The sequence below is a fragment of the Oncorhynchus mykiss genome, chromosome 7, assembly GCF_013265735.2.
Source record: "Oncorhynchus mykiss isolate Arlee chromosome 7, USDA_OmykA_1.1, whole genome shotgun sequence".
Taxonomy (NCBI): Eukaryota; Metazoa; Chordata; class Actinopteri; order Salmoniformes; family Salmonidae; genus Oncorhynchus; species Oncorhynchus mykiss.
This window is the reverse complement of record NC_048571.1, coordinates 53,362,296-53,426,368: the sequence shown is the minus strand read 5'-3', so window position 1 is coordinate 53,426,368 and position 64,073 is coordinate 53,362,296. Positions and strand designations below refer to the sequence as shown.

The 64,073-nt window shown below is 42.9% G+C and overlaps 1 protein-coding gene and 1 long non-coding RNA gene across 4 annotated transcripts; both read left to right on the top strand.

The window, feature by feature from the left end:
• The first annotated feature begins 25,575 nt into the window (after nt 1-25,575).
• On the top strand, nt 25,576-45,868 carry LOC101268938 (hematopoietic progenitor cell antigen CD34). Of its 2 annotated transcripts, none has more exons than XM_021609702.2 (8): nt 25,576-25,743; nt 37,950-38,057; nt 38,216-38,451; nt 38,976-39,056; nt 40,831-40,951; nt 41,047-41,099; nt 42,585-42,734; nt 44,555-45,868. In XM_021609702.2, the coding sequence occupies exons 1-8, from the start codon at nt 25,656-25,658 to the stop codon at nt 44,699-44,701; spliced, it is 984 nt and encodes a 327-aa protein (XP_021465377.2). In that variant the 5' UTR covers nt 25,576-25,655; the 3' UTR covers nt 44,702-45,868. The 2 variants fall into 2 exon arrangements, with proteins under 2 accessions (XP_021465377.2, XP_021465376.2); XM_021609701.2 differs by having other exon boundaries at nt 38,213-38,451.
• Nucleotides 45,869-52,939: 7,071 nt separating this feature from the next.
• On the top strand, nt 52,940-56,735 carry LOC118965299. Of its 2 annotated transcripts, none has more exons than XR_005052607.1 (2): nt 52,940-53,090; nt 56,045-56,735. It is a non-coding gene; the product is annotated as an uncharacterized LOC118965299 (long non-coding RNA). The 2 variants fall into 2 exon arrangements; XR_005052608.1 differs by having other exon boundaries at nt 52,940-55,899.
• The last annotated feature ends 7,338 nt before the right edge of the window (nt 56,736-64,073 follow it).

Genomic DNA, 64,073 nt, shown 5'->3' with positions numbered 1-64,073 from the left:
AGAAAAAAAATCCAGAAAATTTCATTGTAGGATTTTCTATTTATTTATTTGCAAATTATGGTGGAAAATAAGTATTTGGTCAATAACAAAAGTTTATCTCAATACTTTGTTATATACCCTTTGTTGGCAATGACAGAGGTCAAGAGTTTTCTGTAAGTCTTCACAAGGTTTTCACACACTGTTGCTGGAATTTTGGCCCATTCCTCCATGCAGATCTCCTCTAGAGCAGTGATGTTTTGGGGCTGTTGCTGGGCAACACGGACTTTCAACTCCCTGCAAAGATTTTCTATAGGGTTGAGATCTGGAGACCTTGAAATCCAGGACCTTGAAATGCTTCTTACGAAGCCACTCCTTCGTTGCCTGGACGGTGTGTTTGGGATCATTGTCATGCTGAAAGACCCAGCCACATTTCATCTTCAATGCCCTTGCTGATGGAAGGAGGTTTTCACTCAAAATCTCACGATACATGGCCCCATTCATTCTGTCCTTTACACTGATCAGTCGTCCTGGTCCCTTTGCAGAAAAACAGCCCCAAAGCATGATGTTTCCACCCCCATGCTTCACAGTAGGTATGGTGTTCTTTGGGTGCAACTCAGCATTCTTTGTCCTCCAAACACGACAAGTTGAGTTTTTACCAAAAAGTTATATTTTGGTTATATCAGACCATATGACATTCTCCCAATCTTCTTCTGGATCATCCAAATGCTCTCTAGCAAACTTCAGACGGGCCTGGACATGTACTGGCTTAAGCAGGGAGACACGTCTGGCACTGCAGGATTTGAGTCCCTGGCGGCGTAGTGTGTTACTGATGGTAGGCTTTGTTACTTTGGTCCCAGCTCTCTGCAGGTCATTCACTAGGTCCCCCCGTGTGGTTCTGGGATTTTTGCTCACAGTTCTTGTGATCATTTTGACCCCACGGGGTGAGATCTTGAGTGGAGCCCCAGATCGAGGGAGATTATCAGTGGTCTTGTATGTCTTCCATTTCCTAATAATTGCTCCCACAGTTGATTTCTTCAAACCAAGCTGCTTACCTATTGCAGATTCAGTCTTCCCAGCCTGGTGGAGCTCTACAATTTTGTTTCTGGTGTCCTTTGACAGCTCTTTGGTCTTGGCCATAGTGGAGTTTGGAGTGTGACTGTTTGAGGTTGTGGACAGGTGTCTTTTATACTGATAACAAGTTCAAACAGGTGCCATTAATACAGGTAACGAGTGGAGGACAGAGGAGTCTCTTAAAGAAGAAGTTACAGGTCTGTGAGAGCCAGAAATCTTGCTTGTTTGTAGGTGACCAAATACTTATTTTCCACCATAATTTGCAAATAAATTCATTAAAAATCCTACAATGTGATTTCAGGATTTTTTTTCTCATTTTGTCTGTCATAGTTGAAGTGTACCTATGATGAAAATTACAGGCCTCATCTTTTTAAGTGGGAGAACTTGCACAATTGCTTGCTGACTAAATACTTTTTTGCCCCACTGTAGGTGGAGGTACACAGTGCCATTTTGCTGTATCCAGTGGCGATTTTAGCATGTAAAACCTGGTGGGGCAAACTCAAACTGTATTTCTTAGATGCATGCCAGCAAAGACCTACACAACACAACACTAAAAACAATAAATTAATTGCACTATAATGGCATTAAGAGGTGCCCACAAACTGTTAGGGCCAACATAAAGCACAATGGAGTGAATCCTTACTACCAATACACCTGGCTATCAGCGGAGTCTTGTTTGGAAGCGAAACAATTAATTCAGCCTCGTTTACTGCCTTTTTAAAAGACATAGCTGATATAGCTGACTTGCTTAAACAAATGTGGTTTCTACTAACAATTGAGATATACAAACAATGGCATAAGGGAACGATGAGCGGACAAGAGTCATTCCGTAATTTCGATGAAGACATTAATGAGCGAGCTACGACGGACGTAGTCAATATAACTATGTGTTCAGCACTTTTGAAATGTACAGTGACAGAATACAGAACATGGGCTGCTATTACAGAATTTTCCCTGTACACCAAGTTAGAACCGTAGGATAAATAAAGTGGGTGTATAAAGCATACAATGAAACCTCTTACAATATTAGATGACGTTTCTCAAAAACAGGTTACAGGCTACATGTGCAGCACCACCGAGTCAGAACAGTAACGTTAGGCGAAATTAAGAGGTGAAAATAGACCTAATTATTAGGGTGAAGCACACTGGCTATTAACAGCTTACTACACAACATAAACTTAGTACTACTTTCTTAGCTACAGTATACATATCTCCCTTGCATATTACATAATGTATGCAGCAGCATACAATACATTTTTGGACTCACATTGGCTTGTGATGTGCTCACTTAAACATGAAGGCGGTGCGGCGGTTTTGTCATCAAACTTTGTCATCAAAGTCTGGCATTCTCTGAATTCATGGTGGGAACTCAGAAAAAAACACACACAGCCACTCCATTGAATAGCAGGCTACTGGTTGCATTGCACTGCTTGCAGTTGGCCACTGATTCCTTCCACACGACGCATTGTTGAATTTGCGATTTCCAACTTGTGTAATTTTCATGTCCAATGACCGATGAGCACCGATATGTTTTATCTATAATTTCTCTTCATTATTTCTCTTCATATGACAAGGATTAAAAAGGATTTGCCAGTAGATTGTCGACTTGATTCATGATGATGACTGCTAGCTAAGACTTTGAAAGTAAGATATTGACATGATCTGTCCAATCAAAGCTACTGTACATATGACGTGATTTGACGTCATTTTATGTGGCCAATGACCTTGAGCCTTCTTGGAAGAGCACTTGTAATATAACTCTAATGCAGGACCCAAAGGGCTGAAATTTTGGATATCTACCCTTACTAAGGACATAAACTTTGTGATGAAGTAGTGTCCCCATCAGTGACAGAACACTGAGCCAATCATGGCGCAATGCTCCTATTTTTTGCTGGCTCGCCCCACTACCACAGAAAGCACTGAGCTAGGCTGAACATCTGCATTTTGGAGCTGCCTTACTCAAGAAAACAAAAAAGAGACCATGTGTGAATGAGGCTTTATTAACTCAATGATATATATTGCTTATTTTTTTTACATTGTTTGCAAACTGATATGTATTAATGCCAAAATAACATGCAAAACAGGCAAGCCCAAAAAAATCTCTATATTTATATATATAAAAGAAAATGCAAAAGATGTGGGGCTCAAAACAGCCCCACCTGCCCTGAATGACATGTCATCACTGGCTGTATCAGGTATAATAGATAGCGTCGAAGGTTAGGGCTGCTGTCTTATTGGCTCTTAACCAACAATGCTATATTGTTTATTTTTTCACGTTGTTCGTAACCTGTTTTGTACATAATGTTGCTGCTACCTTCTCTTATGACCGAAAATAGCTTCTGGACATCAGAACTGGGATTACTCACTTTAAATTGGACGAGGAATTCTTCTTCAATGAGTCCGACGCAAGGGATATACTACGGACACCCGACCAGGCCCAGATCCCCGTGATTCGCTGGAAAATGAAATGTACGTTTTGTGGAAAGAGATCAGATGCCATGTGAGGATCAGGGGACGAGTGGCTAATCTGCCCTTGCCCTCCGTTCTGCTAGCTAACGTTCAATTGTTGGAAAATAAATGGGACAAACAGAAAGCACGCATACCCTACCAACGGGATATTAAAAACGGTCATATCTTATGTTTCACAGAGTCAAGGCTGAATGACGACATTAAGAACATACAGCTGGCAGGTTATACACTTTATTGGCAGGACAGAACAGCATCCTCTGGTAAGACACTGGGCGGGGACCTATGCATATTTGTAAGCAACAGCTGGTGCATGATATCTAAGGAAGTCTCAAGGTTTTGCTCGCCCAAGGTAGAGTATCTCATGATACGCTGTAGACCACACTATCTACCTAGAGAGTTTTCATCTGTATTTTTCATATCTGTCTCTACATACCACCACAGACCAAGGCTGGCACTAAAACCGCACTCAATGAGCTGTATTCTGAGATGCATACCAAGAGATGCATACCAAGCTCTCCCTTGCCCTCCATTTGGCAAATCTGACCATAACTATCCTCCTGATTCCTGTTTACAAGCAACAATTCAAGCAGGAAGCACCAGTGACTCGGTCTATAAAAAGTGGTCAGATGAAGCAGATGCTAAACTACAAAACTATTTTTGCAAGCACAGCCTGGAATATGTTTTTGGATTCTTCCGATGGCATTGAGGAGTACACAGCATCAGTCACTGGCTTTATCAATAAGTGCATTGAGGACGTCGTCCTCACAGTGACTGTACGTACATACCCCAACCAGAAGCCATGAATTACAGGCAACATTCGCATTGAGCTAAAGGGTAGAGCTGCCGCTTTCAAGGAGTGGGACTCGAATCCGGAAACTTCCCACTATGCCCTCCGACGAACCATCAAAAAGGCAAAGCATCAATACAGGACTAAGATTGAACTGTACTACACCGGCTCCGACACTCGTCTGATGTGGCAGGGCTTGCAAACTATTACAGACTACAAAGGGAAGCACATCTGAGAACTGCCCAGTGACATGAGCCTACCAGACAAGCTAAATAACTTTTATGCTCGCTTTGAGGCAAGTAACACTGAAACATGCATGAGAGCATCAGTTGTTCCGGTTGACTGTGTGATCATGCTCTCCGCAGCCGATGTGAGTAAGACCTTTAAACAGGTCAACATTCACAAGGCCGCTGGGCCAGACGGATTTCCAGGATGTGTACTCCAATCATGTGCTGACCTACTGGCATGTGTCTTCACTGACATTTTCAACCTCTCCCTGTCTGAGTCTGTAATACCATGTTTCAAGCAGACCACCATAGTCCCTGTGCCCAAGAACACTAATGTAACCTGCCTAAATGACTACCAACTTATAACACTCACGTCTGTAGTCATGAAATGCTTTGAAAGGCTGGTCATGGCTCACATTAACACCATTATCACAGAAACCCTAAACCCACTCCAATTTGCATACCGCACCAACAAATCCACAAATGATGCAATATCTATTGCACTCCATACTGCCCTTTCCCACCTGGACAAAAGGAACACCCATCTGAGAATTATATTCATTGACTACAGCTCAGCATTCAACACCATAGTGCCCTCAAAGCTCATCACTAAGCTAAGGACCCTGGGACTAAACACCTCCCTCTGCAACTGGATCCTGGACTTCCTGATAGGCCGCCCCCAGGTGGTAAGGGTAGGTAACAACACATCCGCCACGCTGATCCTCAACACGGGGGCCCCTCAGGTGTGCGTGATCAGTCCCCTTCTGTGCTCCCTGTTCACTCATGAATGCATGGCCAGGCACGACTCAAACACCATCATTAAGTTTGCTGGTGACACAACAGTGGCAGGCCTGATCACCAACAACGATGAGAGCCCATAGGGAAGAGGTCAGAGACCTGACTGTGTGGTGCAAGGACAACAATCTCTCCCTCAACGTGATCAAGACAAAGGAGATGATTGTGGACTACAGAAAAAGGAGTACCGAGCACACCCCCATTCTCATCGATGGGGCTGTAGTGAAGCAGGTTGAGAGCTTCAAGTTCCTTGGCGTCCACATCAACAACAAACTAACATGGTCCAAGCACACAAAGACAGTCATGAAGAGGGCACAACATAACCTTTTACCCCTCAGGACACTGAAAAGATTTGGCAAGGGTTCTCAGCTCCTCAAAAGGTTTTACAGCTGCACCATCGAGAGCATACTGACTGGTTGCATCACTGCCTGGTATGGCAATTGCTTGGCTTCCGACCGCAAAGCACTGCAGAGGGTAGTGCGTACGGCCCAGTACATCACCGTGGCCAAGCTTCCTGCCACCCAGGACCTCTATACCAGGTGGTTTCAGAGGCCCTAAATATTGTCAACGACTCCAGCCACCCTAGTTATAGACTGTTTTCTCTGCTACTGCACGGCAAGCGGTTCCGGAGCACCAAGTCTAGGTCCAAGCGGCTTCTTAACAGCTTCTACCCCCAAGCCATAAGACTCCTGAACAGCTGATCAAATAGCTACTCAGACTAGCATGCTGCTGCTATCTCGGTTATCTATGCATAGCCACTTTAATAACTCTACCTACATGTACATAATTACCTCAATTACCTCGACACCGGTGCCCCCCGCACATTGACTCTGTACAGGTACCCCTGTACATAGGCCCGCTATTGTTATTTACTGCTGCTCTTTAATTATTTGTTGTTCTTATCTCTTACTTTTTCAGGGATTTTCTTAAAACTGCATTGTTGGTTAAGGGCTTGTAAATAAGCATTTCAATGTCAGGTTTACAGCCGTTGTATTCGGTGCATGTGACAAATACAATTTGATTTGAGTTAAATTGAATATTGACAAAGTTTTTCACACATTTCACAATTGATTATGGAAAAGTCTGATGGCGCCATCACCTGGCCAAATGCATTATCACAGCCTCAGGGAATAAACATCTCGGAAAGGAATAGAAATACCCCCACAATGTGACATGCTCCCTTTATTGTAACATTTCGATTAGGTGGTCTTCTTCAGGCTAGCAATCAAACATATGGGAGAATGCTGTGTGTGGGTAGTTCTAGTCCTTTTGTGTGAATTTCTTCCACTCTACACCTAGAAATTTTTGGGATGTGCAAACACTGTGCTATAAAATCACTAGGCTATAAAATCAAGATTGGGAATGTGAACTTGTCTGTTTGCGTGTTGACATGAGTTGCTCTGGATACATGTCTGTAAATTTGTGAGTATGTGTGTGTAAATGCATGCCAGTGTCTGTGTGACAAAAAAAGTGTCTGTCTCAGAGGGTTGCCTGAGTGTAACTGCTGAGCTGCACAGGGTGCTGAGCTGCACAGGGTCATAGAGCCATATGATTAAAGGTCACAAGCCCATGGTAGCACAGCCTCAGTCAGTTCTCTGACAATGCACAGTCCTCACCTCAACTCCCATTTGGTTTTCCTCTGTCTTCTCTCCCTCTCTCCTCTTTCTTTGTTCTTTCCTACCCTCTCCTTCTGCTTCCTCCTCACCACACAACACGCAGATAGATTGGGGTTGAAAGCTAAATTGGGGTTGGCTTCTTGTTTACCTAATATTCAACAGCTCAGTCTGAACTGAAAGTCCTCCCACTCTAACAACCCCTCCCTCCCAACAGTTGGGAGGGAGGGGTTGTTAGAGTGCAGCAGCAGAAATCACTTCAAGACATGTTCCCTCCATTCCAGCCAATCACAGATGATTGTGGGATTTATGGTTCCTGCTCTCAAAGGTTAAAAAAAATGTGTGTGTGTGTGTTTTGCCTCATACATTCAAATAAATCAACAAACACCCACTCAGTTTGTGTCATTTACAGAAGAGTGATGGAAAGTGTCTCTTTGGTCTCAACTAATTCATGAATCACTCAAGCCACTTGTCAGTAACAAACTGTGTGCCAATTTATTTTCTTCACACAAAATGACGTCACATTAGTAAAGAGTCTCCATTTACAACTTCCTGTGGAATCTGGATTCTGCCTCAGGCTCTTCTAATTACAAATAATTATCTGCTGAAAGTTCTCTCTCCCAGTCCAAAAAGAACAGCGCCGTGGACACGGACATTCAAACAGTTTCAACAACAATTCTGTCAGATTTTTGTTAACTTTTTCCCAGTCTGCCACAAAACAGCTTTAAATTAATTGTCTACAAGGAGCAGTGTATGTGAAAAATAATTCAAAACATACTTGTGGTCTGAAATCCCTCATAATGTCTCTACTTAAATTGGCACCTTACAGTGAGGAGGATTTCTCATTAATTAAAAAGGGAGCTTGTATTTCTAACATTGCAACAACAACAACAATTGTCACACATTGCTATTCCAGTGCTAGCCTTATTAGTAACTGTAACAACCCACTTCAAGAAAATAATATGCTTTTGGAGCCAATCCCTGATGACCTTTTCTGTCTGACCGGAGTCGTGACATTACAGTCAGAACAAAGGAGCTTCGTCTTTACTCAGCTTTTATATATGAAGATAAAGCACATATATAAGAAAAAAGGTCTATATTCATCATCACATTCTGATGTCCAATGCAGGACAAGGTTAGCATTCAACTCCACTTTATCTACCTTCAAAACTTGGGCGTGTGGGGAGAGAATCAGCGTTATTATCCTGCCTTGTTGGCAGAGGAGTTTGGTGGCACCTTAATTGGGGAGGACAGACTTGTGGTAATGGCTGGAGTGGAATCAGTAAAATTGTATCAAATAGATCAAACACATGGTTTCCATCAAACACATGGCTTCCATGTGTTTGATACCATTCTACTGGGTACGTTCCAGACATTATTATAAGCTGTCCTCCCCTTAGCAGCTTTCAAATCAAATGTTATTGGTCATATACACATGGTTAGCAGATGTTAATATGAGTGTAGCGAAATGCTTGTGCTTCTAGTTTCAACGGGGCAGTAATATCTAACAAGTAATCTAACAAATTCACAACGACTACCTTATACACACAATGTAAGGGGATGGGATAAGAATATGTACATATAAATATATGAATGCGCTATGGCCGTGCGGCACAGGCAAGATGCAAAAGATGGTATAAAATACAGTATATACATATGAGATGAGTAATGTAGGATATGTAAACATTATTAAAACTGAATTATTTAAAGTGACTAGTAATACCTTTATTAAACCCATTTATTAAAGTGGCCAGTGATTTGAGTCTGTATGTTGACAGCAGCCTCTCTAAGTTAGTGATGGTTGTTTAACAGTCTGATGGCCTTGAGATAGAAGCTGTTTTTCAGATTCTCGGTCCCAGCTTCGATGCACCTGTACTGACCTCACCTTCTGGATGATAACGGGGTGAACATGCAATGGCTCGGGTGGTTGTTGTCCTTGATGGTCTTTTTGGCCTTCCTGTGACATCGGGCGCTGTAGGTGTCCTGGAGGGCAGGTAGTTTGCCCCCGGTGATGCGTTGTGCAGACCACACTACCCTCTGGAGAGCCTTGTGGTTGAGGGCAGTGCAGTGTCCGTACCAGGCGGTGATACAGCCCAACAGGATGCTCTCGATTGTGCATCTGTAAAAGTTTGTGAGGGTTTTAGGTGACAAGCCAAATTTATTCAGCCTCCTGAGGTTGAAGAAGCGCTGTTGCACCTTCTTCATCACTCTGTCTGTGTGCGTGGACCATTTCAGTTTGTCCGTGATGTGTACGCTGAGGAACTTAAAACTTTCCTCCTTCTCCACTACTGTCCCATCGATGTGAATAGGGGGGTTCACGATCATCTCCTTTGTTTTGTTGATGTTGAGTGAGAGGTAATTTTCCTGACACCACACTCTGAGGACCCTCACCTCCTCCCTGTTGGCTGTTTCGTCATTGTTGGTAATCAAGCTTAATGATGAGTTTGGAGGGTATGGGGTTGAATGCTGAGCTGTAGTCAATGAACAGCATTCTTACATAGGTATTCCTCTTGTCCAGATGGTATATGGCAGTATGCATTTGATGGCGATTGCATCGTCTGTGGACCTGTGGACCTATTGGGAGTGGGTCTAGGGTATCAGGTAAGATGGAGGTGATATAATCCTTAACTAGTCTCTCAAAGCACTTCATGATGATAGAAGTGAGTGCTACGGGGCTATAGACATTTAGTTTAGGCACCTTATATTTCTTGGGAACATTAATAATGGTGGCCATCTTGAAGCATGTGGGGACAGCAGACTGGGATAGGGATTGATTGAACATGTCCTTAAACACACCAGCCAGCTGGTCTGCGCATGCTCTAAGGACACAGCTAGGGATGCCGTCTGGGCCGGCAGCCTTGCGAGGGTTAACACATTTGAACCTTTTAATCACGTCGGCCACGGAGAAGGAGAGCCCACAGTCTTTGGTAGCGGGAAGTGTCGGTGGCACTGTATTGTCCTCAAAGCAAGCAAAGAAATTGTTTAATTAGTCTGGGAGCAGGACGTCAATGCCCGCAACGGGGCCTGTTTTCTTTTTGTAATCAATGATTGTCTGTAGACCCTGCCACATACGTCTCATGTTTGAGCCATTGAATTGCGACTCTACTTTGTCTCTATACCGACGCTTAGCTTGTTTGATTGCCTTGCACGGCTATCACTATAATCGAAGAGAATTCTCTTGGGAGATTATGCGGTTGGCCTTTGATTGTAAGGAATTCTAGGTCAGGTGAACAAAGGGACTTGAGTTCCTGTATGTTGTTATGATTACACCATGAGTCGTTAATAATGAGGCAAACACACCCACCCTTCTTCTTACAAGAGAGATGTTTGTTTCTGTCGGCGCTACGCATGAAGAAACCCGGTGGCTGTACCGATTCTGATAACGTATCCCGAGTGAGCCATGTTTCCGTGAAACAGAGAATGTTAAAATCTCTGTCTCTCTGGAAGGCAACTTGTGCCCTAATTTCGTCCACCTTCTTGTCTAGAGACTGGACATTGATGAGTAATATGCTTCGGAGTGGTGGATGGTGTGCCCGCCTTCTAAGTCTGACCAGGAGGCCGCTCTGTCTGCCTCTCCTTCGGTGACGACGTTGTTTTGGTTCAGCCTCTGGGATTAGATCCAATGTCCAGGGTGGAGGTCCGAACAAAGGATCCGCTTCGGGAAAGTCGTATTCCTGGTCGTAATGTTGGTAAGCTGACGTCGCTCTTATATACAATAGTTATTCCCGGCTGTATGTAATAACACTTAAGATTTTCTGGGTTAACAATGTAAGATATAATACATAAAAAAAACGAATTACTGCATAGTTTCTTAAGGACTTGAAGCGGGGTGACCATCTCTGTCAGTGCCATCTTGCATCTGTAAAATGCAGCCACTGCTTGTTAGAGATGTGTATAAGTGTGTGTGTAGGAGGTATATGTGTTTGTGGGTGTGTGCATGCATGAGTGGTGGGCATGTGCCTGTATACATTGTGCCAAAGTATGTGCTTGTAAGAGGCATGCATGCGTGTGAGTGTGTTTTAGATTTGGGTGTGTGCATGCATGTGTCTGTGAGATAGTTGGCACACGCTTACACTAGTAAAACTGACTATCCTACCGATCCTCGACTTCGGCGATGTCATCTACAAAATGGCCTCCAACACTCTACTCAGCAAACTGGATGCAGTCTATCACAGTGCCATCCGTTTTGTCACTAAAGCACCTTATACCACCCACCACTGCGACTTGTATGCTCTAGTCGGCTGGCCCTCGCTACATATTCGTCGCCAGACCCACTGGCTCCAGGTCATCTACAAGTCCATGCTAGGTAAAGCTCCGCCTTATCTCAGCTCACTGGTCACGATGGCAGCACCCATCCGTAGCACGCGCTCCAGCAGGTGTATCTCACTGATCATCCCTAAAGCCAACACCTCATTTGGCCGCCTTTCGTTCCAGTACTCTGCTGCCTGTGACTGGAACGAATTGCAAAAATCGCTGAAGTTGGAGACTTTTATCTCCCTCACCAACTTCAAACATCAGCTATCTGAGCAGCTAACCGATCGCTGCAGCTGTACATAGTCTATTGGTAAATAGCCCACCCATTTTCACCTACCTCATCCCCATACTGTTTTTATTTATTTATTTACTTTTCTGCTCTTTTGCACACCAATATCTCTACCTGTACATGGCCATCTGATCATTTATCACTCCAGTGTTAATCTGCAAAATTGTAATTATTCGCCTACCTCATGCCTTTTGCACACATTGTATATAGACTCCCCCTTTGTTTTCTACTGTGTTATTGACTTGTTAATTGTTTACTCCATGTGTAACTCTGTGTTGTCTGCTCATACTGCTATGCTTTATCTTGGCCAGGTCGCAGTTGCAAATGAGAACTTGTTCTCAACTAGCCTACCTGGTTAAATAAAGGTGAAATAAATAAAAATAAAAAAAATTTTTTAAACACAACTTGAGAGTTTGTGGTCTTTCAAGTAGAGGTTGAATTTTGAGGGCTCCTCATGTAAAAGCAGAATGAAAAGATATGCTGTTGAAATAATTAAATCCTGCTGTGAACTGTTATTCATCCCTTTACTTTTCTCTTATCCATTTCACCCAGCATTTAACACACACACACACACACACACACACACGATCAAAAGAGCAACAAACAAAGCTAACAACATAACCTCAAAAGGTGATTGACACACCCTGGACGTGAACTGGGGACCCCGATCAGAAACAATATCCTCAGGCACCCCGTAGTGCCGGAAGAAGTGAGTAAACAGGGCCTCCGCCGTCTGTAGGGCTGTAGGGAGACCGGGCAAAGGGAGGAGACGACAGGACTTAGAAAACCGATCCACAACGACCAGGATCGTGGTGTTGCCCTGTGATGGTGGCAGATCGGTCAAGAAGTCAACCGACAGGTGTGACCAAGGCCGCTCTGGAACGGGAAGGGGTTGTAACTTCCCTCTGGGCAGGTGCCTAGGAGCCTTGCAATGGCCCGCTCCTCCGTATCAATGGCCCGCTCCTCCGTATCATATAGTCGGGACAGTGCGTCTGCCTTAGTGTTCTGGGAGCCTGGTCTATAGGAGATGGTAAACCTAAATCGGGTGAAAAACATGGCCCACCTTGCCTGACGAGGGTTCAGTCTCCTCGCTGCCCGAATGTACTCTAGATTACGGTGGTCAGTCCAGATGAGAAAAGGGTGTTGGGCCCCCTCAAGCCAATGTCTCCACACCTTCAGGACTCTGACAACAGCCAGCAGCTCCCGATCCCCCACGTCATAGTTTCACTCCGCCGGGCTGAGCTTCCGAGAAAAGAAAGCACGGGGGCGGAGCTTCGGTGGTGTACCCGAGCGCTGGGAGAGCACGGCTCCAACCCCAGCCTCGGATGCGTCCACCTCCACTATGAATGCCAAAGAGGGGTCCGGATGCGCCAGCACGGGAGCCGAGGTAAAAAGAGCCTTCAGGCGACCAAAAGCCCTGTCCGCCTCAGCCAACCATCCCAGACGCGTCGGCCCCCCCTTCAGCAGTGACGTAATGGGAGCAGCCACCTGCCCAAAACACCGGATAAACCTCCGGTAGTAGTTGGCAAACCCTAAGAACCGCTGCACCTCCTTTACCGTGGTTGGAGTTGGCCAATTATGCACGGCTGCAATGCGGTCATCCTCCATCACCAACCCCGATGTGGAAATGCGATACCCAAGGAAGGCGACGGCCTGTTGGAAGAACAAGCATTTCTCAGCCTTGACGTACAGGTCATGCTCCAACAGTCGCCCAAGTTTATTGCGCACCAGAGACACATGCGCGGCGCGTGTAGCGGAATAGACCAGAACATCATCGATGTAAACCACCACCCCCTGACCGTGCAGGTCCCTGAGAATCTCGTCCACAAAAGATTGGAAGACTGCTGGAGCATTCTTCAACCCGTACGGCATGACGAGGTACTCATAATGGCCGGATGTGGTACTAAACGCTGTCTTCCACTCATCTCCCTTCCGGATACGCAAGTTATTTGCACTCCTGATATCCAGTTTTGTGAAAAACCGTGCTCCGTGAAATGACTCAATCGCCGTGGCAATGAGAGGTAGCGGGTAACTATACCCCACCGTGATGGAATTTAGACTTCTATAGTCAATGCACGGACGAAGACCTCCCTCCTTCTTCTTCACAAAAAAGAAACTGGCAGGTGAGATGGAGGGCCGAATGAACCCCTGCCCCAGAGATTCAGATATGTATGTCTCCATAGCCACCGTCTCCTCCTGTGACAGGGGATACACGTGACTCCTGGGAAGTGCAGCGCCTACCAGGAGATTTATCGCACAATCGCCTCGTCGATGAGGTGGTAATTGGGTCGATAGCCAAATCGGCATATTCTGAGGGAATGTGCACGGTGGAGACTTGGTCTGGACTCTCCACCGTTGTAGCACCGATGGAAACTCCTATACACCTGCCTGAGCACTCCTCCGAACACCCCTGTAGAGCCCTCTGTTGCCACGAAATCCTGGGGTTGTGACGGGCCAACCAAGGGATCCCCAACACCACCGGAAACGCAGGAGAATCAATGAGGAATAGACTAATTCTCTCCTCATGGCCCTCTTGCGTGACCATACCCAGTGGAGCCGTGGCCTCCCTGACTAGCCCTGACCCTAATGGTCGGCTATCTAAGGCGTGCACTGGGAAGCGTTTGTCAAGCTGAACAAGGGGAATCCCTAACCTGTTCGCTAAACCGCGGTCAATACAATTCCCCCCCACGCCTGAATCTACAGGATCCTGGACTTCCTGACACATCTGCCACGCTGATCCTCAACACTGGAGCTCCCCAAGGGTGTGTGTTCAGTCCCCTCCTGCACTCCCTGTTCACCCACGACTGCATGGCCAGGCATGACTCCAACACCATCCTTAAGTTTGCAGATGACATGACAGTGGTAGGCCTGATCACCGACAATGATGAGGCAGCCTATAGGGAGGAGGTCAGAGACCTGGCCGGGTGGTGCCAGAATAACAACCTATCCCTTAACGTTTCTTGAGCGCTTCAAGTTCCTTGGTGTCCACATCAACAACAAACTAGAAGGGTCCAAACACACCAAGACAGTCGTGAAGAGGGCACGGCAAAGCCTATTCCCCCTCAGGAAAATAAAAAGATTTGTGTTGATGATTAACTTACAGGAGAGTGAGACCAAATCATGGATGCTGGACAGAGTGGATTTCAGTTGTAACAAAAAGGCAGTTTATTGAGTCAAAAGATATCTTGTCCTGCAGTTTAACGTGCACGGACCTGATTCATATAGCTCAAAAGGAGTTAGCTGAAAAAGGGGCTTAGACAAAGGTTACAGCAGTTTTTATACATGGAATAATGTAGGTAGAGTCTTGTCGTGTCGCCTTCTGAATGGTCCCGAAGGGTTGGAGGCGGACCTGCTCTAGCCAGAGCAGGAGCCCCATTGGTGCACAGCAGAGTCTTCTGCTCTGGGCACCCGACCAGTAGAGGGGGGGTGTGTTTATGCAAGAAGGTATTTGTGTGTCAGGGGATTGTGAGGTAGGGGGAACTGAGAGGGGCAGTTTTATGGCTGGGTGTGTGTGTTCGTGCGATGGAATGTCTGTGTGTGTCCTGGGGTCGTGAGATAAGAGAACTGAGAGGGGCAGTTTATGGTTGGGTATATGTGTTCGTTCCTGTTTGGGCGGGGATACGTGCAATGACTTGAGTCAAGCGGATAAGTTTGGCGCTGTATAATATATGAGCTATGTGTATGAATATATGTATATATGACAAATCCCCCTCTTCACATCTTTTAAGACGTGAAAACTATAGTAGAACCGAGAAGGAGGAGATGACGAAAACAAACAAAAAAACTCTATTATGCAGCGAAACTAGGCAATAAGGTGGTGCTTCTAACCTTGTATGGAGTGCATTGTTGGTCTGTAGGTGTAATTCTGTGTTTGGGACGGGAGTGATTGGAGTGAGTGATGTTAGGAACGGTGTCAGGGATAGGGGACTGGGTAAGTGTACGTGATGTGGTAGGGTGTGATAGTTGTTCTATTAACCATGTGAAAGTGCCCAGGGACACCTCAAATATCAGTAGGAATATCACAAAGAAAGGCCCAGATATTCCTAGCCTTGCCCAGGGAGAGAGAAATATCCCTCTAACTGGGCGAGGTTCCTTTGGAGTTTGATACTCCATCACCTGAGTCAGGAGTGTCTTAATTTGGTATCGAATTAGGCTGCTCAGACTTCAGTCAGTGTTCTGGAAGGAGTTGGGGCTGGGGTGCAATGTGTAAGGTGGTGCCAAGGTGCGCCTGATTTACCTTTGACCTGGACTGAGTGTGAAGTAACCTCCTTCAGTTCGTACGGTCCAGTCCACCTGGGTTCCAGCCACTTTCTCTTGTGGACTTTAACCCTCACCCAGTCTCCAACTTTTACCTTCAGTGGTGACGTGTCCCCCGGCAGCTCCCCCTCTTGGACCTTGCGAACCTGGGTAGAGAGTGCTGCAGAGAGAAGCGTCAATTTTTTCACATAATCAGACATTACAATTTGTTGTACATCAAGAGCGGGCATATGACCTCCCTTCCTTGGTGGACCAGGCATGACTCTTCCAGTCATTTTCTCATGAGGAGAGAGATGGGTGCCTGCTCTTGGTGAGGCTCTCATGGCCATCAATGCCAGAGGCAGGACTTCAACCCATGTCAACTTCGAGCCTGCACACACTTTAGCTATCTTAGCTTTCAACTTTTGGTTTGACGTTCCACCAGATCTCGGGACCGGGAATGGTACACAGAACCGAATCTGTGTGTTATGCCAAATCTTTCTTCCACCTGTCTTAGGTGTTTGTTACTGAAATGTGAGCCACTGTCAATATACCTGGGTATTAGTTTGGTTTGTAGCCACTTAATGACTGACTTGGCATCCTCTTTTGCTGTTGGTATTGCCTCAACCCATTTGGAGAACCTATCAACCATGACTAAAAGATAGCGTTTCCTTTGAATATATTTTCGGGGCCCATGTCGGTGTAGTCTATGCTAATGTCCTGAAAACATGCATTAGGTATGTTTGATATGGTTTCTTTGAGTTGTGTCTGCCACAGATGTTGCATTCGTCAGAAAATAAGTCAGTCATTACGTCGCAAAATAAGTCAGTCATTACTTTAATTTGATGGTGCCACCAGATGTGTGAGACCTTTGAAGGGTCTTTAGTTTCACCAGTCCTTTGTTCTTTGTTCTTTGTTCTGCTTTCTTTCTGCTTCCTCCCCCTCTTGTTTCTGGAAAAGGACGGATGAGGTGAATTCGTCTTTTACAGAAACATCCAACCGCAGATAGATCTGTTGTCAGTTATGCAAAACCTGTTGATGATCCGGGTGCGAGGAGGTTCATCGGTATGGGGTAAAAAATAAAAAATAAATAAAAAAAATAAAATATATATATATATATATATATATTTTTTTCTCAGTAAGTTGGCTACCTTCTCCTGCAGCGGGTGGGGGACATCTTCATTGCCAGGGCATAGCGTTCCCTGCCATATCTTGCTGTTGCTGCATGTGGCTGGATCCTGGGTGGTTGTATTCCGGCTGTTCCTGCTGCATATAGCTAGGTTCTGGTGGGCTGTAGTGTAGAGGTGGGGGTCCTCCTCTTCCTCTCCCTGGTGCTCCTCCACGTCCTGATAGTGAAGGAGGACAGAGTGGCATAGTTCCCTTCAGTAGGGTAAGATCTGCGCAGTTCATCCCATAAAATGGTCCTGAAACGATCTAGGGGCAGGGTGGGTGGCTGGTCTCTGAGGTCGGCTGCTGTCATGCTGCCGTTCATGGTGCCATGGTTGGTGGCTCTGGCTAGTAGTGCTTTCATGTCTCCTAGGCAGAGATCCAGACCGGAGGTCAGAGTCTGCAGCTGGTGTAGCCATGCGGAGGCTCCTCCATGTAGGCTGGGCATCTGTTCCATCAGTGTGGTCAGGTCAGTCATTTTCCAGGGTTGGTACTCTACGTAGCGTGGATCAGCTGCTGGGCGTAGGGGATACATGCTGGCTCCACCCCGTTCCAGGTCCCAGTCTTCTCTGGTGGTCACTCCTTTAGATCTTAGTCCAGCCATCCTGGCAGACTTCCGGGTGGTGGTCGCCCCCTGTGTTTCGGTCACGTCAGTAACCTTTCCCATCAATCCTCTTGCTAGGGCTATGGATTTATTCAGTTGTCTTCTTAGGTCTTGTATCTCATATTCTACCTCTACACTGGTGGGTGCGTGTCTGTTACTGTCCTCATCATCTTCCATTGCCTGGCTCACCTGGCTCTGGCAGGATCCTTCCTCAGCTTGCAGGCTGTGCGGGGAACACTCTCGGTAGAAGGCGGGGTTAGGAGGTGAGAGGAAGCGCACACCGCCATCTGTACTCTTCGGACTCGTGAGAGAGCCCACAGACCCCCTGAGGTCTATCAGGAGTGGTCCGGTTCCGGGGAAAGCCCCGGAGTTGCATTGTTGGTCCTGTTCCTGGGAGGTGTTCCCTGGGTCTGGAGTACTGGTGGTGATTTGCTCACACATAATCTGCCCTCCTGTTATTCCAAAGCTCATAGCCCCTTTTAGCTGGCCTGCCTGTACACTTAGAAGAGGGGCCTGAATTGCGGGCTGGGTCCTGGTGAGGAAGGGTTGCCTTTGAACGGGTTGTGAGACGGGCCACGTTGATTGTGCCCCATTGAATATGGTGGAGGTTGGGCCACCTCTATTGGTATCTCTGGGTATAGAGAGGGAGGAGCAGACACCGTGTTGGTGTTGTCAGCTTGGGGGGCTGTGGGAGAATAATCGCGTGGAGCTTTGGTATCTGCCAACGTTGCAGAGACCACGCCCATTATGTCTGGTTTCTTCTGCAGTTGCACTCTCCTACTCTCCTCTATCGCCCATGTCCCTATCTTTAGCTCTGCTTCTGCTCTCTCTCTCTCTCTCTAGTGCCTTCTTTTCTGAACATGTGTATCTTGTTCCTCTCCGTCTCACTCGCTCTTGCTTCTTCTACTGCGTCCTCTAGCTCTTCCTGCATAGATTGGAGTTTCCCCCCTGTAGGAGGTCCCCCGCTAAAGCAACCTGCCCGTGTCCATTTCAACTTTATCCGTTCCCACACTTTCTTCACCTTGCTACACTGTTCTTTCCCTCCCGCTCTATCAATCATACTCTGATCTAAATATTCATTGAATTTGAGTTTGGGCGTGGTAGCTGCAGACATTTTATCTAGTTCGTCTGATAATGTGTATAATGCGTTATTTAGGTATATTCATCCTTACTATGTGGTGTTTATTTCTATCGTTGTATGCTTAGCCCGTCCCTGGTCGAAACCAGGGATGTATTCGCGGTGTCGGCACAGACTTATCTCTTCCACCCCCACCCTCGCATACAAAGGGTGTTATCAGTATGTGGCGCCCAACCACGTGTGTGTTTCTCCGGTATTTTATTTGAATTTGTTCAGCGATTTATTTAGGTATTTTCTGTAAATGATTCGGTGATTTCCTTTTGGAACAATATATTAGTGAATTCAAGCGGTTCTATAACAATTGTCAGAATTCCTGGGGAATACCGACAGCAGAAAGAGGGAAAATAGCAACCAGTCAGCATTCAGCATGGCGGCTGGGTTAACTCACAGCTCGGCGACTGGTAAGAACAGTATTCAGCTCAGTGTCCGTCAATATTACACCGTTTATCTATTCACAGTATGGCAATCATTCCCCAACAAATGTTTTCTCTGAATTGGGCACAACAAAATCGCGGAACGTCAAAACTGGTTATATTATTTTATAGTTTGATGTGCAATGGTCACATCATTCCCGATCACTGTCTCGTGGAACGCCAAACTTACATATACTATATCTACTCGACTACACCTCTTTACATAACCTATTAAATAGTACACAACTTATTTAATAGGGCATTTTTCATACAGATTCAGTCGATCTAACCACACCTCCACAAGACCTATTCGATAATACACAACGTATCAATAGGACATTTTACATGCAGATTCGGTTCATCTAACAATTAACTATAACCACACCTCCACAAGACCTATTCGATAATACACAACATATCAATAGGACATTTTACATGCAGATTCGGTTCATCTATTAATTAACTACACCTCTTACAAGACCTATTCGATAATACACAACATATCAATAGGACATTTTACATGCAGATTCAGTTAATCAATTATTCAGCTTCACTTCATACACAACCTGATCAACAGGACGGTTTTCTATGCAGATTTCAGCTCATCAATTATTAATTTGGTCAACACATTAACAAATCATAAAAAGTTATATTATGCACAAGATATCTTCTGACCTATGCCTTCAACAGTTTAGTAGCAATTTTAGCAACGATTCACACTCACCCTCGGTACTACTGATCAAAATTTGGTTGTAGGCTAAGATACAATATGCAGATTTTGATTTAACAGGCTCTGCTTACCTTTTATGTCGAGCGCTCTGATCAGTTTCCTGAGGCAAGTTGAATGGCCGACGTCTCCTAGCGAGAGGTCACTCTTCCGTTTGGTTTGCACCCAATGATTTGTCTCCTCTCACATCAACTTGTCCTAGATCGAATTCAGATGTTGTAAACCATCCTCTGCTACCAAGTTTTGTTGATGATTAACTTACAGGAGAGTGAGACCAAATCATGGACGCTGGACAGAGTGGATTTCAGTTGTAACAAAAAGGCAGTTTATTGAGTCAAAAGATATCTTGTCCTGCAGTTTAACGTGCACGGACCTGATTCATATAGCTCAAATGGAGTTAGCTGAAAAAGGGGCTTAGACAAAGGTTACAGCAGTTTTTATACATGGAATAATGTAGGTAGAGTCTTGTCGTGTCGCCTTCTGAATGGTCCCGAAGGGTTGGAGGCGGACCTGCTCTAGCCAGAGCAGGAGCCCCATTGGTGCACAGCAGAGTCTTCTGCTCTGGGCACCCGACCAGTAGAGGGGGGGTGTGTTTATGCAAGAAGGTATTTGTGTGTCAGGGGATCGTGAGGTAGGGGGAACTGAGAGGGGCAGTTTTATGGCTGGGTGTGTGTGTTCGTGCGATGGAATGTCTGTGTGTGTCCTGGGGTCGTGAGATAAGAGAACTGAGAGGGGCAGTTTATGGTTGGGTATATGTGTTCGTTCCTGTTTGGGCGGGGATACGTGCAATGGCTTTAGTCAAGCAGATAAGTTTGGCGCTGTATAATATATGAGCTATGTGTATGAATATATGTATATATGACATTTGGCATGGGTCCTGAGATCCTCAAAAGGTTCTACAGCTGCAACATCGAGAGCAACTGGTTGCATCACTGCCTGGTACGGAAATTGCTCGGCCTCTGATCGCAAGGCACTACAGAGGGTATTGATGTACGGCCCAGTATATCACTGGAGCTAAACTGCCTGCCCTCCAGGACCTCTACACCAGGCGGTGTCAGAGGAAGGCCCTAATAATTGTCAAAGACCCCAGCCACCCCAGTCATAGACGGTTCTCTCTACTACCGCATGGCAAGCAGTAAAGAGTGCCAAGTCTAGGACAAATAGGCTTCTCAACAGTTTTTACCCCCAAGCCATAAGATTCCTGAACAGATAATCAAATGCCTACCCAGACTATTTGCATTGTGTGTGCCCTACCAAACCCTATTTTTATGCTGCTGCTACTCTCTGTTTATCATATATGCAGTCACTTTAACTATACATTCATGTACATACTTCCTCAATTGGGCTGACCAATCAGTGCTCCCGCACATTGGCTAACCGGGCTGTCTGCATTGTGTCCCGCCACCCACCACCCGCCAACCCCGCTTTTACGCTACTGCTACTCTCTGTTCATCTTATATGCATAGTTACTTTAACCATATCTACATGTACATACTACCTCAATCAGCCTGACTAACCAGTGTCTGTATGTAGCCTCGCTACTTTTATAGCCTCGCTACTGTATATAGCCTGTCTTTTTACTGTTGTTTTATTTCTTTACTTACCTATTGTTCACCTAATACCTTTTTTGCACTGTTGGTTAGAGCCTGTAAGCAAGCACTTCACTGTAAGGTCTGTTGTATTCGGCGCACGTGACAAATAAACTTTGATTTGATACTCAACCCGTCTCAAGAAGGCCAGGTTTATTGCTTCTTTAATCAGTATAACAGTTTTCAGCTGTGCTAACATAATTGCAAAAGGGTTTTCTAATGATCAATTAGCCTTTTAAAATTATAAACTTAGATTAGTTAACACAATGTGCCATTGGAACAAAGGAGTGATTGTTGCTGATAATGGGCCTCTGTACGCCTTTGTAGATATTCCATAAAAAAATCTGCCGTTTCCAGCTACAATAGTCATTTACAACATTAACAATGTCTGCACTGTATTTCTGATCAATTTGATGTTATTTTAACGGCCAAAAATGTGCTTTTCTTTCAAAAACAAGGACATTTCTATGTGACCCCAAATCTTTGAACGGCAGTGTATGTTGCGTAGAAATCCAAAGAGGGTGGCCAGCAGAGATAGTTGGGATGGGCTGAGGGAAGCTGAGGGTGGCCAGCAGAGATAGTTGGGATGGGCTGAGGGAAGCTGAGGGTTGGGATGTGGAATCGGAGACAAGTGGGAGTGGAGTTCCTGGGCAGGGGATAGAATAATGGTCAAAGATAAAAGAATAAAAAAGAAAGTCAAAATAAAATATAATAAAAAGTACGTTTGAATGACACTGTTTTACAGCTAATGCCAGTTCGCCTGAAGCCGATGCCGTGCAGGTGTTTGTACACATGCATATACATACACTCTAATTCAAATGCACACATACACGGACACACATGTAAATAGTGCCAGACATGCACTCAAACATACACAATTGGCCTTACTGTTATGATTTTAGATGTCCTTGATGTTTTTTGCATTGTTGTTTTCGGTTTTGTTTCGTCTTTTTCTTTTTTCTCTTTAGGTCAGTTTCTTGGTTGTTGGTGCATTGGGGGGTTTCTTGGGGTGGGGAATGGAATTATTTATATATATAATTTGTTTTCTTGGGGGGCGGGGGGGGGGCTGTGGGAGAGGTCTCGGATGGTTGAGGGGCAGCTCTTGGGGAACTGTGGTGGGATCTTGGAGGGTTCGGGTCCCTGTTTTTGGCCTTGTGGGAGATCTGTCGACCTGCCCTTGAGCAGGGCGTTGACCCTGGATGCTTCTGTGTGTCGCTCTGAATTGGAGTTTGTTGGACGACTGGTGTGGTGTAGTTGTTGAGCTGCTACACTGCAAATAAAGTTTTGGATATTCAATAAAATGCATAATATATCATATATAAAAATAAATAAATATTAGGAACACCTGCTCTTTCCATGACATAGACTGACCCGGTGAATCCAAGGTAACCTGTTAAATCCACTTGAATCCGTGTAGATGAAGGGGAGAAGACAAGTTAAAAAATGATTTTTAAACCTTGAAACAATTAAGACATTGATTGTGTATGTGTGCCATTCAGAGGGCGAACGGGCAAGACAAAATAATTAAGTGCCTTTGAACAGGGTATGGTAGTAGGTGCCAGGCGCACCAGTTTGAGTGTGTCAAGAACTGCAACGCTGCTGGTGTTGCAGTTCTTATCGTTTGTATCAAAAATGGTCCACCACCCAAAGGACATCCAGCCAACTTGACACAACTGTGGGAAGCATTGGAGTCAACATGGGCCAGAATGCACGTGGAAAACTTTCAACACCTTTTTAAAGTCCATTCCCCAACGAATTGAGGCTGTTCTGGGGAAAAGGTGGGTGAAACTCAATATTAGGAATGTGTCCCTAATGTTTTGTACACTCAATGTAGGCCTATAAATATTTACATGACACAGAGACTGTGTTTTGAAACTCCTTAAGCTACAACAGATTTGGCCAACAGTCAACGTACTGTAAAAAAATAAAAGCTATATTTAATGCCTAGGCCTTAAGTCACAACTAAATGTAAGGATGAGAAATGCCTTCCAGATGAGCTTTTTCACAGGCTGGAGAGGAATGCACATGCTGTCTGTATTGGTTTCCTGGGCTGAGACGATGACAGACCGGGCTGCAGCACGCCATCTAAAGACAGACTATAGCTGGAGTCAGAAAGAGAGGGAAGGATAGAGTACAGAGAGAGAGAGGAAAGTAAAAAGAGACAGAGTTAGAGAGACCATGAGAGAGAAACAGATAGAGGAATTTGCCATGGCACTTCCAACTGCTCTTTCACAGTGGAAAAAAAGGGAATTCTGTGCTTTTACTGCTATATGAGAGGAAGTCATGATTCACTGGGACACCAGCAGCCAAAATGCCTCTAACTATTTAACAGCCTAAGTAGAGAATGTTTTACTGCTGTGACATAGGCGGTGTACGTCAGCTGTGGTGTGTCCATTCCCCAGTTACCCATACTACCCCATCAACCCCCCAGTCCTACTCCATCGTCCCCCCAGTCCTACCCCATCAACCACCCAGTCCTACTCCATCGTCCCCCCAGTCCTACCCCATCAACCCCCCAGTCCTACCCCATCAACCCCCCAGTCCTACTCCATCAACCCCCCAGTCCTACTCCATCAACCCCCCAGTCCTACTCCATCAACCCCCCAGTCCTACTCCATCAACCCCCCAGTCCTACTCCATCAACCCCCCAGTCTTACTCCATCAACCCCCCAGTCTTACTCCATCAACCCCCCCAGTCTTACTCCATCAACCCCCCAATCCTACTCCATCAACCCCCCAATCCTACTCCATCAACCCCCCCAGTCCTACTCCATCAACCCCCCAGTCCTACTCCATCAACCCCCCAGTCCTACTCCATCAACCCCCCAGTCTTACTCCATCAACCCCCCCAGTCTTACTCCATCAACCCCCCCAGTCTTACTCCATCAACCCCCCAATCCTACTCCATCAACCCCCCAGTCCTACTCCATCAACCCCCCAGTCCTACTCCATCAACCCCCCAGTCCTACTCCATCAACCCCCCAGTCCTACTCCATCAACCCCCCAGCCTTACTCCATCAACCCCCCCAGTCTTACTCCATCAACCCCCCCAGTCTTACTCCATCAACCCCCCCAGTCCTACCCCATCAACCCCCCAGTCCTACTCCATCAACCCCCCAGTCCTACTCCATCAACCCCCCAGTCCTACTCCATCAACCCCCCAGTCCTACTCCATCAACCCCCAGTCCTACTCCATCAACCCCCCAGTCCTACTCCATCAACCCCCCAGTCCTACTCCATCAACCCCCACAGTCCTACCCCATCAACCCCCCCAGTCCTACCCCATCAACCCCCCAGTCCTACTCCATCAACCCCCCAGTCCTACTCCATCAACCGCCCAGTCCTACTCCATCAACCCCCCAGTCCTACTCCATCAACCCCCCAGTCCTACTCCATCAACCCCCACAGTCCTACCCCATCAACCCCCCCAGTCCTACCCCATCAACCCCCCAGTCCTACTCCATCAACCCCTCCTCCCAGGATGAGGGCAAAGCTCAGGCTGAGAAGCAGCAAGAAGCCAGCTATCCACCTCAGCGGCTGCTGTTTTCATTGAATGTTACTGATAGGGGTTTGGTTAGAGGGATGGGGGATGGGGGATGAGGGAAAGGGAGGAAATGGATGAAGGGAGAGAGGGGAATTGAGGCCAAAGCAGGGACATGGGACATTAGGTATCAGGTTACGGGCCTGTTTCTCCAGCATCAAAAAAGAAAAATGTAAAGGCTTGTGTAGGAAGGTCTTATTTTTATCTTAATAACAGGTCACACCAATGTTTTGGCTAGCATCTTAAAAGCGTATTTTACCTCAGTGCATCTGCATAAGGCCATTAACACACCAATGGCCCACAGTCTACCTTCCATTGTATGCAGAATGACTGCTTCCCTACAAACACTTTTAGGCGTGATCTGGGGTCACAATAGAAGTGAACAACTTCACAATGTGAAGTTATAGCCACTCATTATAGACATTTCATTTTATGAACCACAGGCATTCTAACTTTGAATAATTAGCCAATATAATTTGTATAACAAAATAACAGATTTTCAAACTATGTTCAACTATACACCGCATTTTTCTCCTCTTCCCCCACCTTCTGCCTTACACCCCCCCCCCCCCCCCCCAGTAGGGGGCACTAAGGAAGGGTTAATTAACCAGTGAGAGAAGGGGTGTGGGGTTGAGCCTCAGCGAGGGAGGAGAGCCATATAAAAGTGCCAGAGCAAAAGTGGCGCTTTATCCGCCCCGCTCAAGATAGGAGGAAACCCTCCTTCTCTGTCACACATTCACACTGGACAGGAGGAGAATGTTAGCAGCAGCATCCAAAAGGAGAATGACTGAGACCCACAAAATGATGGCTTTCGCTTTGCTTTTCATCGCCACACTCCTTCACGGTAAGTAAAAATTCATACATCCATGCTTTCCAAGCTGAAGTTGAAAGAAAGCATGGCCATCTGCAGAGACAGGAAGGGTCAGGGTAGAGACTCTTCTCTTCTTTGCAGTCACTGTGCCTAGAGTATAGACTAGTCTTTACATGGCAGAATATAATTTATTGTCTGGAACATAAACACTGGAAACATGCCTGATAGCAGGCTAAACCTCCCAATCCTGAACTATCTGCGTCTGATCTATCACATTTCCTGCCAATGAGAAGAGACTTCACTTGAACTTTGAGCCATGTGTCTTTGTTCTGATGGCAACACCAAACTGCACATAAACTAACATTACAACAATAGCAGTTATTTATGTTATACTTACTTGCATTAGACTTTTGTTGCCGTGGAGGATGACATATTGAGATAGTAATTGTTTCATCTCAAACTCATGCCATGTTCATGGGATTTATTACAGATGATAAGAGTAGAAGACAGCTGGTTCAGCTATGGAAAGTACCTCGGTCTGAGGAACACATGCATGTAGATTAATGTTGAAAAGGAATCAGTATACAGTACCAGTCAAAAGTTTGGACACACCTACTCATTCAAGGGTTTTTCTTTATTTTGATTATTTTCTACATTGTATAGTGAAGACATCAAAACTATGAAATAACAGATATGGAATAATGTCTTAACCAAAAAAGTGTTAAACAAATCCAAATATATTTTAGATTTTAGATTCTTAAAAGTATCCACCAATTTGCATTGACGATAACTTTGCACACTCTTGGCATTCTCTCAACCAGTTTCACCTGGAATGCTTTTCCAACAGTCTTGAAGGATTTCCCACATATGCTGAGCACTTGGCTTCTTTTCCTTCACTCTGTGGGCCCACTAATCCCAAACCATCTCAATTGGGTTGAGGTTGGGTGATTTTGGAGGCCAGGTCATCTGATGCAGCACTCCACCGCTCTTCTTCTTGGTCAAATAGCCCTCACACAGCCCGGAGCTGTGTTGGGTCATTGTCCTGTTGAAAAACAAATGATAGTCCCACTAAGCGCAAACCAGATGGTATCGCTGCAGAATTCTGTGGTAGCCACAGGGCTATCTTCTGTATACCACCCTACCTTGTCACAACACAACTGATTGGCTCAAACGCATTAAGAAGGAAAGAAATTCCACAAATGTACTTTTAACAAGGCACACCTGTTAATTGAAATGAATTCCAGGTGACTACCTCATGAAGGTGGTTGAGAGAATGCCAAGAGTGTGCAAAGCTGTCATCAAGGCAAAGGGTGGCTACTTTTAAGAATCTCAAATCTAAAATATATTTGGATTTGTTTAACACTTTTTTCATTACTACATGATGATGATTCCAAATGATTCCAAATGTGTTATTTAATAGTTTTGATGTCTTCACTATTATTCTCCAATGTAGAAAACAGTCAAAATAAAGATACAACCCTTGAATGAGTAGGTGTGTCCAAACTTGTATCTTACAAAATCTTAATCTTAAGAATGCGTAGACACTTATTTAATATAATTCACCATTCAATGAAAAGATGCACATCACAATGCCATGCCAAGCTCGCTGACATAAATTACTGGTACCAGAATGCCTTACAGTTGTTCCAAGCAGTGTGAGGGAGAATGCATGGGTGCAAGAGGTGGAAAAGCAACAGGAGAAGCAAGAGGTACAGTAGGGACAGAGAAACAGAGAGGGAGAAAGATGGCGAGAGTGAGAAAAGAAGGGAAAAGAACAAAGCAGTCTATAGTTTGTTTAAAGACCGTACTTCCTGGTAAGAGACAAGTTTTTTTGCTTTCAAACAAATTCATATTTATACCATTTGTTTTATCGCTGGGTGCTACCATCAACTTTAGAGATGTGGAAGAGAGAGGGCTGTATTATGTTAGCACTACGCAGAATTACTGTGGTACGCTGGATTGAGTCAGAACTAAAAGACACTGGCATACAGTAGCTGTAGTAGGAGGGGCTTGTGAGAGATGGGGTTAGAGAAATTATTCAAAGAGCTGCAGCCAAACAGCAGGATGAGGGAATCTACTAAGGTGTTGTGGAACCCCAAAACTTGATGCAATTGTAACTTTTTACTTGTCACCTCTAAAAGTTCAATTCAACAAAACAGAGAATATATGGACTCATCTGCAATCTCTCCACCTTATTACAGCTTCACATGATGAGATTGTAAATGCCTGCCGGTCTAAGTTTGAATTTGAGTAAAACCACCTTGTTTTCTTAACTGAAGTCTCTACCTAACATTTCTAGAGGTTGTGTTTGTGAACACACTACAAAGGATTTAAGCCATATGCTTTTCCTTGGTTAAGGAGGCTTACTAGTTTCAGAAAGAACTCGACCTGACCTCAGGGCCTGTAATTATGTGAATCATAGATATTGTTTTAGCAACATCTACTGAACACTCACATAGGAACATGTCCAACAAAATGACTTACGGCTGAAACCCAGCACCCAATCTGAGCAAGGGGTTGCTTGTAAATACCTACTCAGGTATACACACATTTATTTCACTAGGCAAGTCAGTTAAGAACAAATCCTAATTTACAATGGGTGGGTTAACTGCCTTGTTCAGAGGCAGAACTCGGAGATTCGATCTAGCAACCTTTCGGTTACTGGCCCAACGCTCTAACCACTAGGCTACCTGCCGCCCTGTAACAGAATTAAGCAGATTTGTTTTTATCTCAGAGACAACACATGGACTTGTGATAATAATGTTGGGCTATTCCTAATGAGAAGCAGGCTGCTTTTCCACCCAGTTCTCTCCTCAGTACTTAACTATATATTTCACCCCCCGTTTTTTGTTTAAATTGTTTTTTTTAACCAAAATAAATGAATCATTCTAAATGTAAAAGCATTCTGTTTTTTTGTTAAAGGCAAGTTCACCTTTCCATTTGAGTGTCCTGATATTGTTTAGTCCAGTCTGGACATGACTGTTATTCAATATCACCTCCAGAGGCATGTTAGTAATTAGTCTGCAGGAGATTTGAGATCTCCTTGTGATTCTCTTAGGACTGAATCTATGTCCAAACGTTTTCTTATTTACTCTGTCCAGACAGGAACAGTTAAGGTAATGTATACAGCAGTGAAACTGTAACGGACAATTGGTGGAGTGAAATACATACACAAGTAGAAACAGATGTTGTGTGTACTGAATCCTGACTGAAGTCCCCAGCACTTATGTGTCATAACCGCAGGGTGGGGCAGCCATGGGTGCAGCATTAGGGCCTGATTGAAAACATGAGATCCTTCATCCTCTTTCTGGGTTTAATGCCAGGGAAAAGATCAAATCAAATCAAATCCAATCAAATTTTATTTGTCACATACACATGGTTAGCAGATGTTAATGCGAGTGTAGCGAAATGCTTGTGCTTCTAGTTCCGACAATGCAGTAATAACCAACAAGTAATCTAACTAACAATTCCAAAACTACTGTCTTGTACACAGTGTGAGGGGATAAAGAATATGTACATAAGGATATATGAATGAGTGATGGTACAGAGCAGCATAGTCAAGATACAGTAGATGGTATCGAGTATAGTATATACATATGAGATGAGTATGTAAACAAAGTGGCATAGTTAAAGTGGCTAGTGATACATGTATTACATAAGGATACAGTCGATGATATAGAGTACAGTATATACGTATGCATATGAGATGAATAATGTAGGGTAAGTAACATTATATAAGGTAGCATTGTTTAAAGTGGCTAGTGATATATTTACATAATTTCCCATCAATTCCCATTATTAAAGTGGCTGGAGTTGAGTCAGTGTCAGTGTGTTGGCAGCAGCCACTCAATGTTAGTGGTGGCTGTTTAACAGTCTGATGGCCTTGAGATAGAAGCTGTTTTTCAGTCTCTCGGTCCCAGCTTTGATGCACCTGTACTGACCTCGCCTTCTGGATGATAGCGGGGTGAACAGGCAGTGGCTCAGGTGGTTGATGTCCTTGATGATCTTTATGGCCTTCCTGTGACATCGGGTGGTGTAGGTGTCCTGGAGGGCAGGTAGTTTGCCCCCGGTGATGCGTTGTGCAGACCTCACTACCCTCTGGAGAGCCTTACGGTTGAGGGCGGAGCAGTTGCCGTACCAGGCGGCCCGCTCGATTATGCATCTGTAGAAGTTTGTGAGTGCTTTTGGTGACAAGCCGAATTTCTTCAGCCTCCTGAGGTTCTTCACAATGCTGTCTGTGTGAGTGGACCAATTCAGTTTGTCTGTGATGTGTATGCCGAGGAACTTAAAACTTGCTACCCTCTCCACTACTGTTCCATCGATGTGGATAGGGGGGTGTTCCCTCTGCTGTTTCCTGAAGTCCACAATCATCTCCTTAGTTTTGTTGACGTTGAGTGTGAGGTTATTTTCCTGACACCACACTCCGAGGGCCCTCACCTCCTCCCTGTAGGCCGTCTCGTCGTTGTTGGTAATCAAGCCTACCACTGTTGTGTCGTCCGCAAACTTGATGATTGAGTTGGAGGCGTGCGTGGCCACGCAGTCGTGGGTGAACAGGGAGTACAGGAGAGGGCTCAGAACGCACCCTTGTGGGGCCCCAGTGTTGAGGATCAGCGGGGAGGAGATGTTGTTGCCTACCCTCACCACCTGGGGGCGGCCCGTCAGGAAGTCCAGTACCCAGTTGCACAGGGCGGGGTCGAGACCCAGGGTCTCAAGCTTGATGACGAGCTTGGAGGTTACTATGGTGTTGAGTTGGTTCTGGGACAGAGACAGAGATGAAGTTGGCAGGTCAGGATTCTGCTGTTTCAGAGGCAAGAGCTGCAATGCTGTGTTTATACCCCGAGGGACTGAGGTCCAATGTCACATTCCTCAGCCACTAAAAGCAGCACTTTCAGACACAAATTCCTTAGGTCCACTAGGAGAGATGTACTATAGTGTCATACACAAGAGAAACCTGAAGAGTGACTAGAATCACCAGTAGAGTGGGGTTTTATTCAGCATCGTTCCACCTCTAAAAGCACAAGAAAAAGGATTGACACCCACCATCTCAGATTGTTCTGAAATCGTTTCTGTTAAGATTAGCATTCATGCAACATTATTTTGTTGAAATATAATTTGATCTCTGAGAAATTAAGCCAATTGATTGCACCCAAAAATTGGCCATTTTAATTTATACGATTCATATAATATTCAATAAATATAGTACCTAACATCCAATTTGGACCAAAAATATTTTAACAATGGGCAAGACATGCAGAATCTAAACGAATGGTCAAAAGCTACCGACTGAACCCCCCTCCCCCCCCCCCGAGCCAATCCCATCCCAACAACGAGTATATAGTATCAGTTCTCTGTCTGACAAGTAGCATAGAGCTGTGGCTCGGAGTATTGTTTCTCATCCTATGTAAGCAGCTTCATTAAATAGTACCCGCAAAACACTCGTCTCAACGTCAACAGTGAAGAGGCAACTCTAGGATGCTGGCCTTCTAGGCAGAGTTGCAAAGAAAAAGCCACATCTCAGACTGGCCAATAAAAATAAAATATTAAGATGGGCAAAAGAACACAGACAATGGAAGGAGGAACTCTGCCTAGAAGGCCAGCATCCCAGAGTCGCCTCTTTGCTGTTGACATTGAGACTGGTGTTTTGCGGGTATTATTTAATGAAGCTGCCAGTTGAGGACGTGTGAGGCGTCTGATTCTCAAACTTGACAATCTAATGTACTTGTCCTCTTGCTCAGATGTGCACCGGGGCCTCCCACTCCTCTTTCTATTCTGGTTAGAGACCGTTTGTGCTGTTCTGTGAAGGGAGTAGTACACAGCGCTGTACGAGATCTTCAGTTTCTTGGCAATTCCCCGCATGGAATAGCCTTCATTTCTCAGAACAAGAATAGACTGATGAGCTTCATAAGAAAGTTATTTGTTTCTGGCCATTTTGAGCCTGTAATCGAACCCACAAATGCTGATGCGCCAACTACTCAACCAGTCTAAAGGCCAGATTTATTGCTTCTTTAATCAGAACAACAGTTGTTAGTTGTGCTAACATAATTGCATAAGGGTTTTCTAATGATCAATTAGCCTTTTAAAATGTCAAACTTGGATTAGCTAATATAACGTGCCATTGGAACACAGGAGTGATGGTTGCTGATAATGGGCCTCTGTACGCCTATGTAGATATTCCATTAAAAACCAGCCGTTTCCAGCTACAATAGTCATTTACAACATTAACCATGTCTACACTGTATTTCTGATCAAGTTGATGTTGTTTTAATGGACAAAATATTTGCTTCTCTTTCAAAAACAAGGACACTTCTAAGTGACCCCAAACTTTTGAGCGGTAGTGTATATACATATTAACACCTGCTCTTTCGATGACAGTACACTGACTAGGTGAATCCAGGCAAAAGCTATGATCCCTTAAATCCACTTTAATCAGTGTAGATGAAGGGGAGGAGACAGGTTAAATAAGGAATTTTTAGCCTTGAGACATGGATTGTGTATGTGTGCCATTCAGAGTGTCAATGTGCAAGACTAAATATTTAAGTGCCTTTGAACGGAGTATGATATTAGGTGTCAGACAACACCTTGTAGAGTCCAAGTCCGACAAATTGAGGCTGTTCTGATAGCAAAAGGGCGTGCAACAGAATATTAGGAAGGTGTTCTCAGTGTTAATACAGTGCCTTCAGAAAGTATTCACACCCCTTGACTTTTTACACATTTTGTTGTGTTACTAGGTGGGATTAAAATTGATTTAATTGTCATTTTTTTGTCAACGATCTACACAAAATACTCTGTCAAAATGGAATAAAAATTTGAACAATTGTAAAAAATAAAATTATAATAATAATTTTAAAAAATAACACAAATATACTGTATCTTGATTAGATAAGTATTCAACCCCTTGAGTCAAGACCTTTGGCAGCGATAACATCTGCGATTACAGCACATTATACTTTTTTTATTCTTCAAGCTCTGTCAAGTTGGTTGTTGATTATTGCTAGACAGTCATTTTCAAGTCTTGCCATAGATTTTCAAGACGATTTAAGACACAACTCTAGTTAGGCCACTCAGGAACATTCAATGACATCTTGGTAAGCAACTCCAGAGTATATTTGGCCTTGTGTTTTAGGTTATTGTCCTGCTGAAAGGTGAATTTGTCTCACAGTTTCTGTTGGAAAGAAGACTGAACCTGGTTTTCCCCTAGGATTTTGCCTGTACTTAGCTCTATTCCTTTTATTTTATCCTAACAAACTCTAGTCCATGCTGATGACAAGCATACTCATAACATGATGCAGCCACACCCATGCTTGAATATACGAAGAGCGGTACTCAGTGATGTGTTGTGTTGGATTTGTCCCAAACATAATACTGTGTATTCAGGACATAAAGGGAATTTCTTTGTCACATTTTTTGCAGTTTTACTTTAGAGCCTTGTTGGAAACAGGAAGTTAGAAAGGACACCTGTGTCTTTGTAGTGACTGGGTGTATTGATACACCATCCAGTGTAATTAATAACTTCACCATGCTCAACGGGATATTCAAAATCTGCTTATTTTATTTTAACCATCTACTAATAGATGCCCTTCTTTGCGAAAAAATAATGTTAAACACTATTGTTGCACACAGAGTGAGTCCATGGAACTTATTAAGTGACTTGTCATGCAAATTTGTACTCTTGAACTTATTTAGGCTTGTCAAAACAAAGGGTTTGAGTACGTATTGACTCGAGACATTTCATTTTTTCATTTTTAATGAATTTGAACAAATTTCTAAAAACATAATTCCACTTTGACAATATGGGGTATTGTGTGTAGGCCAGTGACACAAAATCGAAATGTTATCAATTTTAAATTCAGGCTGTAACACAACAAAACGTGGAAAAAGTCAAGGGGTGTAAATACTTTATAAATTCTCTGTATATATTTTTTTTACGAAGTCGCTTAAACGAGATCCTAAGTCATTCAAACAAGATAATTTGTAGTCTCCTCTTTTTTTTCCTTGGGCTTCAGGGCATCCATTAGTAAACACAGTTAAACTGCCACAAAACTGCAGGAAAAACCAAACTCAAGTGACACCTGTATTAACAGTTGCTAGCCTACGTATACCAGTGTGAGAACCTCCCTCAGTACTGTTGACTCATCTGTTTACACAGCACGCTGACTGTTTGACACCTGCTCATCATACGGATTTAGCCAATCCAATCAATGCAACACACAGCATTCAACACACTGCAACAACTGACTGTAAATGTTAAATTCCACAAGCAAACACGGTGGAAAGACAGTCGGAAATGTCCAACCTAGTGATACAGTAGCTTATCCAAAACCCTGCCAATTATTCTACACACTTTTATTTTAGAATGGCTATGACCTGTTCTTTCTTGGACAAGACTTATGTGGCTTTAACCAGAAAACAACAATGTGTTACTGTATGGAGAAATGACAGGGAGGGAGGAGAGAGTCGTAATGAGATCTACAGAATTATCATAATGCCTAGTGGGTGAGGTAATGACGTTGTGTGAGAGGAGTCGAAAGGGAAAGGAGGGGGCCATTAGTATCTCAGTAAACATGTTCAATCTCAGGAAAAAGGGAGTCAGACGCATGACTTATTAGTGTTTTTATACCAGTACTATCTATGCCAGTTTAGTCTATTAAAAATACACTGCCCGGCATGGTATCCACTGTATTAGCACTGTCCGTAGTAGCTGACAATAGTAGCATTCAATAGTAGAAACTATTAAGTCTGGCACTTCACGTAAAACAGGCTTTCACCTCAGAGGGCCAGATGGGTAGAAGTAGTAAAATAACACATTTTTGGAGAAAAGGTATTAATTCAATATCACAGTGAGGGCACAATTTCAGTAAACAGTAGTATATTTCAGCAAGGAGTTCAGATGTTTAACAGGCTAGCTAGATGGGAACTTAATTCACCTAGATGATTTGATATTGTGTATTCTACTGACTAATGAGTCTGAAACGGGCACTGGTGTTGTCTAGGGAAGCACAGCTCTCCTATTACTTCTTCGTAGCATATGAGAGCTGGGACTGAGATGGAGTCAGTATCAAATCCCATTAGTCTAAAAGACATGGCCATCCCCATGTAAGGGTATCAGTGATATATCAAGACCCCCATTCAAAAGGCCCCACTTACAGGCACAGACGGGCACAAGGGTCTTATATTTCACTTTAAAACTTGCCATGGCGTTTATATGCCCATGGTTTCACCCTGTTGGAGGATAATGGGTGTTACACACTGGAGAGATATCCTTACCCTCTTTTAGCAGTGAGTGGCACCTCTCTTATAGCATAACGCCTGGCAAAGAAGACTTTAGACAAACCATATTTGATGGTTGGTTTATTGAAATATCAAATGCTTCAAGCGTTTAGAAATTATAAGTTCGTTTTCGAGAGTGTGAAAGCGGTGCAGGTGTTATACTGGAACAAATATAAACGCAACATGCAACAATTTCAAAATATTTACTGAGTTATAGTTCATATGAGGAAATAAGTTAATTGAAATATGTTCATTAGGCCCTGGACTTTACATGACTGGGAATACAGATATGCATCTGTTGGTCACAGATACCTTAAAAAAAAAATGGGGCTCACAATGGGCAACAGAATCTCATCACTGTATTTGTATGCATTCAAATTGCCATCAATCAAATGCAATTGCATTCGTTGTCCATAGCTTATGCCTGCCCGTACCATAAGCCCACTGCCATCATGGGACACTCTGTTCACATTGTTGAACATCAGCAAACCGCTTGCCCACACGACACCATCCACACGGTCTGCAGTTCTGAGGCTCATGAAACATGGGACAAACACATTACATGTTGCATTTATGTGTTTGTTCAGTGTATATTAATCCACATGAGTTAGTTAAGTAGTTTTGAAGAAGTAAGAATCTTATCTGTCCAGCCACATAGCTAACTGGGTATGAGGACATGAATGCACATACTAAGACTTTAAAGAGTGTAATAATATACAGTGCCTTGCGAAAGTATTCGGCCCCCTTGAACTTTGCGACCTTTTGCCACATTTCAGGCTTCAAACATAAAGATATAAAACTGTATTTTTTTGTGAAGAATCAACAACAAGTGGGACACAATCATGAAGTGGAACGACATTTATTGGATATTTCAAACTTTTTTAACAAATCAAAAACTGAAAAATTGGGCGTGCAAAATTATTCAGCCCCCTTAAGTTAATACTTTGTAGCGCCACCTTTTGCTGTGATTACAGCTGTAAGTCGCTTGGGGTATGTCTCTATCAGTTTTGCACATCCAGAGACTGAATTTTTTTCCCATTCCTCCTTGCAAAACAGCTCGAGCTCAGTGAGATTGGATGGAGACCATTTGTGAACAGCAGTTTTCAGTTCTTTCCACAGATTCTCGATTGGATTCAGGTCTGGACTTTGACTTGGCCATTCTAACACCTGGATATGTTTATTTTTGAACCATTCCATTGTAGATTTTGCTTTATGTTTTGGATCATTGTCTTGTTGGAAGACAAATCTCCGTCCCAGTCTCAGGTCTTTTGCAGACTCCATCAGGTTTTCTTCCAGAATGGTCCTGTATTTGGCTCCATCCATCATCCCATCAATTTTAACCATCTTCCCTGTCCCTGCTGAAGAAAAGCAGGCCCAAACCATGATGCTGCCACCACCATGTTTGACAGTGTGTTGCTCTCTGCGCTTTTGACGGACCTCTGAGACTATCACAGTGCAGGTGCATTTATACGGAGACTTGATTACACACAGGTGGATTGTATTTATCATCATTAGTCATTTAGGTCAACATTGGATCATTCAGAGATCCTCACTGAACTTCTGGAGAGAGTTTGCTGCACTGAAAGTAAAGGGGCTGAATAATTTTGCACGCCCAATTTTTCAGTTTTTGATTTGTTAAAAAAGTTTGAAATATCCAATAAATGTCATTCCACTTCATGATTGTGTCCCACTTGTTGTTGATTCTTCACAAAAAAATACAGTTTTATATCTTTATGTTTGAAGCCTGAAATGTGGCAAAAGGTCGCAAAGTTCAAGGGGGCCGAATACTTTCGCAAGGCACTGTAACTCCCATTTCCAGTAAATGACACAGTGACAAGAGAACGTTTATTTGCACTGGGGCCGTGTTCCCACGCATCCAAGACATCTACTTGAAACAGTTACTGAGGAAGTCCCGCAGCATCATCAAGGACCCCACTCATGAGCTGTTCACTCCCTTACCATCGGACAGACGGTATCGGAGCATGGTCTGCCACAGTTTCTATCTAAAAGCCATCAGACTGCTATACACTTGAACTGGACTGGGGACCTGCACTGACTCTCCGTCCCTTAACACACATGCATGCTCACACACACTCATGCTACACACACACACACACACACACACATCACAGTTGCTGCTACCAGACTCTTATTTACTATTGCTAATAGTGCACAATTTAAAACACTTGGCCCACAATCCCCCCCTTTCTGATACATGTGTAAACATTGTACTATAAATTGTGCCTTCCTGTATTATACTGATGCTAAAATGTTTATTCTATTCTACTGAGCCATTTACTTTGTTGGCATTCTTGTATTTTATTATTGTTGAGAAGGAGCCTACAAGTAAGCATTTCATTGGACAGTGTCTACCATGTTTATCCTGTACATGATACTAATAAGACTAGAAACTTGAACTTGGAACAGGCTGAGCTGAAGACTTATCCTACATTTAGGCTATTAATTACAGGCCCTGCTGCATGGGGCCTAATTGATTTCAGGTCAGGCCCTGGGTGGAATCTATTAGAGACGGGCACCATTAGTTTAACACAAACACCTCACTCTAGATTACATTCACAGCCCATGAGACACCACCCCCCCCCCCCCCCCCCCCCCCCCCTACTAATACCAGCATATATTGGTGTGGCAGGATTGCTATCAGTTATGCTAGTCCAGGTGCTAAGTCAAGTCTGTTAGCACACATGCTGTAGAATTAATGTGGTGATATAAGCCAGGATAGGTCTGGGCTCAGTTGAGCATAGCATGGAAATTCAATGTCATGTAAAAGTCAATACAAATGACCATGTAGCTTGGTGTAAATTAGAATAGCAACCCTCAAGATAAGTGACACAGAAGACTCTACTCTTTCAGGATTGGACATCATTGTTGTTACAAAGTTGTCATAGTAGCTACAGTACATGTTGGGATGCAAGTGTTATACCATAAGTTATCCAATTGTTGTTCTCTTCCAGGTGGCGTAGTTGCAGAATATGAGGTTGTTACTGGGCTCACACGGCCAGTGAATGATGCTGGAGTCATTCGTGGGGATGACATTGATACTACACAACTGTCAGATGAAGGTAAGACACTTATCCATTAGCAGATTATCTCCACAGAGCCACTATGGGTGTTGCTGTATTTATATACCGTCCTATAGGCTCATCCCATCATTTTTTTGTCAACAATGAATTAAATACAATTGGACATAGGCCTAAAACCCTAACCCTTTTTTCAGAAGCAGATACACCCTTTTTCCAGATCATTGTATTCCCCAGTATTCCTGGACTGGACCTCTCAGACATTTTAGATGACACCACAGCGGCTCCAGTCACCAAGGTGGTAGAGGAGACCACAGACATGAGGGAGGCCACAGAGAAGACTGGTGAAGCAGCAACCACAGACGACAACCAGGAGACCCAGGCTCCCCAGCAGATTCTGATCTCCCAGTCAAGTGACATGGTGCTCATTCCAGAGGTGATCCTAGAGTGCAGTGACAATACTATCCAAATTGGGCCTCCCGAGTGGCGCAGCGGTCTAAGGCACTGCATCGCAGTGTCACTACAGTCCCGGGTTCAATCCTGGGCGATATCGCTGCTGGCCGCGACCGGGAGACCCATGATGCGGCACACAATTGGCCCAGTGTTGTCTGGGTTAGGGGAGGGTTTGGCCGGCCGCGATGTCCTTGTCCCATTGCGCTCTAGTGACTCCTTGTGGCGAGCCAGGCACATGCACGCTGACTTCAGTCACCAGTTGTTACGGTGTTTCCTCTGACACGTTGGTATGGCTGGCTTCTGCGTTAAGCATGCACTGTGTTGCAGCGATGGGACAAGACTAACTACCAATTGAATATCACAAAATTGGGGAGAAAAAGGGGTAAAAAGTACAAAAAAATTATAAGATTACTTGTATTTTTTATACCATCCAAATCACCCAATCCATGTACAGAATGAATGACACACACTCTAGTCTAACTGAAGTGGTCTGGTCTCTCTCCACAGGCTGGTGTGATGTGTGTTGATAAACAAGCGGTCCAGGACAGAGATGCAGTGAGTCTGAAACTAAAGGCCTCGTCCAGCTGTGTAAGTACTGTCCACGCCACAGGTATGCACGCACATGTATGGACACACACCTCACCAAAAGAAAAGCCACTGCCTTCCTGATCTGACATTCAGGAAACACTCTTGGCAGCAGTGTCCACCTCAGTTCAAACTGTATCCAGAGGGTTGTCTCAAGGTGGAAAATGTGAGCGGAAGCTAAGATGGTCAGAGTAAGAAGTTAGATGATTGGGTCTTGAAGCAAAATCATAACAGGAAAAAGGAAAATGCGTTTGTTTACAGAGATGCCACTTTCTATTTGCCCCTTTTCAAATCATTGCTCATGAGCTAAGAAGGAAATTCCTCTTCATTAATCAGCAGTGATTAATATGTCTCCAGTGGGCAGTTTTCAAGGAGGCAAGTGGCACACCAGCCCTTCTCCTCCCTAGTTATGCCTGCCAGGTGAGGAGGGGGAGTCAAAATAGTTTGTTACAACTCAAGGTATGCCTTCAGGAGAGAGGTCCAGAGAGGGCGAGAAGAACGTGTCGAAAGGTTTGGCGTGAAGGGAGGCTGGGCGGTGGTGGGGCTGCTGTAGCGTATGTATCAAAGTGATTCCTCAGCGTCTAGGGGCAGTGCCGGTTGGGCTAACAGGTATTCCGCTCCGTGCAGGTCGGGCCAGGTAAGGGAAGGGATGTCTGGCATTTCTCAGCTGTGTCTGTCTGCCTGCCGTCTGGAGCTCCAGATCCTCTGATCTCAGTCAAGATTAAATTGTATTAAATGGTTCCCTGGAATAGAGGAGTCTCCCATTAAGAGGCCTATGTAAACTATGTAACAGTATTGAATGGGACCGAGCTCCCCCCACTCTTTCTCCATTTAGGCTTGCATGGGAAAGCCCCTGCCGCATGGCATGTAATCAGTGACACGCTCACTCTTACACCAGATTAAGCGTTATGACTTGACTGGCTTCATCCGGGTTAGACACCACATTTCCTTTAATGTGGGGGATCTTAATGACACATCCATGTATGTTTCCAATTATATGAGGATCATATTTAGATTATTATTATTTTTTTTAAATCAATTATAAACAAATTACTGATGAATACTGATACAATTCTGAGGTAAATGGTGCGCTACACAATATAGCTGCATCAGGGGCTGGAGGCAAAACATGTTTACCTTGAGCTCACAGCAACTACTCAAACTTCTAATAGAACATTCCTGAATGATAACATAAAGTAGGCTAGCAAATACATGTCATCCAATGACCCCTCACTTCTAACCCCTTACAGAGAGTACTAAAAAATAAGTTGATTCAGGGAAAAGAGAAGTGAATAAAACTGTTTTCAACATAAAGATGATAGTTTGTGTGCTGTACATGAATTATATTCTACATGCTCTGAGTGCCATAGCAGATGAGGCCTTGAGAGCGGTCTAGTTTCCTTGGCAGAGCCCGTGAGCTTTGTAATGAGGCCAGCTGTCCACTCTGGGGCTGGGATCAAGGGTTTGAGCAGAGCTGTCTGTGGGGGCTGGTGGCTCTATTTGGATCATGTTACATGGGGTGGAGTATAATTGCACAAGGTTTTGGTATCATTTTTTGGCTTATGGGAAAGAAAGAAAGATGGGATGAGGTAGGTTCCTCTCAGGGTATACATTTCTAAAGAGCCATAGTTGTGAATGTGTATGCACATTAATGTACTGTATGTGAGCACATTTCGGGAAGACAATTCCCACTTCAGTCATCTAAATGACAAGGACTAAACAGAGGTTCTGTAGCCCAAGTGCAAACACTTTATTAATCCAACTAGTCTTTCCACAGGAAGAGACCAGGTCTAAAATTGAAAGTGTTCTGGAGCACCTGTGTGGGGTCGACTGTAAACTGGAGGTCTTTCAGGAGGACAACTCTAATGAAATCCTGATCTTTGGCCAATACATAGAAGGTTAGTCTCCTCCTCTGCTTTTTAATTATGTGGGATGACTCTGATAGTCTGTTGTTGAAAAAATATTAACCAAATCACATGTTCTCTTCTTACAGCTGATGCTAAAGGAATGGCAGAGAAGTTCAACAATGACAATATAAAAGACAAGGTAGAGTCTCACGTCTCTTTATTTCTAATTAAATACCAGGAAAACAACACATTATTCCAATTCCACATATGAAGTTCACAGAATTCACACCACGTACACGTCCATGCCTGAGTCATGAGAAAGACATTATGTTCAGTGGCCACTGCAGTCACACCTACAATAAAGGGCTTTAATTTGTGCACAGTGGTAAGTGAGGTAAAGTCACAGTGCTGATTTGGCTCCTGATCTAACCACAGTGAAATAAACAAGGAGACACGCCTCCACCACAGACATGATTCCTCACTCACGGCTCCAAGCTGCCGGGAAGATGTTGCATGACAAACAGAAGAAGAAAAAAAAAACTTTTTTTTCCCCGGTGGACATGGTGTTCCCAGCGGGAATGAGGAATGGGTGATCCTTCTCATGCTCCCTCCAACCATGTTGTCCTTTTGACATTAGACACTCTGTGCTCCATCTCTACACCCGCTCTTACACCCCTTGCAGCACTAAAAACAGTTTAGTGAGCTGCACCCAGCCACACTTTTCTCATTATGTTGGTCAGTCAGTTCAATGGCACCTTTGTGTTCAGACTTTGCTGTGGAGGGTTGGGAGATTATGCCCTTTCTCCACTCAGTCAGTTATCTCTATACTGTATAGCCTTACGATAGCCCTGGGTACAGAAAGCCTGTAGTCATCCTCTACATCAGGGATGGGCAACTTTGATGGGGGCCACAAAAAAACACAACTCATTATGTGGGTCTGCGTTTGTAGTTTTACAGCTATTTTACTGCAGTTCTACACACTTTACCATAGGGTGGAGGTAAATGTTTGCAGTTTTTAACATGATAACTGATGATCAAATGGGCAGTACCCTGGTTAGTAATTCAACCATGCTTACCACAAGTTTAGATAGCTGGCCGCTAAACTAATTTACCAATCTAAAATAAAATTGCTGACATAGGCTAATTGAGTTTTATTTGTTTTATTTTAATTTCACCTTTATTTAAGCAGGTAGGCCAGCTGAGAACAAGTTCTCATTTACAACTGCGACCTGGCCAAGATAAAGCAAAGCAGTGTGACAAAAACAACACAGTTACACAACCAAATTTTAAAATTGCACCTTGTATATTCTATTATTCTAACTCTCAACAGGAAGTTGAGACCCCGACTGTTTTAATTGGTTCATGGTCTACTGAAGGGGGCTGCCAGTTGCCTATCCCAGCTCTACAGTCTAGGGGTAAAATATCCTGACCCAGATGGCATCAGAGGCCCTGCTATTACTAGTGACAGTATACAATCTATACCAGAAAAATGCAGATGACTGCTGTAATTCACACAGGGTATTTTGTAAGAAAGACCATGTATAGTTCCAGCCATGCAGGGATTGTGGATTCTTTGCTTGTAAAACTATTTAGAACTTTTTTCCCCGTCCCCCCTGCGTCCCCCTAACATTTATGAAACACCCTGAATTCCTGATATTAACGTGTATAACTCTCATCTCTATAGATTGATTTTGAGGAAGCTGTTCCTCGCTGGGGGAAGAACTCCAAGCTAGTGCTGGTCTCCCTGCTGCTCACTGGACTGCTCCTGGCTATTCTTCTCATTGCAGGCTACTACCTGAAAACCCACCGCCCACCACCCAAGGGAGCGAGACTGGTGAGTGGTCATGATATGAGAGAGACACATAGAAAGCTAAAACTGTAAAGGATTAAGTTCACTGGGAAGACTGGGTGGTTGATGCACATCTTGCTTGTCTATTTAAAATGTTATGACTGGATTTAAGGTGAGGTTATCCTTTGGTTGCTTCCTCACTCAAACCCACACTCACATAAACAGCTCTAAGTCTTCTCTGCTGTTTCTATTTCATCCTCATACCAGGTGGCCACAAGTTACATTTTTTTCTCTCCTACAAAAGCCTCATGAGATTCTCCGAAATAGCTTTCATATGGGCCACACCCATATGCTGGTTTAGACAAAATGATGTGGCACTGCCTTCCTTTGGCGTCTTCTTTTCACAGTCAGTTGTCATACGCATCGCATAAACTAACCTCAATCTCATCTGATTGACACAAACATTCCTAACCTCAGCCCAGACTCCCTATCTCCACCATACATGTTTAAATTGCATCATAGAGTGATTGTGTTTTATTTGTACATTTACATTTACATTTTTTTTATTTTATTTAACCTTTATTTAACTTGGCAAGTCCAATCACTGAGATAAGATTGGAGATGTTGGTTAGAGCTGCCCTGCAATATAAAAAACACTCACAAAATGTGAGTTTTTGCTATTCACATGAAGCATTGCCTGATGTGAACCATGCCTCGAAAAAAAAGAGATCTCAGAAGACTAAGAATAGTTGACTTATATAACGCTGGAAAGGGTTACAAAAGTATCTCTAAAAGCCCTGATGTTCATCAGTCCACGGTAAGACAAATTGTCTACAAATAGAGAAAGTTCAGCACTGTTGCTACTCTCCTGAGGAGTGGCCATCCTGCAAAGATGACTGCAAGAGCACAGTGCAGAATGCTCAATGAAAAATCCTAGTCTCAGCTAAAGACTTACAGAAATCTCTGGAACATGCTAACATCTCTGTTGACGAGTTTACTATATGTAAAACACTAAACAAGAATGGTTTTCATGGAAGGACACCACGGAAGAAGCCACTGCTGTCCAAAAAAAACCCATTGCTGCACGTCTGAAGTATGCAAACAAGCACCTGAATGTTCCACAGCACTACTGGCAAAATATTCTGTGGACAGATGAAACTAAAGTCGAGTTGTTTGGAAGGAAGGAACACAACACTATGTGTGGAGGAAAAAAAGGCACAGCACACCAACATCAAAACCTAATTCCCAACTGTAAAATATGGTGGAGGCAGCATCATGGTTTGGGGCTGATTTGCTGCCTCAGGGCCTGGACAGCTTGCTACAGTATCATTGACAGAAAAATTAATTCCCATGTTTAAGCAGAATTCCTCCTGAACGTTGTGCAGGTCTGATCCGCTTGGTTGAGGTTATTGCTGCCAAAGGAGGGTCAAACAGTTATTAAATCCAAGGGTTCACATACTTTTCCACCCTGCACTGTGAATGTTTACACGGTGTGTTCAATAAAGACATGAAACCTATAATTGTTTGTGTGTTATTAGTTTAAGCAGACTGTATTTGTCTATTGTTGTGACTTAGATGAAGATCAGATCAAATGTTATGACCAATTGATGCAAAAATCCAGGTAATTCCAAAGGGTTCACATACTTTTTCTTGCCACTATATAAAACATGTCCTAAACTCAATACTCAGTGCAAACTGTATGTGATGTGCCGTTGTTTGCTATTCCTTCAGTTGAATCTGTACTGTTATCACAATATTTCAGTACTAAGTCCAAGCTCTATACCGCTTAACACTTATGGCCCATACCAGCCTGCCATCAATGTTTCTTTAATTGAATCTATATGGTTCCTCTGTTGTGCCTGCAGGCCGAAGAGGGTTTCCAGGTGGATGAGGAGAACCAGGCCAACACTCTGGTATCTGTGGCCCCTCTGCAACCACAGGATCCCCTGGACAAGCCCCCCACCAACGGCCACTCCGCCACCCAGACCCCCGTTGCCGACACCGAAATGTGAACAAGCTCTGAAGGACACCCCCACCGCCCCATTCCTCCATCACCACATTCCCAATACCTCTCCCCCTTAGAGTTACCTGGGGATACTGCACTCTGACACGGACAAAGATTCAACATCCAACCCCACCTGATCCAACCCTCCACCCCCAGGATGATGACAATGAGGAAACTGATGACGACGATGCCTGTAATGTGAAGAACAGATTGTGATCACTGGCCTCTATTAGGTTTCAGTAGCGTCAGAGAAGGAGCCTAAACTCAGTTTGGGGGACTGGACAGCTGGGACACAGACTGCAGTCCAGAAACAATAATCACAGCAAAGAAAGGGCAACAGATCACCAAAATTGACAGTTTGTGTTTCCAAATTCAAGTATAAATCAAGGTATATGCTATATCTTAAACACTTGCAGATCTGAAATGTACTCATTTGAACTAAAGCGTCATTGTAGTTTAAAGTATTGATTGCTTGGTTCATTTGTTTGTATGATCTTATGTGATTGTTTGCTTGACTCGCCTGTTCGAGGTAAGAAGTCAAATTTGGGTAACAGAAGTGGAGAAAGAGTGATTCAATTAATGGAGATAATTTGAACCATTGAAGAGGTTGAATAGGCAGCTTTAAAATAAGTATCGATATGACTGGCTAGTGCAGAGCTCAGAGTTGAATCCTGTTGCCGTTAATCGAGGCCTGTCATAAATTGTGTGAGGGGCTGCCGTATGTTTGTTTCAGAATTATGTACAGTAGGCTTAGTGTGTCACTATTTATCAAGACAAACTTTCTATTGTACAGTTTTTTTAAACATGTTTTTTTCTGTTCTGACTTACCACTGTGTCTTTGAGAATGTTGAACCAGGTAGACTCATTTTATCATTCAGGAAAACAGACTGATCAAATTCGCCCACAAAACTTGTCTATAATATTAGTCTCTATGGTGCACTGCCGCTAGATTTTTGACAAAACCCCTAAACATATTCAACATTTCAAAGACACTTTATGTCCTCAATGAATCAGTCCATCATGAAACATACATGCATGGATGAAAGTGAAGCTGTATTTTAGCTATTGTTTTTTAAGGACTGATTGTTTTCATACAATATTGCATGTGTACATATGCCCTTTTTCTCGGTTTGTAATATCTGTGTCCCACATAAATTGCGATTGTGTCAATGTTGCTACTGTTTCTTTGTCTTTCTGACCATGTCACACTAGCCTGACCATGTCACAAAGCATGGCACACACTTCCATCTCTTTATAGACCCAATATGAGGAACAGCGAAGGCATTATTCAAATGAGGTTCTTCTGACACCTACAACTGTTTTGGGCTTCTTTAAAAAAACATCTTTATGAACCAAATGTTTAATGTGTAATCAAAAAGGTATCAAAGGCTATAAAAAAAAAAAAAATCTCAACTAGATACAGTTTACAGTATTAACTAGCATTGCCTGATGAACTTACCACAGATGACATTATTTTGGACATTGCAATATCTGACAGTGTATGCTAACCATGTACATTTCTATACCATTCATCTAATACCATTCTAGATATCATATGACAGCCACAAATGTTTGTTTGTGGTCATGGAGATGACGTGTGTTAATTGTTGCTGCAGAGTCCATACAGAAATAGATCTACCCTATTCTATGGGGAACTGACGAGCATCTGTGGTACAGGGATAGCATGATAGTTAGTGGGCCTGCCCTCGTACAGGTGTAGGATTTTAAATTTGATCACCCTGTTGCAGGAGAACTTTCAAACTTGTAGTATATTTGAGGTTTAAAAGGCTTCTGAAGTTTGTAATTTCCACTTTGAAATTTCAGACATGATTTCCCTTACGAAAAATGTATCATCCCCTACAACAATGTCCATTAATTATAATCCACATTTCCTGTTGCTGCAGGATTATTTTCCTGCTGTAGCAAACTGGTTTAAATTAAGATCCTACATCTGTACTATACAAGTTCTTACATCAGGCTTTAAGTAGATCTCTATGGACCAGGGAACAACTATGGGTGTTAATGTTTAAATCAACAGGGAGGTGTATGCAGAGCAACCCCTGCACAATGTGTACTGTACAGAAGTCATAGGAAGTATTCTGCCCTAATGCATTCTTATTTCGACAAGAAACCCATCACTGGTGTGCTTGGCCAAAGAACTCTATTATATTAAATGTCATTTGACCAGAGCACTAGTTCCAATCCAAGTGCCAAAGCTGTTCAGCAAACTCCAGACGGTGCCATGATCAGATGACATGAAAATAGAGCTCTTTAGCCACAAACACCGGTGGTGGGTTTCAAATTTTAAAAAACTGAAGCATATTCAGAAAGGTACCTCATACCTACTGTAAAATATGGTGGTGGATCTTTGATGTTATTGGGATATTTTGCTTCCACTGGTCCCGGGGAACTTGTTAAGGTCAACGGCATCATGAACTTTACAAGGTACCAGGACATTTCAGCCAAAAACCTGGTAGCCTCTGCTAGGAGGCTGAAACTTGGCCGCAAGTGGATCTTCCAGCAAGACAACCACAAGCACACATCAAAATACACAAAGAAGGGTCCTCCCGAGTGGCACAGTGGTCTAATGCACTGCATCGCAGTGTTAGCTGTGCCTCTAGAGATTCTGGGTTTGAGTCCAGGCTCTGTCACAGCCGGCCGCGACCGGGATTCCCATGGGACGGCGCACAATTTGCCCAGTGTCATCCGGGTTAGGGGAGGGTTTGGCCGACAGGGATGCTCTTGTCCCATCGCGCACTAGCAACTCCTGTGGTGGGCCGTGCGCAGTGCACGCTGACACGGTGTTTCCTGCGACACGTTGGTGCAGCTGGCTTCCGGGTTAAGTGAGCATTGTGTGAAGAAGCAGTGCGGTTTGGTTGGGTTGTGTTTTGGAGGACACACGGCTCTCGACCTTCGTCTCTACAGAGTCCGTACGGGAGTTGCAGTGATGAGACAAGATTTTAATGACCAATTGGATACCATGAGAAGGTGGTAAAAGTAACAAAAAAATTAAATACACAAAAAGGAATTATAAATTAACCACAAAATCTAAAATGTTCAATGGCCATCTCAGTCTCCAGACTTGAACCCCATTGAAAACCTGTTATTTGAATTAAAGATGACAGTCCATAAGAGTAGACAAAGGATATCAAGGATCTGGAAATATTCTGTGTGGAGGAATGGTCTAAGATCCCTACCCAATGTGTTCTCCAATCTCATAAAAACATTTGAGAAAAAGGCTCAGTGCTGTTATCCTTGCAAGGTGAGGTATTGTAAGGTTTTGAAAACAGGGGTGCCAATAATCTTAAGAAAAAAGTATTACTTCTTTAAACAACAAAAAAACATTTGAGAAATTGCATTAGGATAAAATAATATAATTTCCTTTATTTTGTTGCATACAAAGCTCAGTAGTTTTGTATGATTTATTTTATAATGTATTTTTTGCTCATCTTTATCAAGGGTGCCAATCATTTTGAACCTGACTGTAAATATAGTTAAAATCATACAACAAAGTTAAACTGTCCATATAAAGAAAAACAACACCTGGAATATCCCTCGTCATACATACCATGTGGTATTGCATAAATCTATACTGCTTAAACAAAAGCGTTGTAAAGTGATTAGTCAGAGTTTGCTAATGTACCACTATCTAGGAAGTCAATTAATCTCAAAGGAAAATCAGAGAGTGGTCTAACTAAATCTAATTTATCAAAGTATGTTTCATTAGGGAGCGGTCTGCTGTGGGTCTAATCCAATCCCATGGTTTTTTACAGCTCAAACTGATTACTTAAAATTCATATGATGGATAATTTTCTATTTCAGATGCAACAATTAGTGTAGGCCTATTGGGTAGCTCTTACAGATAGGAAAATGTATCTTGTTGTACCCCACCATTACATACAGTTGAAGTCGTAAGTTTACATACACTTAGGTTGGAGTCATTAAAACTCGTTTTTCAACCACTCCACAAATGTCTTGTTAACAAACTATAGTTTTGGCAAGTCGGTTAGTGAATGAACTTATCCCCTGCAGCAGAGGTAACTCTGGGTCTTTCCTTTCCTGTGGCAGTCCTCATGAGAGACAGTTTCATCCACTTTGTGCATGACACTAGTAATTCTTCCAACAATTGTTTACAGACAGATTATTTCACTGTATCACAATTTCAGTGGGTCAGAAGTTTACATACACTAAGTTGACTGTGCCTTTAAACAGCTTGGGAAATTCCATAAAATGATGTCATGATTTTAGAGGTTTCTGATAGGCTGATTGACATCATTTGAGTAAATTTGAGGTGTACCTGTGGATGTATTTCAAGGCCTACCTTCAAACTCAGTGCCTCTTTGCTAGACATCATGGGAAAATAAAAATCAAATCAGCCAAGACCTTCTCCACAAGTCTGGTTCATCCTTGGGAGCAATTTCCTAATGCATGAAGGTACCATGGTACCCATGGTAAACACCATGGGACCACGCAGTCGTCATACCACTCAGGAAGGAGACGCGTTCTGTCTCCTAAAGACAAAGTACTTTGGTGCAAAAAGTGCAAATCAATCCCAGAACAACAGCAAAGGACCTTGTGAAGATGCTGGAGGAAACAGGTACAAAAGTATCTATATCCACAGTAAAATGAGTCCTATATCGACATAACCTGAAAGGCCGCTCAGCAACGAAGAAGCCACTGCTCCAAAACCACCATAAAAAAGCAAGACTACGGTTTGCAACTGCATATGAGGACAAAGATTGTACTTTTTGGAGAAATGTCCTCTGGCCCAATGGAACAAAAATAGAACTGTTTGGCCATAATGAACATTATGTTTGGAGGACAAAAGGGGGAGGCTTGTAAGCCAAAGTACACCATCCCAACCGTGAAGCACGGGGTGGCAGCATCATGTTGTGGGGGTGCTTTGCTGCAGGAGGGACTGGTGCACTTCACAAAATAGATGGCATCACGAGGGAGGAAAAGTATGTGGATATATTGAAGCAACATCTCGAGACATCAGTCAGGAAGTTAAAGCTTGGTCGCAAATGGGTCTTCCAAATGGACAATGACCCCAAGCGTTCTTCCAAAGTTGTGGCAAAATACTAATTGAGTGTATGTAAACTTCTGACCCACTGGGAATGTGATGAAATAAATAAAAAGCTGAAATAGAATAATTCTCTACTATTATTCTGACATTTCACATTCTTAAAATAAAGTGGTGATCCTAACTGACCTAAGACTGGACATTTTTACTAGGATTAAATGTCAGGAATTGTGAAAAACAGAGTTTAAATGTATTTGGCTAAGGTGTACATAAACTTCCGACTTCAACTGTTGGTGCAGTACAGACATACATTATCAGAATATTACATGATTTACCAAAATGCATCTATGGATCGCTATAGGGCAAGCTATAAATCAAAATGTGTCTCCATCATTAGTTATATCTCTTGTACTAACTTTAACCAATCAAAATAAGGAGTTGGAAAATAATCTCTGATTATAAAGCCAGTAGTGTAACTGTTTAGCTTGAAACAGCAACTAATGGGAAGTAGAAATTGCACCACTGATCTGCTTAATTGATATCAATGGTGTAGAACCATGACTGTTCAATCTCCTGGGCCACATGTGCAGACATGGAGAGAGGAGCAGACAAAGCAGACTCCTACAACCAATCAGGTCTATCCCAATACACCCATTTCTGCTGACCATGAAGTTAATTTTAGGGGTACTGGGTAAGAGAGAATATTTTGAATCCATTTCTCAGAGACTCATGCATAAAATACTATAAGGTAAGGAGCAATGGGAAAAACTGTTTTCTAGCCATCCCCAATTCTCAAAACACACAAGAGGAAAACCCTGTCGCCCCTCCCTTCTTACCTCACTCTGACTCAGATTGGAAGGACCACCCTTCCATTAGGGCAAGGTTTCTCAAACTGGGGTGCACGTTTTGTTTTTTGCCCTAGCACTACACAGCTGATTCAAATAGTCATCTAATCAAGCTTTGGTCATTTGAATGAGCTGTGTAGTGTTGGGGCAAAAACAAAAACATGCACCCCTTGGGGTCCCAAGGACTGAGTTCGGGAAACTCTGCATTAGGGTGACCCCCTCTCTCAGGACACCCCGGGCTCTCAGTCATTAGTCAACAGCATGTAAAATATTATATAGATGCTGTTAGAAACGTAACACATTCCTTTGACATACACTTTCAATCCTATTACATCAACACACCTCCTCCTACAACCACTGATATTTTGCACATATGATAGTCTCAGACAAGTAAATCTTACACAAATCTGTGTAATGGAAAAAAAGTTACCTGAAGGCCATGACATGCCAGTATTCATACCACCAAAAAGTCAGCAATGATTTTTAATCACTGCTGAAATTATGAATGTATGAATGTGTTTTGATTTTAATTTGTTATAAAAATGCACAGGCATAGAGATGCAAACACCACACAAAGCCAGACAAAACCCTTTGATCAGAAAATGAGATATGATAATTACTTCGTATGGCTGTTCAAATCAAACTACGCAGCAAAGTAATGGCAACGTGTGTAGGCCAATGTCGACTCTGTATCATATTGCCCTCTGCTGTATTGAAGAAGGAATTACAATAACAGTTCAGGGACACTAAGGGAGTTGGATTAGACTGAACTGGGGTGACTTAGGCTAAAAACAGCACATTACAAAAGCGGTGAGGGAGGAGCGTCCGGCTGAAATCGAGAATCACCAGGCCTTAATGACAACAAAACAGCATGATGAATCTTTGAGAAATATAAAACATGTATTTTCCATCAAATTAATGTTCATATTTTCAAAGTAGTTTTCCTTGGAAAGGCAGCTTATGCGTTTTTACACTTTTGCACGTGAAAATACCGAATCCAAACTCATTACTCCGTATGCTTGACATACACTTTTTTCCCCCACCGCCTTCGTTTTCGGCATTCAAAGGGGCATCCGGCTCATTCCCGGGAGGCAGTCCGGTTTCAAAACGAATGCAAATCAGTTTTAACCACGTGGAAGCTCCTCTCTTTGGGTGGAACCCGGGCGAGCTAAATCGAAATCCCTCGCGGGCACAACTTTTCCTCACGCTGCCTGCATACCAAAACAAGAGGGAACAGAACGTCAAGTACCACTTTCTCCAAGAACATTAGACATTGTGTAATACTTATGTAATATATTTTCATATCTGAAAAATGCTTTTGTACCTTATACCCTCCTACTATACGCTTATAAAAATCCCATAGGCCTATTATAAACATGTTAAAGGCAATAGTATAGCCATGTGGATGTTTATTTTGAGGCTGAAGGGATTATATAATACTCTAGAACTACTAGTATAGAGAGCAACGGCAATGCCGTCTTTTTGTAGGCACTAACGGAATTTAATGGGATTTTGTAGGGTTTTTGGATAAATCCCGAAAATAAGGTATGTTGTAAACACAGGCTTAGAGAGATCTATACGTTTTGTTCTCTGAGATATTATTAATCGGCTAATATTACTTTTTGTGAATTTTGAAGCATTTATATAATCAAAATAAGCACATAATGGCTTCATAATTCATACAGGTCATGTTTTAACTGACTGTTATTATTATAATATAGAACAAAATGTATAAGATCTCTTAAACCTGTGTTAACCTCAGACCTTATGTTCTGCATTCACAATGCCATAGCAATGGCGGAACGAACCAGAGGTTTCATTTCCGTTTTTTAGGACTACAGTCTGGCGAGCTCTATAAAGCGCAATAGTAATGCCGTATGTTTGTAGGCAGTAAATCCTGCATGGCTAGATGGCCAATTAATGGGGTTTCTGAAAGTTTTTTGATGAACACCGAAAATACGGTCTATGGTAAACACAGGCTTGGGAGATCTTATAGGTTTTTAGTTCTATGAGATCATCTTAAATCAGCTAACTTTTTGAAGCATTTGTTGATTGACAGATATCTCATAGAACAAAACGTATAAAATCTCATAAGCCTGTGTTACCCTTAGACTTTCTTTTCGGTGTTTATCCCAAAACTCCATCAACGTTCCCCATAGGAATGTCCGAACGAACCAGGGGTAACTCATTTCGGTTTTTAGGACTACAAGCTGACGAGCACTAATTTATGCTCAATGTCGAATGGTTTACGGTAAGCTGGGTCCCACCACCATGTGATCTCATCCAATGTTTGTAAACATGCGTCAACCACATGTGATTCCGACGTAGGCAAAATAATTCACCAAGGCCTGGCCAACCAGCCAAAGGGGGAGTGTCAGGGGCGGGCTTTGAGTGTTGCGCTATGGAAAAATCGATGGGGATACTGTAATAATGTGAGGGCTGCTTTATGGAAACAGGTGCTGTCCAGTTATTGAAAACATGATCTAGCCGAAAGGATCGCCAAGGGAGGAAAGAAGACATGCGTTGAGGTAAGCTATCAGGCTAAATCATAGTTTTATTCTAGGAATTACTGAGACGTGTTGCCAATTTCAGTAGCCTAATGCAAACGATGTTGTAACGACACATTTATCTAATGCAATGTGTTATCACAAACATCTATAAACAAATCTGATATAGCCTATAATATAGTGATTGTGGATATGGTCCTCTTAAAATGCTCTTCGCCGTCAAATAAATATGAAAGTGCCAATTTAGTAAACGTTACATATAGTGGAGGTAGTAAACTAATCTAATACAATTACCATTCTCAATTATAATCGACAGGTAAATAGTTACATTTGTCTGCGTCAGAGCGAGTGCTATTGTGACAAACGCAATGGAATCCGGTGGGAATTGTAGCCTACCCCGCAGATACGGGAAACCCCTCAGAAACATAGCATGAAGCCGATTACTTAATATAGGCTATTTGTTCTGGATAGAGGAATGTTAGGCAGGCTAAAACTGTTTGCGACGAGATGGCGTGTGAAGCGGGGATTGGGAATAGGATGCTGCGCAAGAGATGGATGTGCGTAAATAGCGAGGAGGATGTTACGCACTTGCACTTAATATTGGCATGATCACTACTTATTTCCTCATGGCCGTTTAAAACATCATCAAACACAATAAAGCCCAATAATAAAATCAAGACAGAAAATTATCCAAAAAAGTACTTGTTTACAAAACAAGCTGTTACCGATTAAATTAAGTTACTGTAGACTATATAGTCATGTTTATAATTAGTAAGTTCACGTTTATAAAAGGACTATGCGTGCTACTTACATAATATATTAATATGAATCTTGTGACTTATGTGAATAAAGGCCATACTGACATATTTGGTGTTGTGATTGCATGACAGTGCGCACTTGATATACCTAGATGTAAACAAACCAAAACACCATGTAGGCTACTTCCCAGGAGTGTAGGGGCGCTGTTGGGCATATTCACATGACTTGACTTTTCTCCATTCGTGGCAATGCATTATCATCTCCAGCTCTAGTATATAGGCTTCATATTAAGTAGATATTTTTGGAACATATTACAATAATTTACAGACAGAATAATCAACTGAAGGGGCCTAAATGAGCTCAGTTTTAAATTGTGAAAAATAAGAGAAGCTAACCCCCTGGATTTCTCCTATTCTGTATTGGCATGACAGGATGTACAAATAACGTTAAGTCAGTGAGCAGGCTTGCCTCGTTTCTATTGGGAACATAATTAAATGTACACCTGCCAGAGAAAGCCTTTTTCACAATAGGTGCTCGACACAACTGTTTGTGATGCCACTTATTGTTGACAGTCAAACCACAACCCACTGGGCAAAAACTGGTTGAATCAATGTTGTTTCCATGTCATTTCAACCCCAACATTTTATATGACAACGTTGAATCAACATGAAAAACTGATTGGATTTGAAAAAAAGTAATCAACGTAAATGGAATTTAGTATTTTTTTCTCTTAACTTTTAACCTAAATCCAATGACCTAGTGACATTTTTTGTTAATTTAATGTTGAATTCATGTTAGCTGACAACTCAACCAATTGTAAATTTGAACTAGATGAACTGACATCTGTGTCCAGTGGGAAGCTTCCCAGCCCTGGCTAATGACCTTAATTATCGATGTCTAGGTCCATCCCATTGCTTCACCCTGGGGGGCAGGTCATGAAACTCCACAGGTGAAAATGATTCACAGTACAGGACCATCACTGATCGCCCCCACCAAGTAGATCTGCCCAGTCACTAAAAAGAGTCTGTCAGTATGCTAGTATGTCAAAAAGAAAGGTGCATTAAAATAACTTCCCATGTTATATTCTGAATAGAAAGACGCATTCAAGCTTGCAAGATGCTGTAGACTGACTCGATTATTTTATGTTTCTATATATTTTGATATATAAAAAAAGCTGTTTCATAACAAAGAATTCAAACGTTTACCATACCCACCCTCTTACTGACCAGTTAATGATCTGGCCCACTTTCAGAGACAAGGAAAATCTGTGACATCAATAGCAGTTTTTCTGCTGTTCCAGTCAAACAAACAGAAGCAGACACACGTGTTTAAGAACAACATTTCTTAATTTAAAATTGCTGCAGTATTTCACAATGTTTTTGTTGAGGTCTATGAAACAAAAACTTAAAATGTGCAATTTAAATTAATTTAGCAAAATCAGGTGCTATCTCTGTCTGCCAATACTCTGCCTCTGTCAATCCGTAGCAATGACAGGAAAACATCCAAACTAAATGTTGTTGTTTACTGCAGGAACTTAATCACATGTAAATTAAATTGAGAAAAAAAAAGAGACACTGGCACCTGTCTTTACAACAGAGCCTTATCCCTCCTACATGGAGCTGAGAGTTTGGATGGTGGAATACTGCTGAGAGATGACAGTGCTAAAATTAAACCCCACTGCCTGCTGGATGATGATGTATAAATAGACAAGTGGGAAGAAGCGGTGTTCGTTCACAGGCATCATTATCAGCTCTGCACTTAAAGTGTTGCTGAGGGGAAAAACCTCTTGCGCAATTTTTATGTATTTGCGTCGCTTTGTTATATTAATACTATAATACTATAATAATACTATTTATTTCCAATACGTCACTGAGATGCAAAACTCCATTAGAGTAATTATCTGCATATACAGCAGTAAATTGCTTCATGTGAAGCCTAGTGAACCCATGGACTACTGACCAAAGTATTTGTACGAAACAGAAAAACCTGCAGATCATTTGTCTTCCACTCTCAGATCATGTGACATGCAGCTTATATTTCACTACAGGCAGAGCAAGAGGTGGAACAGGATGTAAGCCAACTCTTCCGTCAATAGCCCCGCCGCTAACCCCACCCTCCTGCCAGCCAAACACAATGTCCCGCTTATCAGCAGCCTGATCAGTTTGTCCACTAATGTAGCTCATCTCTCAGTCTCAATTTGTTGCTTTTTCTTTCAGAGTCCCTGGGGAGGTTCTCAGGGCGATGAGGAATGCAATATACCCTCAACACTTCATGCCTCAAACCTTATGTTTTTCCTCTGCCTCACTGCACCTCAGTGAAGTAGTCAAAAACGCTTTGCTGTGCCATCTCCTTCATCGTTTCTGCTATCTATCATGTAAGTCAATGTGCCCCTTCCTCTAACAATTATACAAGATATCCCATACAAAACATGGGGATAGATTACCATTTTTCATACGATTAACTTTAACAGTTTTGAATGTTAATGTACCTCCATTATCTCATTGCATGTCAGCTAAATTAGGACCTCTAATCTATCAGAGGATAATCTGTCAATGCTTTGTCATCACCTACCCCCCTCCACCCCTCCTGCATGTTATGTCAGTATGCCTTAAAGTATACATGGCTCTACAAAAATGTGTATGTATCACATAGGCGTTGCAATACCAACTGACACACTTGACAGCCTAAAAAAAAAAAAAAAAGGGCCACACAACGGCCTCCCTGTTTTGGTTTAAAAGGGAACGATGCACCTTTAAAAGCAGTTGACAGTCTGGTGACTTGGTAAGCAAAAGTGAACTCAGCTCTGAAGCAGAAAACAGAGCAACTGCGAACAGTATGGAGAAATAGAGAGCGAGAAAACAAACAAATGAAAGAGGGAAAGAATTTGACAATGTTGAAGCAGGGAGGTAAAGAGAAGATCGAAAAAAACAGGGTGAGGGAAGAAAGAGGAGGTCGCGGTGACCCTAGAACTAGATGACGGTATAGTGGTGAGGCTGCCAGCCTGAGTAGTTCAAGAAGCTGCATTCAATGTGTTTAGGTATACAGGGGGAATTCCTGGAACTGCTGAATAAATTCATTGGAGAGACCATGAGCTTACACACTAGTCTTAAGAGCTTCTGGTTGTGAGTGAGGCTGACTGTCAAACTAAACTTTGTTGTGAAAAAAGAACACAACCAATCTGGTAATGTAACAGTCATTGTAGTGGAGGATATGGCAAATTGTGAGAGGTAGACAGAAGAGGATATTTTGGAATTAGTTATGTCAGTTTTTTTTTATGTCGGTAGAGCAACAGCCAGGGTAATTTTATTTTCAATTAGGAATAACTTTAAAGCCTGTTTACCTTGCCCTCCATTTTTTAAATGTTTGTATTCATAATTTGTGCTCTACTGCTTTGTCATTTGAGATGCTGTCTTCTTTCAGGGAAGGGTGTGGATGCCTGCAGGATGCTGATTATGTGGCAGCCAGATGTTCTACTTTGGAATTAATATTCCTGCAGTGAGAGATATTCCTGTTTTATTCTTATTCCAGATAATTTCTCCTCTGTAATACTCTGACACCTGCAGTGAAACCCTTAATTGGCCAAAAGACTGTATGCTTGGCGAATGGACAGAGGGAGGCTCAGGGGAGGATGGATACAAGGCATGTGTTGATTTTCAGGAAATCCGCAGGAGACAAAGGAGAGCCATGGGGAGCTAGACATCACTTTTTTTTACCCTGGCCATGGTGCCAACCAGCTGCACCCTCCCTTCCTACCCACTTTTTCTGCAGTGAGAGCAAGGGTGAGTGGCATACTTTTCCTGCCAGGAAGTAAGTTGCAGTGTGGCTCTTGGAGGCCTTGACGGATTGATCCCTCTCCTCCTCAGTGTGCCAGCAGAGCGACCAGCTGGTTATGTGCCTTTTTCTTCTGTTGTCTCCTTCTCCTTGCTCTCGCTCTCTGTCTCTCTCCAAGCCCTGTCAGCCAGGGGAGGGTTCCAGGCTATGCTTCCTGGAAGAACTTCCCTTTTAAAGCGGCATCATAGAGCCCTGTATATCATGGCTCCAGATTAGAGAGTAGTAGTAATGGGATGGAATACTTTATCATGCAGCAACTGTAACACAGGCTAAGTGGATACATTTGTCCCCTATTAGTCTAGGGCAGGTGTGTCAAATATATGGCCCCCGGGTCCAATCCGGCCCACGGGTGGTTTGAGTAAACCCCCCCCCCAAAGTAAAAAAACAAAACTTAATATACTTCAAAATGACTAAAACCAATACATAACTGTAGACGTTTCTTGACTGTGTCCAAGTCCCTAATATTCACCCAAATGAAAGCTAGACAATCAGGGAGCATCGAAAATTTAAAAAACTATGGACCATTGTTTTTCAAATTTTGACAGTGAGGAAATATAACACATTTTCAATGCGGCCCTACAGACCTCGTTGAAGACCGAATGCACCCCATGGGGCAAAATCTGTTTGACACCCCATGTCTAGTGAGACCTCCTTATTGGAAGTTCTAAACCCAATCAGTGACAAGCATCGTTTTTGTTGTTGTATGGGAGAGTCGTGAGATCTTTTATTATGTAGCCTATCCAATGTTGATTGAGGAAGACAGATATTGTAACCTAGATATTGTGTCCCTAGTTCTGCTTAACATACTCTTTCTCTATCCAACTCTGCATGAATCTATTAACCAACATAGGAACACATTCCTTGAAACATACTCACTCAAACAGTGAAGATGACATCTATTTTATGTTGTCTCTTGCAGTGCTGACACCCCATGATGGCCAGAAGGGATGGGTGCATTCCAGAATGTAATTAAGGGGAGAGATGGGCCTGCTGTTCTCTACTTAACAGGCATCTATCTATCTGTACAAGGTAGTCAAATGGTCTCTCATGCAACAAAACGGAAATCAAATTCAGCCTTCCCAACAGACTAAGTTCTCTCTACACATGATTCCAAGCCATGAACCTCAGATTTAGTTAACTGCATGAAGCCTTTAGAGTTTGATTGGCTAAATAGTTTCAAGTCATCATATCTATGTCTACATTAATTAATTTACAGTTAGTAGAATATCATCAGTCAGAAGTTTACATACACTTCGGTTGGAGTCATTAAAACTTGTTTTTCAACCACTCCACAAATGTGTTAACTGTAGTTTTCAAATCAAATCAAATTTTGGCAAGTCGGTTAGGACATCTACTTTGAGCATGACATGACACAAATATTTTTTTACAACAATTGTTTACAGACAGATTATTTCACTATATCACAATTCCAGTGGGTCAGAAGTTGACTGTGCCTTTAAACAGCTTGGAAAATTCTAGAAAATTATGTCATGGCTTTAGAAGCTTCTCATAGGCTAATTGACATCATGTGAGTCAATTGGAGGTGTACCTGTGGATGTATTTCAAGGCCTACCTTCAAACTCAGTGCCTCTTTGCTTGACATCATGGGAATATCTAAAGAAATCAGCAAAGACCTCAGAAAAAAAAATTGTAGACCTCCACAAGTCTGGTTCATCCTTGGGAGCAATTTCCAAATGCCTGAAGGTACCATGTTCATCTGTACAAACAATAGTATAAACATCATGGGACCACGCAGCCATCATACTGCTCTGGAAGGAGATGTGTTCTGTCTCCTAGAGATTAACATACTTTGATGCGAAAAGTGCAAATCAATCCCAGATCAACAGCAAAGGACCTTGTGAAGATGCTGGAGGAAACGGGTACAAAAGTATCTATATCCACAGAAAAATGAGTCCTATAAATTGACATAACCTGAAAGACTGCTTAGCAAGGAAGAAGCCACTGCTCCAAAACCACCATAAAAAAGCCAGACTACGGTTTGCAACTGCACATGGGGACAAAGATTGTACTTTTTGGAGAAATGTCCTCTGGTCTGATGAAACCAAAATAGAACTGTTTGGCCATAATGACCATCGTTATGTTTGGAGGAAAAAGGGGAGGCTTGCAAGCCGAAGAACACCATCTCAACTGTGAAGAACGGGGGTGGCAGCATCATGTTGTGGAGGTGCTTTGCTGCAGGAGGGACTGGTGCACTTCACAAAATAGATGGCATCATAAGGTAGGAAAATTATGTGGATATATTGAAGCAACATCAAGACATTAGTCAGGAAGTTAAAGCTTGGTCGCAAATGGGTCTTCCAAATGGACAATGACCCCAAACATACTTCCAAAGTTGTGGCAAAATGGCTTAAGGACAACAAAGTCAAGGTATTGGAGTGGCCATCACAAAGCTCTGACCTCAATCATATAGAACATTTGTAGCAAGGAGGCCTACAAACCTGACTCAGTTACACCAGCTCTGTCAGGAGGAATGGGCCAAAATTCACCCAACTTATTGTGGGAAGCTTGTGGAAGGCTACCTGAAACATTTGACCCAAGTTAAACAATTTTAAGGCAATGCAACCAAATACTAATTGAGTGTATGTAAACTTCTGACCCACTGGGAATGTGATGAAAGAAATAAAAGCTCAAATAAATCAATCAATCTCTCTACTATTATTCTGACATTTCACATTCTTAAAATAAAGTGGTGATCCTAACTGACTTAAGACAGGGAATTTTTACTAGGATTAAATGTCAGGAATTGTGAAAAACTGAGTTTAAATGTATTTGGCTAAGGTGTATGTAAACTTTCGACTTCAACTGTATTTAGCTGATCTTCCCGTAGGGTTTCTTACACCAGAGCATGCAATTGGTGACACTGGGCATCTTCCTCTTTGTAAGGTATCCATGAGGATGGTACATGTGCAATTTAGCTTTGGTACCCATCCTGCAAAGGAATAAAAAGGTCTTAAATCAAAACTTGTTCATACATGACAGTACAAGTAATAATTGACAAATCCAAAAAGGAGACGAGAAAAGCTAAAATGTAAAATATGCCAAAAGTGATACGTTGATGACCCTGATGATAGTTGAGTTTTAAAAAATTCATTTATTTCATCTTTATTTAACCAGGTAGGCCTATTGAGAACAAGTTCTCATTTACAACTGCGACATGGCCAAGATAAAGCAAAGCAGTGCGACACAAAACAGAGTTAAACATGGGATAAACAAACGTACAGTCAATAACGCAATAGAAATATATATATATATATATACATACATACATACATACATACATACATACATACATACATACATACATACATACATACATACATACATACATACATACATACATACATACATACATACATACATACATACATACATACATACATATATATATATATATATATATATATATATACACACAGTGTGCACAAATGTAGTAAGATTAGAGAGGTAAGGCAATATAGGCCATAGTGGAAAAATAATTACAAATTAGCATTAACATTGGAGTGGTAGATGTGCAGTAACTGAAACGTTTGTCTATGCACTATCCACATATGTACTTAATAGCCTTTATGATTGGCATCATGCTGTGATGTATTGAATTTGCATTTGAAACCTATGCAACTGTGGCTGATACTGTTCAATAAGTACTGAAAGCAATGCACAGACAGCACCTACTGTTTAATCAACATTTGATATTAACCATTTTTATTCTGAAACTTTTACAGGGCTGGATGCCTTGGGAGGCCAATGGAGATTCAGACACAGCCCTGACCATAACTTCCCCTGGAAACTGGTTTCAGACGGTGTTTTAGAGTATCAATAACATATCTAGCACCATTTGAAATCAGTGTTCTTGGTGTAAGGAGGACACCATTTAAAGCAGGATGGATGAATGCATACAGTAGGCCTACGGCAGTCTCATCATTTCGCACACATTTGGCTAGGTGGTACTGGTGGGGGTTAACATTATTTGTTGATGGGATCGCATGACAAAAACATTATATTCCGTGTCCAATTATGTAAATGTCACACTGGAATATGTTAGTCTTGGAATCGCAGCGCCAGCACAACACACCTCCCCAGTGACTGACAGCAATCCCAGGATCACACCTCACCTCATGACCCCTCTTGCCAAGGCTGACTGTTTTCTTTTGGTGTTTAGAGTCTCTTCTATTTCTAGCACCATTTGAAATCGGTTACAGTGTAGGGGGAATATCATCTGAACAGAAGATGAGAAACACCCTTGGTTCCTCCACACAAGTTCTCTTTGATCAAGTCACATCCTTTTTGCCCAATCTCAAGTAACCTGAGCTAGCTTGTTATAGGTAGTCAGATGTGATCAAACACACATTCTGGGTGCAGGGCCGAAAGAAGTTGGTATAAAAGAAATAGAGCTCGCACACTCATACTGTAGGCTCCACCATGTACCTTTATTAATTAATTAACCTCCTCCCAGCTGCCCACTGCACTGAAGATAGGAAACACTGTCACCACTGATAAATCCACTATAATTGAGAATTTCAATAAGCATTTTTCTACGGCTGGCCATGCTTTCCACCTGGCTACCCCTACCCCGGTCAACAGCACTGCACCCCCCCACAGCAACTTTCCCAAGCCTTCCCCATTTCTCCTTCTCCCAAATCCAGTCAGCTGATATTCTGAAAGAGCTGCAAAATCTGGACCCCTACAAATCAGCCGGGCTAGACAATCTGGACCCTTTCTTTCTAAAATTATCTGCCGAAATTGTTGCCACCCCTATTACAAGCCTGTTCAACCTCTCGTGTCCTCTGAAATTCCCAAAGATTGGAAAGCAGCTGCGGTCATCCCCCTCTTCAAAGGGGGGGGGGGGGGGGCACTTGACCCAAACTGCTACAGACCTATATCTATCCTACCCTGCCTTTCTAAGGTTCTCGAAAGCCAAGTCAACAAACAGATTACCAACCATTTCGAATCTCACCATACCCTCTCTGCTATGCAATCGGGGTTCAGAGCTGGTTATGGGTGCACTTCAGCCATGCTCAAGGTCCTAAACGATATCTTAACCGCCATCGATAAGAAACATTAATGTGCAGCCGTATTCATTGATCTGGCCAAGGCTTTCGACTTGGACCAACAATTCTTGGACCGACTCTCTTCTCTGTATACATCAATGAGGTCGCTCTTGCTGCTGGTGAGTCTCTGATCCACCTCTACGCAGACGTGACCATTCTGTATACATCTGGACCTTCTTTGTACACTTAACAACACTCCAGGCAAGCTTCAATGCCATACAACTCTCCTTCCGTGGCCTCCAATTGCTCTTAAATATAAGTAAAACTAAATGCATGCTCTTCAACCGATCGCTGCCTGCATCTGCCCGCCTGTCCAACATCACTACTCTGGACGGCTCCGACTTAGAATACGTGGACAACTACAAATACCTAGGTGTCTGGTTAGACTGTAAACTCTCCATCAAGACCCACATCAAACATCTCCAATCCAAAGTTAAATCTAGAATTGGCTTCCTATTTCGCAACAAAGCATCCTTCACTCATGCTGCCAAACATACCCTTGTAAAACTGACCATCCTACCAATCCTCGACTTTGGCGATGTCATTTACAAAATAGCCTCCAATACCCTACTCAACAAATTGGATGCAGTCTACCACAGTGCCATCCGTTTTGTCACCAAAGCCCCATATACTACCCACCATTGCGACCTGTACGCTCTCGTTGGCTGGCCCTCGCTTCATACTCGTCGCCAAACCCACTGGCTCCATGTCATCTACAAGACCCTGCTAGGTAAAGTCCCCCCTCATCTCAGCTCACTGGTCAACACAGCATCACCCACCTGTAGCAGGCGCTCCAGCAGGTATATCTCTGGTCACCCCCAAAACCAATTCTTTCTTTGGCCACCTCTCCTTCCAGTTCTCTGCTGCCAATGACTGGAACGAACTACAAAAATTGGAAACTGGAAACACTTATCTCCCTCACTAGCTTTAAGCACCAGCTGTCAGAGCAGCTCACAGATTACTGCACCTGTACATAGCCCACCTATAATTTAGCCCAAACATCTACCTCTTTCCCTACTGTATTTATTTATTTAGCTCCTTTGCACCCCATTATTTTTATTTCTACTTTGCACATTCTTCCACTGCAAATCTACCATTCCAGTGTTTTACTTGCTATATTGTATTTACCTCGCCACCATGGTCTTTTTTTTGCCTTTCCCTCCAGTTCATCCAGAGTGATCATGGGCCTCTTGACTGCATCTCTGATCTGAATACTTATGTAAATGTGATATTTCAGTTTTTTATTTTTTATAAATTTGCAACGGGTGGCTACTTTGAAGAAATTAAAATATTTTGATTTGTTTAACACTTTTTTTGGTTACTACAGGATTCCATATGTGTTATT

Excerpts from the sequence above, each read along its gene's own strand:
- LOC101268938 (XM_021609701.2), top strand. The coding sequence starts at position 25,656 with ATGTTAGCAGCAGCATCCAAAAGGAGAATGACTGAGACCCACAAAATG. Across the intron at positions 25,744-37,949 it reads CATCGCCACACTCCTTCACG|GTGGCGTAGTTGCAGAATAT; the intron begins GTAAGTAAAAAT and ends GTTCTCTTCCAG. Across the intron at positions 38,452-38,975 it reads ACATGGTGCTCATTCCAGAG|GCTGGTGTGATGTGTGTTGA; the intron begins GTGATCCTAGAG and ends CTCTCTCCACAG.